The sequence below is a fragment of the Strongylocentrotus purpuratus genome, unplaced genomic scaffold (genome assembly GCF_000002235.5).
Source record: "Strongylocentrotus purpuratus isolate Spur 01 unplaced genomic scaffold, Spur_5.0 spur5_scaffold_2, whole genome shotgun sequence".
NCBI classification, from domain to species: Eukaryota; Metazoa; Echinodermata; class Echinoidea; order Camarodonta; family Strongylocentrotidae; genus Strongylocentrotus; species Strongylocentrotus purpuratus.
The window spans coordinates 30,788,031-30,860,119 of NW_022145605.1; the positions used below are offsets into that span (position 1 = coordinate 30,788,031).

The window sequence follows — 72,089 nt, forward strand, 5'->3', positions numbered from 1 at the left end:
TTTAGTGACATGAATCGAATGATTAAATTTTTTTTCATCAATGACTTCATGACATCCTACCTTTGGATTGATCATTCCTTTCACAGAAATAGTTTACGGGCAAAGAGAATCGATCTCCGTTCGGGCTGGTGTCCGTCCATTCAGTAGCACACAAATCTTCGAGTACAGATCGGTATACATAGATATCTAGCGTGAAAGTGGATTCAGGGAAGAGAAGAAGATATAATGTAGAGAAAGAGAAGTGGTTGAATAAAAGAAAATCATTAGAAAAGAGGAAACAATATTATGGGAACGATGAACAGAATGAAGAAAGATATTAAGTGACAAAAGAACACAAAATGTGTAGCTCTATAATGGTGTGAAACTTGAAGCTAAAATAACTGAGCAAGATCCCTCATCAAAATATGATATATTACGAAGAAAACATATCAAAAGAGTGGAAACTCTTGAGGGATGTAGAGAAGCTGAATAACATTATCTGATTATCTCAATCAAATTTACCAAATCCATCACTTTTGTATCAACTATAAATTGCAAAAATCCGTAAACATCCCCTTTATGATTAAGATCGCAGTTCAGATTCAAATTCAAATTTCATTTACAGTTTCAATTGCTAGTGTATAACATCAACAACATGCCAACAATATTTTAATATTAAGAAGGATTTTTTTTAAATCACAGTAAATCAAATTTAAACATTATTACTCTTACGATAATGTTATGACCCTCGAGATAACTTGTTTAAAACATAAGCTGGTTCATTACAGTAAACTTGAGAGCTTGCCATAAAATCTTGAGAAACAAAAAAAAAAGCTTATTGTAAACGATGCTTTTGGATGCACTTTCTCAATTTATAACATTGAAAGTTATTAGGGCCCTATCTTATAAAGAATTGCGACTGATCCAAATCAACCGCAAGCCCTCTAATCAATCGCAAATTTGCAGTTCCTTTTCTTTTGTTTACATAGTTGCCATTGATACCAATCCTAAAGAAGTTGCGATTGGTATCAACTCTTTATAAGACATGCTTTCACGTGAAAACTGTGCAGTTAAGCGTAGATCACTGGGACATTTACATGATGGCGTTAAAATAAATCATGACTTAAAAAGTTTCGTTGAATAAAAATAAAAAGGCGTTTTTAAGATTTTCGCAAGTAACATCATTCCTTGAGGCACCCTGCTTGTTAATAATACCTACCAAGATTATGAAAATTCAAGCTTCATAATTCGAAAGTTCTTGGATGTTTTCTTTATCTTTAGGGAAAAATACAATGCCGATCAACTTACTATTGACTTCGATTGATTGTCCTGTACTGAGATTCATTCCAATATCGAAGACCATCTGCTCCAAAATGTCAAGGTCCGAAAGAAACTGAAGATCCTTCTATATAAAACAGATGTATTAATGTCGACTATTATTATGATTATTTTTAGATTTTTCAGTTTTTGACACAACACTCTAAAATGCGGTGTAAACGAGATCGTTCAAAAAGTTTAAAACTAATAATGTTGTGATGAATTTACGAAATTTTAAGTTCAATGGTAATGCGCGTCGGTTCCCTGCTTCCCTCTGGGTCTAGAACCATTTAGTGTTCCTTCTAAGAAATCCCTCAAGAGAGTCGGATGTCTTTTAATATAACCAAAATATTTCGCATTTATTTATATTACGATTCCTATAAATAAAGTTGTCATGATTGTTGAAAATGGGATGGGGTATGTATCTTAGCAAACTAGCAAAGTCATCACGCTCGACTTGATTTCGCATACAGTATGGTAAACCCGCTATGTCCTATATCTTCTAATGATCTATTTTTTTATTGTGAGAGGCCAGAGAGGTCAAGTATAGCAGACATGAGCGCTATAGAACAACCCATTATTATTGTTGTTGTTGTTATTATTATCATTATCACTGTTATTATAATATCTGAGATTCGCGTAGTTGGAAAGTCACGACAACATCAATAATTAGCTGGCTATAAACTCTTTACATGCTACACAAATGATATCCATGTGCCACAATGTCTTTATCATGAGATTGATATACCAAACGCTTTGTGGTTATTAAGATTAAATGCTTCCAGTGCAAGATATACTCTGTACCGGTGGGAAAATGCTTATCAAAGAGGAAATCAAGACCGGAAACGAGTTATTTTGCAAAGAACAATCATTCATTTCATTTGTTCCTATGCTGTTTTGTGCAAAATTACACTTGTGGCAAAAGACGAAGAAAGCAACGGAAGTGTTAATGCCCATTCTAGTTAAGGAAAAAAGAGGTAGGGATATATGGTGCATAATTTTTCGCATTCCCAGGATCTCAAAATAACTCGCAAAAAATCTCTTGTTATATAATTCAAGAGATAAGTTAATCACAGAATATTACCCAAACTCGAATATGATCTTTAAAAATTGCAAATTTTTCAAAATAATGGGACGTGATTTGGCAACGGGAACATAATTATTTGTTACCTGGATTCAAAAATCTTGAAGCTGTGAGCAAAATTAATATATACTTTTAGATATAAATATATGTGTATGTTGTGTTGTTGCCTAGTGGATAAGTCAACCGACTGCAGATCACGAGGTACGGGTTTCGAGTCTCGCCGCGGCACTATGTTAATCTACATTTGCCACTCTCCACCCAGGTGTTAAATGGGTACCCGGTAGAATGTGAAAGTCAATGCGGTTAGACGAGTAAGTGTGCGCTTGTAAAAGTGACGCCTAGCTGGAATGCTTCCGAGCACTGGCGTACCTATGGGGGGGGCAGGGGGGCAGAGTGCCCCCCCCCCCCTGACGGGCTCCAGGGGAAAAACGGAAAAAGGGGAAAGAAAAGAAAAGAAAGGAAAGGAAAGAAAAAGAAAAAAGGAAAAGGGAAGAAAAAAGGAAAGAAAGAGAAAAAGGGAAAAAAAAGGAAAGAATAATAATAATAATAATGAACGTTATTTGTATAGCGCATATCACTCACACAAAGAAAGTCCCTATGCGAAAAAAGGAAGAAGAAGAGAAAAGGAAGAAAAGGGAAAAGAAAAGGAAAGGAATAAAAATGAGGATTTTTTTTTTTAAAGACCATGGCGGTACGCACCAGGGGGGGGGGGGCAGTTGACCCCAGATATTTTGAAAACGTACAGTTTTTTTCCTGAAAATGTAGTGTAGGCCTATACCAAATCCTTCAATTCTACTTTTGAAAATGCAAAAGTACCCTCATGACCAGTTCGGTCGCTCGAACTCCCTTCACTCCTTTTGCTTTTGAGATTCTTCGAAAACTTTTAACGCATCTTTCCCCCTCCCCCACCAGAAAAATATTCCGCATACGGCCCCGAAAAAAATTAAAACAAATGAAAATAGGAAAATATAAGTGATATAACAAATTTGAAACTCTTCGCTGGCGCGAACTGCTTGCTAGCCTATTTTGTATTAAATGTTTTCACTTGCTCGTCCCCCTAAAAAAAGAAAAGGATTAGTATTGCCTAGAATACAATTGTGCCTGCCCCGACGGGCCCCGACCTGCAACCATGGCAACAATAACACACAATATGTGTACCAAATGTTACTAAAAGAGACTAATTCATTTTTCTCGCTCGCTACACTCGCTCGCGAATAAAATGAATAGACATTGCTTTGGAACAATTGTGCCCACCCTTGACCTGCAACAATATCATTAAAAATGGAAGGAAAGAGTTTTTTCGCCCTCTCGCCAAAAAGGAATTGAATCGCTTTAAACGTGATTGCGTCCATCCTGATCTGCACCAATAAAAACAAGTTTATTTATTAATTTCTATTAAAAGATAATTTTTTTTTTGCTTGCTCGCTATGCTCGCTCACCAAAATGGAATTGACACCGCTAACGTGCCCGCCCCAACCTGCAACAACCAGTTAATAATTATGTACCAAACGTTATTCAAAGAAGTTTTGGTGTGCTCGTGCTCGCCAAAATGGAATTAACATCACCTTAGACATGATTGTGTAAGCCCTGCCCTGCAACAAAAAAATCTGAAATTTATGAACCAATTATCATTACAAAAATGTTGCTCGCTCGCTACGCTCGCTCGCCAAAATAGAAATAACACCGCTTTTAATAATCACGTCCCTGACATGGAACAATGAACCCAAGTTTTATGTACCATATTTTCCCTATAAAAGAAAAGTGATTTTTTTTTCGCTCGCTACGCTCGCTAGCTCGTGGAATTATGTGCCCACAATTAAACCTGCTACAATATCATTAAAAAGAGAAATGTAGGGGGTTGCCTGCCCGCCAAAATGGGATTGACATTGCCTTAAACACGATTGTTCCCGCCCCCTACCTGCAACAATGAAACAAATTTTATATAGCAATTCATTGAGAGAAAGATGTATTTTCGCTCACTAGCTAAAATGGGTATAAAATCACCCTAAACACAATATTGTTCCCGCGCCCTGCATTGGACAATTGAACCAAGTTTAAGTGGCAATTATTAAAAAAGAAGTGATTTTTTTTTCTTGCTCGCTACACTCGTTTGCAAAAAAATGAAATTAACGTCGCTAACAAGTGAATGTTCCCACCCCCAACTTGCAACAATACCAGTTTATATACCAAACGTTACTTAAAGAATTTTTTTGCTCGCAAAATTAGCATCGCCTTTGTTGTTTGTTTCGGTCGCTTGCCCCCCCCCCCCCCCCTGACGGAGTACCCCAGGTACGCCACTGCTTCCGAGGTTGTGCGGGTGAGCCTGAATCCGTTGACATGGGTAATATTAAATCTACAAAGCACTTAGACACATCGTTGATGTATATATTAGGCGCTAAAAGCCGAATATTATTATTATATATATTCATATGTATTTACAGAAACAGCGTCATCAGCATCGACACTGTTCATTCCGAAGGCCCTCCTCTTACCAACACCCAAGTGATTTCCGGGGACCTATTTTCACCAGGGTGAAGAAGGGCAAATGTCGATTAATGTCTTGCCAAAGAGGTCAGTGCCGGGCTAGAATTAGAACCATAAACCTTGGATTGAAAACCACGCCACCTTTATATCGGTACAAATGTTGTAGATTTTTTATATTTTTGATAGGTAAAGAAGTTTCGTTATCTAGAGAAGATGTTAACTCAGTTCAATGTATGGAAGTGCTACCCATACAGGTCGCTTTACATTTCTCTCTTCCAATTAGACAGCCAGGAGTCTAATTGGATAACGGGTATCCTTTCGGTTCTTATAATCCTTCAGGATTTCCAGAAACCAGTTTCAAACAAAATATTTCTAACTAGATCTCATCCATCATGATGTTTTTGTTTCAATGACTTTGTCTCTAGGTCTATATTAGATTCAATATTGAGCCTTTAATTAATTTGCTCATTTTCTCTTGCGAATTTAAAAGAATTAATCATAAACTGTACATCTTATCCATTACAGCTTTATAAATACCCCCCCCCCATGTATAACTTTAATGCATCTTCGGTAATGATCACCAATGCAGTCATTTTGAGGGGTTCTCTTTTTCGGAGATAATCAACAGAGACGATGTAATCACTTTGACATATAGCAAAGACCTTTTACTCTGACTTACTTCTGTAGTACCCTTGGCTGAAGGAGATTGCTGTGTGTATAAAACATGATAAAACAAAGAAATGTTACAAGAGCTGTTAAAGGTAATACAAAGTTTTGGGAAATTTTGAAAATTGGGTGAATAGTGAATCTTTACAATTGTGATATATTTGGATGCCCCTTTGGATGTTTTATAAGCACTAAAAAAGTTAGCCACTAAAACACTTCTGCTTTCGCGAAAAATTGAATATAAAAACTTACCGGTGCTCCCGGTAAATTTTGAAAAATTTCAAATAGCGCCTATAGTAACTGCGACCATGAGAATTTCAGAATATGTATTTGTGATATGTAATTTCCAAACGAGAATAGCTAACCGGTCGATTTTTGTCAAGAAACATTGTTTTATAGCTTAATTAATATCTTGACTTTGAGAGGGAGCTATACAATATAAAAGGTTTATCATTTACAATTCATATTGCTCCGTTTAGTCTCATTTCTCAACGCCCCCTATCGTCCCCCCATGGTCAGAGTCCAGTGGCGGATCCAGGGGGGGGGGGGGGCTCGGGGGGCCCGGGCCCCCCCCCCCTTGAGAAAAAAATCATGTAAAATCACGTGATTTTTACCTTTTTTTGGGGTTGGGCCCCCCCCCTGGCGCTCAAGGGGGGGTGCAAATTGAAATTTTTTTGAGGATCAAAAAAAAAAAATGTAATCACTACCCCCCCCCCCCCCCCACTGAGCGAATTTTTTTTTGCTCGCAAAATTAGCATCGCCTTTGTTGTTTGTTTCGGTCGCTTGCCCCCCCCCCCCCCCCCCGGCGCGTTTTTCAAATTTTCGGGAGCAAAAAAAAAAAAAAAAAAAAAAAAAAAAAAAAAAAAAATTGTGCTCTGTACCCCCCCCCCCCCCCCCCCCCCCCACTGAGCGACTTTTCGGCCGGCGCGATTTTCAAATTTTCGGGAGCCAAAAAAAAAAAAAGTTGGGCCCCCTCTCCTAAGAAATCCTGGATCCGCGCCTGTCAGAGTCAGCAGCCTAACATGTTAGCCTATGGACGTTTTTTTTTTAAATCGTTAAAAATTCATTTTTTGTTTAAACGAAAAGCACATCCACCCCGACGTACGTTATCACTAGCTCTTTCATTGGAACCCTCATGTTTCATTGACTTTTGAAAGTTCACCCACCGTTATTTTTCGAAATAGGTTGCAAGCTCGTCATTGCCTATAATACACATGTGAAACAAGTCTAAATTTGGACTCAGTTTGCCAAGCGATTTGAAGATTATAGGTCGAGCACACGAAACATAAAAAGCATGAATTATCATAGATCACTTCTGCCTATTTCATTATGTCCATTTCATCCAACCCCTCACCGTAATTTTTCAATTTAGTAAAAGCAAACATTTAGCAGAGGTAAGCAAAAACATGAATATTCATGACACACCATGGACTATTCGGTTATTAACAGAGGGGTGCAATCGGTCATCACGTCAAACTCCCCTAATTGCCACCAAGTATTTCATATAATTATATAGTTTGGTATGTTTCTTTTACTCACTCATGAATTATTAAATATCAATGATGGTTTAAAGAAATGTAAAAGAAATTTTAGTTGATATTTATTAACAAAGTAATTTACATTTAGCAAAGCAATCTCACATACAAAATTACTATCAAGTGTCGTCTGCTACGCCGATTGTCGCCTGCTTCGATAAAGGCACATATTTATCGTTTGGACTGTAAGGTATACCAGGGAGATTTGTATTTTCCTGCAGTACAACGTATAGCAGGAAAATGTTGTATATGCGGATCCTTTTAATGATTACGTAATGGAGTGGCGAGGCGGTATGATTGAATAACTTAGGCAGGTGAAAGTTATTGTATTGAGAAGGAAAGGAATGTTCAGAAAGGCATAGAGAGGGAAGTGGGCGTGGTAGCCATTCTAGCTTTGCACCTACATCAGTACGAGAATACACCCGACGGCGCGGTGGCCTGTACTTAGGATATCCTATGGATAGCGCGCGGGCACATCACACCCAATGGCATACACCCGGTACCCTGCAACACAGTGGAACATTCTAAGAAATTAAAAAATTATCTACAAAATGGACCTCTCGAATCATCTGAGAAGTAACTTACCATATTCTGATTACTTCAATGAATGTCAAGATAACAATGGCTGCTTTTCCATCCAAAATTAAAAAAACTTGGTTTGCAATTAGAAATAGTCAATTTCTCGATAATTTCGCGAAATATATTTGCCGCCGCATTCAATATGACGTCATTGACAGCTGATTGGCTAGTTTGGTAGTGACGTCGAACGAGCTATGTTTGTGCTGCAGTGATCGAGCGAAAATGAGACATTCGGAGCAATATCATAACTTTAGACTCGATTTCAACCGCGACAACGACCACTGAATATTATAAGATCGCATATGCTTCCAATATGTTCATTTGAACCAAATTTATGACCCCATACCAAAGCTTTGTATTACCTTTAGAGAATTCGTGAACATGTGTTAATCTTTTTCTTGAAAGTATGATTTTTACACGGAAGTGCGAAAGCAGAGATTTATGAAACTAACAACAATTGTTTTCTTCTCGAAACCTTATTTTTTCAATGGATATCAACATAAATCACAAGGACTATGCTGCTTTTGACAGAATCCCCTGCCATATAGATTAAAACGTTAAAACAAGGATTTTATGATTGATTCAACTTCCTCTAGTATTTTCCTGAAATTGAATAAAATGTGGCGTACATCACAACAAAGAAGACAAATTGAGGCTCCTTAATTGGAAGAGACGTCGAATAAATCACAAGAACTATGTATGTTGTTAACTACCAAAAAGTAGTTTGGGAGGCCACATGCTTTTTTTTTTTTTTTTTTCTCCTTCTTTTTTACAGGTGAACAAGTTTGTCGTTATTTTTGACGGGATGTGGACCAACGTGCCACTTGCTACGCATCGATTATTGCGCATGTACCACTCTATTATGCTCTCGTACTTAGAGTAGGGACTCACGACTCTTCCCTAATTAAAGCTCTTTTATCATAGTAGCCGTGGCCCTTAAGAGATGTTACCTCAGTCAGCTGTGTAGATGAATCATTCAGACCAGGTGTAGTAGATATAGATGTATGCGTAGACACTGCAGTGATATCTGGAGGAGAACTCACTGATGCGGTCAAGGTGTGGTCGGATGGAGGCGAAGATGAGGAGGTGAGGGATGAAGAAGTCTTTTCTGACGGTACACTCGTGGTGGGTTCAGTGGTTGGTGAGTCTGTTGACCGGCATTCAGTAAATGTTGATAGCGTAGATCCATCTGATGGGTTCGGGAGCGCTGTCGATGCGATATCGATGACAAATTTACTACAATAATGGTATAAACCACTATAAAAAAATCTGTTGAAGTCCGCATTGAACAAAGAACCTCCTGAATATTAGAAATAAACCCCAAAACAATAAACAGCACCGATAAACCATATGAAGATAGTTGTCGTCAATAATGCATATATAGTTTGGTTTCTCTTGTTCAAACTGGTTTGAGTATAGGTTTACAACTCTACCACGGAGGACCATGCTCCTAGCTTCTTGAATATCTTTCCATTTAATTTGATGAATCAAGATATGTCAAACTCCATTTCCTTCACCTCCACCATACTTCAAAACTGGAGACCTGCATTTCATACTGGGGCGTTGCTAGGCCTTTGTAAATGGGTGGGGTTGAACAAAATAGGGGACCAGGTAGCTGAATTCGACAAAGCTCAAGACACGCATAGCCACGATGAAAGATATTATGATCAAAAGTTTGTAAATGATTATTATGATGATGATCATGATGATGATAACTATCACAGTAATAACAGTATTGTTAATGATAGTAGCAGTAGTAATTATAACAGTTAATATAAAGATAGCAATGAAAAAAATTACGATAATACTAACAATAATATAATAATAAACATGATAAATATTTTTTTAAATAACAGTAATGACATCAACATCAATGGTAGAAAAAGTGTAATGCTATTGATGAAATAGATTTTTTAAATTATTGGCCTATTTGCTACATTTGTATCTGGCAAAATACTTACGTTTTTACTCCACATTATATAGGAAGGCTAGTATTCATACGAAACAAACACGTTCGTTAGCCTTAAAAGGCTAAGGTCATCCCCATTCGAAAAGGCCTTACATGAACAAACCCATCCATTTATTTTTATGAATTGATACATGACATGCGTATTCTACAGACAGGACTGCATCGATAAAGACGATTCCAACGTCCACCAATATAGCTTCGCCTTGGTTTAACAATCAAGAAGAGCTGAGTAGAGTAGTTAATCAGATTAGCTAGGCAATCAAGAAGGCATTACATCAAACAAACCATGCACTTATTTTTATGATTGGATACATCACCTGTGTATTCTACAGACACGACTGCATCGATGTCGAGGTAACCACCGTCCGCATCGAAATATCCGCCTGGTGCAACCCCAAGACAGTACTTGGTAGAGTAGTTAGCTAGTAGGATATAGGCCAGACTCCCACAGGTGTAGGTGTCACCACAGTGAACAATGCTGTTAGCTGCCTCCGTGGCATCCACAGTCGATGTAATAGTCCCTCCATTCCCGTCATCTGATTTTACCGTCACGTTAGCATGTGTAACCTGGATGGTGTCCAGTGAGCCTTTTGGACACGCAGGGAATATTGGATCGCATAGATACTGTGCAGTTTCTTTGTAGTGAATCAAACAAACAAATATATTAGGCTCCTATACGATCACTTTGTATAATATGCTTTTACGAAAAAGAAAAAAAAAGAAATTGAAAAGAAAAGCCGTATAATAGTAAATATGCGTTATTTACAATACTACAATAACATAATTAAAGAGTGAGTGCATCAAATGCCTTTCTGACGAATCCTTATTATGGGTTGCAAAATAGTTTAATCTTATATTGACATCGTAGGAAAATTATGCCATAAAAGTTTAAGTATTGCGTTGCAATAAACAACTTGACGGTACCTTCACTTCAATATAGGAGTTCATTTCCTAAATACTCATCGGCAGGGCATTTCAGTTTTCACGGGGAATGGAGTCATGACAATATCGAAGATTTTTTACATGGATATCCCCTGTCACTCCACAGTCTTCTGGAAACGGTTGATGATACCAATTTATTGCCCCACCCCTCAAAATATTTGACTCATTTACGCTCTGAATATTACCAAGAGGTCCGACCATGACTGTCCAAGAGACCGTAAACTTCGAACTTTTGACCTTTTGGTCTCTTATCTCGCAAAAACTTTTTCTCAAAATTCATTTATATTGAAATATATAAGCCATCTTACCTAGGCGTATTTGGAAACACTGTGAATCTCCTCTTGTGACAGGTAAGAGCTGAATCCGTATTTACACCAATTTATGAAATATAAAAGGAAACAAATCATGGTTACAAGAAAACAAGGAAACGAAAAAAAATAAATTGGAAAATAAATGTTACTTGAATCATACATGTATCAACACTCCGGTATTTATCATTTATCTGTTACTGTCTTGCCTAAATTCACTCATCCTATGGATAATAAATCATTAAGAGCGATGATAATATTGCTGCTATTGATGGTCAAGCGTGTGTTTATACGTCGTTATGTGAATCTGGAAGTGGCATTGCTTCAATAGCCTACGTATCATCGAAGCGCCAAGTTTGTATGATATTGGTTTCGTTTATTGGGGAGGGGGTGCCAATATTCAATTTGAATTTTCTGATTGTGGTCACATATATTTTTGGTGAAAATATATGACACGTTTCACTTTCTTTCTGTCATAAGCCTTTATTTGACAAGCAATGTCGATTTTAATCAATGTCTATTTTAACAAAGGGCACGAGCACATCGACTCGGTTTCGGGCCTGGGACCTCCCAATAGGGAGACCATTGATCTACCACTGAGCTTTTGCATCTCCTCAACTCTTAGCATGTTTCAAAGTATCTTGACACAATTGCCAAGCGTATCAGGACAATTACCCCCTGGGCAATCACCCCCCGGAAAATTACCCCCCGGAAAACTACCCCCCAAGGACAATTACCCCCTGGAAAATTACCCCCCGGAGATTTACCCCCCGAGGACAATTACCCCCCATGGACAATTACCCCCCGGAAAATTACCCCCCGGAGAATTACCCCCCGAGGACAATTACCCCCCAAGGACAATTACCCCCCGGAAATTTACCCCCCGGAAAACTACCCCCCGAGGACAACTACCCCCGAGGACAATTACCCCCCGAGGACAACTACCCCCCGGAAAACTACCCCCCGAGGACAACTACCCCCCAGGACAATTACCCCCCAGGACAATTACCCCCCGAGGACAACTACCCCCCGAGGACAACTACCCCCGAGGACAACTACCCCCCAGGACAATTACCCCCCATGGACAACTACCCCCGAGGACAATTACCCCCCGAGGACAACTACCCCCCGGAAAACTACCCCCCGAGGACAACTACCCCCCCCCCCCCGAGGACAATTACCCCCCCCCCTCGAAACACCATTACCTCCGAGGACAATCACACCCAGGGAATTTGCAACACTGTGACGTATAATGCGAGCTCCGCTTCAAATTGCTATTTAGAGAAAATGTCATGAACTTTCATTTTCTTAGTTATTTATGACGGCATAGATTTGTTTCGTACAGGGGTTGTGTATAAACATATTTGCAATAATTATATTTAATTATATTTTGGGTGAATGTATGTGGAAAATTTGTTAAGGAAGAATACAGATTTTTTTAAAGTTTTCTAGCACAGGGCAAATAGGCGGGGAGCTCACAAGACACGTCACGGAGTTGCATATTTGTGTTTGCACCTTCAACAAATCATAATTTTCTAATTTTTAATTGGTGAAACTTTTTCAAACTCTAGGCCATATGAAAGATAGAAACATCCACTACCTCCATCTCAGAAAAGGTTAAAGCAGGCATTTTTACTTTATTTTCCCCCTGAAACGTGGTCATGGTAATTCTATGAACCATATGAAATTGACAAGCTTTTGTTCTTAACGAGTTTAACAGAGATTAAAAATCGAAGGGACGCTTAAGCATTAGTGACGATGTTCGCTTCTCGCCAGCTTTGTTTGACGTTATTCAGTGTGGCCTCCAAGTCTCCTAAAACTTTGACTTTTCATGAATTCTGGAAGCAAAGGAATATGTCTACGTAGACTGTGCTTAAAATTTATTTTTTGTTTAGCTGTTTATGGTTCTCTAGTGTACGAGTTAATGTGGTGAAAATCCTATTCTTGTTTTGTCATCATTCTTTATATAAAAGAAAAGGTATTGAACTTAAAATGTTGCGGAGGTAAATTGACATACAAGATGCAATATTTTAACTATTTACATTCTCTATCACAAGTGAATAACTTTAATAGCATTTCAAACAGTGTTTCAATTTTCAGTTTTATTTTCACTTCCAACAGAACTATCAATATAAACAATTATGACAAGAAATCAATTACATAAATCATTTTGAAAATCATTAATTAAATTACAAAAGAATGTATACATGTGCTGTAAGTGATGTTTCGTTTGTTTAAAAGTAAAAAACTGTGAAAATGGAGGGATCTACTGAGAAGCGGGATTTGTAGAATGTGGATCCCTCAAAAGACGGTAGTAATAAACATATGGAATAAATACATATACATTTGGAGACAAAACAGATTAATCTGAAATTGTGAAATGAGAACTTATGAATTATAAATTCATAATTTAAAAATGTATAACAACATGCTTTTCCTACGTCTGGGTGAACATGATCCAACAGAGACATAGGACGAAGACTGACATTATATGAAAGGTCACAAACGCAATCTGTGGGGGGGGGGGGGAGTAAAACACGAGTTGACTACGCGAAGATTTAATATGTTTTATAAGATTGTAAAATAAACGAGTTCGCTTTTCGCTTAAAAGAATGGAGTGATGGGGCAAGTTTAGTACAAATACGTGAAAAGTTCCAAAATTTGAGACCGGCATAGATAAATGTATTTAGAAGAGGTAAATGAAAGTCACCACAATGTAATTTTTTTGTAGGGGGGTGGGGGGAGGAACACATCATGAATAAAATTGAGAGCATGTCATTACTGTTAGTTTACAAAAACTGGCCTAACTGGAAGAGATAGAGGTCATTAATTATTAACATGCTATTTTCAAAGAATATAGGATTTGTAAGGGAACGCGACTGAGAGTTGCGATTAATACGAAGAGCTTTTTCTGCAACGATAAAACTTCTGTCCAGCAAATTTTGGCGCGTATTGCCCAAAACCATATTTGAAGAGGATAAACATGATAAATATTAATGATACATTAACACAAATAAAACACCTTCCTGCTGTCTTGAAGGAAGCCAAAGGAGGAGACTTATCAAAGTCATGTACTAAAAACAGAGTTCTGACATCCCAAAGTAAAACTCAGAGGCAAAGATCATCACAATCATGCTTATCATATAAACATGAAACAGTAAAAAAAGAGAATTAAAAAAAAACTAGAAACTTTTATCCTGAAAACAATCAAATGCATAAAAAAAGAAGATATCAAATGATATCATTCTGTATTCAACAATGTATATACGTAACACATCTCTTAATGTAAAACAAAAAATCCCATATAATGTAATGCCAAGTAAATGGGAGGTCCTGCATGTTAAAACAATTCACCTGGACTGATCAAAAACTGTACAATAGCATAGGTGACTGATCGTTAGTGAAGATTATGGGACACGCCCCTTAAAAAATCTACAATGTCTCTCCCATGGTAATTAGTAACGAGCCTGATGAGCCGGAGATTGGTATCTTGGTACACTCTCCTACGTGCGGGAGGCGCCATTCCAGCTTGCGCTTGCCCGATGCTAATCATGCTTATCATATAAACATGAAACAGTAAAAAAGAGAATTAAAAAAAATAGAAACTTTTATCCTGAAAACGATCAAATGCATACAAAAAGAAGATATCAAATGATATCATTCTGTATTCAACAATGTATATACGCATCTCTTAATGTAAAACAAAACATCCCATATAATGTAATGCCAAGTAAAATGGGAGGTCCTGCATGTTAAAACAATTCAACTGGACTGATCAAAAACTGTACAATAGCATAGGTGACTGATCGTTAGTGAAGATTATGGGACACGCCCCTCAAAAAATCTACAATGTCTCTCCCATGGTAATTAGTAACGAGCCTGATGAGCCGGAGATTGGTATCTTGGTACACTCTCCTACGTGCGGGAGGCGCCATTCCAGCTTGCGCTTGTCCGATCGTTACTTCGTTCATGGCATGTTCCCGTTTTAGGCAGGTCAAAAACTGCCAAAACGAGGGGTGGTCGGCACCGACGCCGATCTGGAACCTTCGGTGCCAGCCCTCCACATGATTGTTCGTGCGAAATTCCCCCTGCAGTGTCGCATTGAACATGTTCCACATTATGGGCGGGAACCTCGCTGCCTGGCGACCATGTCCCGCGGCTCTTTGAGGTCGACCCACATAAGTATCCTCAAAATAATTGAGGACAGGTTGCAGCTCTGCCCTTGCAATGCCTGCCAAGGCTTCAAACGCCTCCACGGTGTCTTCCACTGGCACAAATGCAATCGCTCCTATCATTCTCGCCTGTGTCCGGATCTCCTCATCCTCGTTGTAGAGCACCTGCAGCCCTTCTTGCTTGATCTAAAAATAATAATATAAAACTCATAACAGTACATGTACCAGCCCTTTCACACTTCAGAAATATTGTTTGTTGTCTACCCATTGAGCAAAATGCATAGATATTGGTAACTGTTTATTTAGTGTGGGGGAGGGGGGAGGAACAAACCGCTGTCCCCTATTTTTTCGCCCGAATCCGCCAGGGCTGCCCGAAATTTTCTCCCTTGCCTGACTATACGCAATGAGCGTTTCCTATAGGAGAAAATAACATGCTTGTATCCTACTCAGCTTCCTTGTGGCCTACCAATTTTCAGTATAACTATCGATTATATTCCCCCCTCCCCCTCCCCTGGCGATTAGAGGTCCGTGTTTTTTCCAGGTCAGTTTTAGGCATAATCGAAAAGAGATATAGCCCCTAGCCCCCTACCCTCTAATCATCATATAAAGTTTTTGTTACTGGGCTTGAAAGGATGATTAAAAGAAAAAATATTTATTAGAGTCCTCCCCCCCCCCCCCCTCTCTCCTCAGCATTTATCATGGCTTGCAAGTCCACTTACTCAAATTTCAAACTCTACCTAATATTTGTATCACTATTTTTTTTTTTTTTTAGCCATGAGCCTTGAATGTACTATTTGATCAATAAATGGCGGGTAAAAAAAAGGGATCAACTGTCAATATATAAATATCACCATACCCGTTCATGTATCCTCTGACAGAGATGAAAAAGACATCCTTGAACGTGAGCATTTGGAAATGCCTGGGAAAATGCGTTCTTCGCTGCAAATTCGTAGTCGATCATGATTCTGGTTGGGTAGAACGCCCTTCCCTCCTGTAGTGCTGCTAGTACCCTTGCATATGACGCCTGGTCCTTATTTAGCATGAGGCAATAAACCAAAGGCACCACATGTCCCTCATATGTGGCGTGGATTGTCCACAACTGGAAGAAGATGGTCGGCACTACCTTGAACGTGCCATCAGCGAACCAACTTTCAGACGTTGACAGCAACTAGTAGCAAAACAGAATGAATACATTTGCATCGAATATTATATATTTCAAACAAACAAACTGTTTCACTTGCAAAATTGTATGTATTATTTCCAAGCTATTTTATTTACTTACTTACTGTTTTTTAATTATCATAGCATGATAATTAAAAAACATAATCGAAATAGGAGATCATGTCGTATCAGAACAATTGTTTATTTGATTGTTTTGTGTTTGTTTTGGGTTTTTTCCCCTTTGTCACTATGATTTGATTTTGTAGTTAAATTTCTGTAAATATGTTCATTTATTATAACTTTCATATTTGTTTGTGAATTATATTTTCATTGTTTTAAATTTTATTCGAATTTTATGTAATCACTGCCTCGCTGAAAAAACAGCTTTTGCTGAATGCGGGCACAAGTTGTATTTGTTTTTAACCATGAATAAATAAAAAAATAAAAAAATATATAGGTAGGGCTCTTCGAATTAGCCGAATCGGTATTTTCTGTATAAAGTAGCGGCAGACAACTTTATAATATAATAATATAATAAATTTAATTTATATAGCGCTAAATACAAATGTCTCTAAGCGCTTTACAAATATATTATTACCCCGGTCATTGGATTCAGTGCTTACCCGCACACAATGTGTGCACAATCTCCACTCCCTGGGGAGCATTCCAGCCAGGCGTTACATGACGCTCAAAAACTGTTTGACCAACAATGACGGTCGCATCCTACCGGGTACCCATTTAACACCTGGGTGGAGAGTAGCAAGTGCAGGTTAATATCTTGCCAAAGGATATTAGTGCCGTGTCGGGATTCGAACCCTCGACCTTCGCATCTCCAAGTCAAGCGCCTTAAACCACTCGACCACGACGCTCCCTTTCCCGTTTGTTCCTACACACAAAAAATTATTTCTAGAGAACCTGTAATAATATACTCTCCATATTATATTTTAAGTAGTGCCCCAAGGGTGAAGGCGCTTGGGAGAAGAAAAAAAAATCTTCATATTTGTGTACAAGACAAACGAAGGGTTATTTGTCACTACGGCACAATCCAATGAGAGAATTGCCAATTTGAGATTTGCATGGATGTATATAGTGATCTCATATATCAAACATTCATTATTTTCTTATCATTGGTCCGATTTATTCCAAACTTTTGCCATTCTGTTTCTCTGATGTATCTGCTTTCATTCCTTAAAAGCAATGGAATTGTTACAAGGGTTGGATTTCCTTTGAACCGTAAAGATACTATGTCCCTTTTGCAGCAAACATCTAATGCTGTCGAACTTTGTAGGAATTATGAATATGTCATGTATGTCCTATCTGTGAAATATAAACGTTAGCAGTGTCCTAATATTCAAATTATGCAAGGAAACCCGTTTACTTGCTAGACTTCACCGTCAGACACTATTGAGTGACTGACTGGCCTTTTTTCTTCTTTGGTAATAACATATATAAAATGAGCTGTAAAGGGTACATAAGCATTTGCCTACATCAATAACCCACTTCTTGTAATGGCCAAATTAAACTGATTGAATCACTGCGCAGCTTAAAACGTACGACCATTCGGTACAATGGTCTGAAAATCAGACTGTTACTTACTGGCTCTATAGCTCTTAAGTCGATTCGACAACTAATATTTGTTATTTTCCCACTTAAAGACATTTTCAAACCCCCGTTTTTTAGGAGAGTTCTAAATTAGTATTATCTTTCAAATGCCGTTGGAATTTAACCTTTTCATTTTTTGGCCTGCAAATGGGAATAGTACCTTTAACAGGATTGTATCTGTGCTTTTACAGAAATATTGTGTGGAAACCAGAAGTAGCCAGTCATACTTAATCAAGCAGGTAAATGAGAGGAATGGGTCGGTGAAAGTTTAAATGAATTCCGATTAAAGATAAGATTTTATTTTGTTTAAGTTGCAAACTCCCCTCCCTTCTACTCTGTACTAAAAATCAGAAATCTTTATTTTCCTTAGACAAAATTTTCAGTTATACATGCACCCTAAATATACTATTTCAAATGTGTTTTCCTATCCAATCCTTGTATGGAAGAAATCTATTCCGTCATCAACAACGAAGAGAATTAAGTTGATTACATTTTCTGAGCAAATTGGAGAGGAGTGCGGATACGCCACAATGTTATCGATAATGTAATGTCATTATTATTACTGAAAATATTATTAATGACAATTTTAATATTTTCCTTCTTAAAGCGTCTGGTAGACGCCGTAATAGAAAATGAGGAAAATAAAAGAAAATAATTGATTACATTTTTGTTTCCTACTTCATAACTGGAAGGGGTTGAGCTCTAAATCTTTCAGAGTATTGTTCAAAAATTGTATTGCATATCACAAGCCATCTGCAGAAAAAATCTCATCGAGATTTTGAGGGCTTGCAAATGTGTGATACTATCTTTAAAGACAAAATTTGGAAAATTAGCTACATTAATGCCTTTGCTTAATTGTAGTGAGACTGTCAAATTGATGATTTGTCAGCTCTGAATGCGAACACCATGCACACCCATCGATGACCTCCTGTTACCCTGCTTAACATCCGTTAGTTCATGGATGACTGATCACAAGTTAAAGAACAAAATAATCACAATTCTAACTTCAGGTCAGCGAAAATGAACAAAAAATAACATTAACAACAAAAACAAATCTTAATATCTCTATTTCATTTAATATTGACAGAAATTAAACTTGGTATATCTTGTCAGTTACTTTTATCATATTGGACCTATATGTCATGTTTGACTGTGCACAAATTAAAGACAAAATAACCATGTTTATTCCTAAAATGTATGTCATTGCTTCCTTTATTGTAGAACAATGTTTTTCAGAAGGTCGTTGACCTCCATCCATTACTTCATAATAATATTAATAATGGTGGCTTCTTATATAGCGGACATGTCTGTCACGTTGTGACGCTCCTGGCGCTGCCCCGATTATTACCCTTGCTTTAGCAAGGCGGCCACTGCGGCGCTCTAGCATTTCAACGAATTAATTCCTACCAGGTACTCATTTACATCACCTTTGAAATGTGGCTATTCCTCTCTTGTTTGTGTGTTTGTGTGATTGTATGTTTTTCCCTTAATAAACATGCTGGCTCGGAGTGTAACCTCACTAGTCATAAGGACCGCGATTTATTACGTGGAACTTCCGATACGTGAAGAACCGCTATTCATAAAACGGAAAGAGGGCCACTATTCACAAAAGCGTGAGGACTGTTATTCTTGAGGACCGCTATTCATAAAGTGAGATAAGGGTCGCTATTCATAATTCACATCTAGGGGTCATTACTCTTAAGGACCGCTATTCATAATACGAAATCGGGGTCGCTATTCATAAACAAATTGATGTCCTTTATTGTTTAATATGACATTGCATTTTTTGTATTCTATCTTTAATTTGTGCTCACTCAAGCATAACCTAATAAATACGATGTGGGGGAAGGTAACTGACTAGCTTGCCGTCTTTAGTTTCTTTCAACAACAAGAAGTAAAGAAATACCTTTATGACTTAATAATTTTTTTCCTCTGTTTGTGCTCAGTCAACCATGAAATGATGGAAACATCGTCACTGAAAAGTGGGGTGGCAACGCATATTACGGAAAATGTTTGCGTTTTAGGCCGCTCTCCAAATTTTAAGTAATATTTTAATGTGGTTATTTGTTTAATCTTGTGCTCAGCTATAACCGTTAAGTAATTGATTACGATCTCAGTAGATCATTAATAAGCTTACGGTTCCTCTATGAACTGAAGCAACGACACTAATTTCATGAAGTTTAAACTGTGATTCTTATTTTATCCCCTTTACCTTGTGCTTATGGTAGGCAATGCCAGCCCACCCCCTCCCCTCCTCTGAAAATACCACTGCAAGGAGGTCCTCTCCGAGTGTGATGTTTGCATATAGTGCGGAAAATCATCAATTTGGCTGTCCTTAGCTACAGCAATGACATTGATCTTGCGAATCATTTATTTTTCGGTCTTTAAAGGGACTTGGTAACATTGTTTATATGAGAGAAAATGGTGCTAAGGCAGTGACTTCATTGCTAGATGTACAATTAAAGATAATCTGAAAGTTTGAGTGAAAACGGACCATTATTAATGATAACCATTGGGAAAAACTGATCTCACTGATCGATTCCTTAATTCTCCCAACTATATTATCACAATTTAATTACATTTCAGGTGAAAGTACATCGTCTTGTGACGATTGCAACAAACTGGCTCTTCATAACATTCCAGACATTTTAGTGTTGAAAGATTTTAAAAAGCCTGTCTTATGTCTTATTTTCATGGAAAAACGGTTTGGAAAATTCAAAAATGGTTGGGAGAATTTACTGTTAATCACTGTTAAAGGGTGTTACTCAGTGTCCGCTTCAAAGAAAACCGTGCATTTATTTGTGGTTTAAGAATTTTCTCAGGATTTTTTGCCTGTAAGTACAGTAAAAGGAATATAATAAGTAAGATTTCATACAAAAATTACACCGTTTTTTAATCAACCTTCAACAATGTTACCGAATCACTTTTTGAGTTCTTAATACGGCCGGCCGGGGGGGGGGGGGGGGTGATTATGCCCCCTTAAGATCGCTGCCGTGAAACGGCCGATCTCCGCGAAAATTTGCACGCATGTCAAGTGAAGTGTATTATACAATACTATGATAATTTCAATTTTTTGAAAAATTCACTTATTTGCATATTTATGGTAATTTATGCAAATAAGGTCATAAATCACATTTTACCCATAAATCATATATTATTCATATTTAAGCATCCGATTTTCAAAAACATTCTTTTAAAGATGCGCAAGACTCGAAAGAAAAAGGTCAGCGAGCGTCGGGGCGCCATCCATATGCGTTCCCGAACAATTAGAAAATCGTGGAGGGGGGGGGGCATAATGCCCAGGGGCGGATCCAGGAATTTCTTCCCGGGTGCGTATATGGGGGGCACACGGGGGGGGGGGTAAGAGAACATATAAATATTTTTGTTTTAGTCCCCCAAAACGCAACGACTCAGCCAGCCGCTGAATAAACGGGGGGAGGGGGGGGGGGGGGTAAGCGGAGATAACTTTTTTTTGGGTCCCATAAAAATTGCTGAATAAGCGGGGGGGGGGGGGGGTGATAAGCGGACCCCACTTTTTTTTTGGTCCCATAAAAATCGCAGAAAAAGCGGGGGGGGGGGGTTTGGTAAGCGGACACTTTTTTTTTTGGTCACGAAAATTGTAAATTTGACATTTTGTTTCGTTGGAGTCAACTTTTTAGGTCAGGCATTTGTATATATATATATATATATATATTTTTTTTTTAATTTATATTTTTTTTATTACAAACAATTATTGAATTTTGGGGCCCGTGGGGCACGTCCCTGTTTTTCAGTACATTTTGGCGAATTTAGGGCTGATTTTAACATATTTTTGAGCGGCCGGGGGGGGGGACGTGCCCCCTCTGCCCCCCCCCCCCCCCGGCCTTATTAGGGTTAAGGTGTGTTGAGTCAATTATGACTCAATGGCGACCTCTGATTTTTATGGAAACGTTACGTAAGAAAAACGGACACAGTTGTGTCTCGGTGAATTCGTTTAAAAGTTTGCAGTTAAGAATTTATAAGGAGCTGTTTAGGGGAACAACCCTTTTGAGCCGACTGTCCATTAATTATATTGACCAAAGAGATCACTGGTCCTAGGAAGCCGTGCGTCTAAAGTTTTAACTTAAATTTATGCTATGCTAGTGTCCATTTAAAAAAATTTGAAATTATTATATGAATTGTTAGGCTCTGTTCAACCTTAATCATTTTCATATTGGTAATATATTAGACAATGGGCTGTGGCGTAGAACCAATAGGCTCTGGGACTTATGTATTGTAATAAACGGTTGGTACAAGTCATTCACTCCACAATATGTTGGTACGTTTGATGCTTACCTTAATTTTTGCTCTGCATTGTCGTGTGTTCCTTCGTAGCTCACATTCAAAGCCCTCGTACCCATCTGCCAAATCTTTTTGCTTGACGTACATGTATCCTCCCAGGAGGAGCTTTCGCCCACCCCTCTCGCTCTGTATCCATTCCATCTTTGTGAAGTTTGACTTAATATGCCACGAGTATTGAATCAAATTCAATTGCCAGAAGACGCATGTATCAAATCGAATTCAATTGCCAGAAGACGCATGTATCAAATCGAATTCAATTGCCAGAAGACGCATGTATCAAATCAAAGTACGGAATTTACATTTCTTAGAAATTTAACAATACATTGCGCGCAGATGAGTACGCGTTACAGCTAGTCTCCCCCAAAATGGCCCAACAAAGAAATTAGGATGTAAGATTTCATTATTTATGCATCCTCTGTAACTTTTCTAATCAGCTGATAGTATATTTGTCTTTGTATGCATAATAGGCCCTCATCCACGATCTATTCCAAACTAAAGGTTCTCTTCATGTTTATTTCTGTTGTCATGGTGAACTCAAATATGTTTTCTTGTACTGTAATTTATTTTGAAATAAAAATTGCCTTCAAGTTAAATATATGGTATGTACGGTGCCATATTAAAAGAAAATAAGTAGGCCCCTATGTCTTGTCCTTTTTTTTCTTGCTCGTTCACTAAATCAAGAAACAAATGTGCCCATACGTGTGTACATAGCCCTTGACGAATGCCAGAGTGATGCAAAATAAATAGTTTGTGAAGAATTTAAGATTGGGCGAAACTTTTCATTTCTTAAGAGGGCACTGGCCCGTATTCTGAAGTCAGGTTTAACTTTAAACCTAGGTTTAAGTCTAGTCTAAGCCTCGCCTAACTCTCAGATTTAAACCTAGGTTTAATTTTGCGTTTCTGAAGTCGGGTTTAACTTAAACCTAGGTTTAAGCCTGGTCTAACTCTGTGGAAATTGTACACATATTTAAACCTGGGGTACACCTAGTTTAAGTCTGGCTTAAGTCAGGTCTAACTATTTGTTGGATATTCAGAGGAGAAGAAGACAACATTAAAAGACATTACGACGAATTATTGCAAATAATGAGACCGGAGAGAGCTCTTGTGGAAAGAAAAAAACCTTTCACAATCATGGCGACGATGATTTGTTTGTCATCGCTGTCTTTTTTTAAATACCAAACAAACAGCGATTTGCATTGACTCCAACATTGGAGAGACACACACATCGCTTGCGGATAAAAGTGGGCCTTGCGATTTTATGCCTTCGGCAAGTTTGAACATTAATTTGGATACTTCATTTGCTTATTGAATCTTTATGCCTAATATTTTCTAAGTCTTAAGATTTTATATTTTATATAAGATTGTGTGATTTGTATAGTACGACAATCCTTGAAACTAAAAATTTGCCAAAGTAAATCAACACGTATCACTTTGTTGCAGAGGAAAACAAATATAGTAGCCCCATACCTTTAGTTTGACGTTATGCTCACGTAGTTTTGAAACTGTGAGTGCAATACACATTTTCAAATTGCGTCCCAACGATGTAAACAAGTGCGAGATAAAATAAAACTGTAGGCCTAAGGTTGGATTAGAATAATCTATATTTATAAGACAATCATGGATTAGTATAATTAAGAGCCGACGAGTGAATTAAGCCGGAACTCTAGACCTAGATCTAGTAGAGTTTTGGGTAGAATCTGCCCTAGATCTAGTCTAGACTCTAGACCTAGACCGATTAGGCGCGCCTAGTCTATTTATATTATGATGTCAAAACATCGAGAACATCCTTAAGATGCCCCGGCCGCGTCTTATTTTTTCGTACCACGGCGAGCCCGAATTCTCTTGAATATTCATGTATGATCGAGGCATGCGCAGCATCGAATATCGTGTGTAACAAGTACGTTGGATTAATGGCAGGCCTATAATATGACATAGAAAAGCAATGTCATGGTCATTTAGATAATACAGTCATAAATGCTGTGTTTAATTACTAGTAAATGCCAAAATGTCAGTACCGGTAGACAAGATATATAGCATATATTTCAAGTAAGAGTCTTGATAGGCAATTTGTGAGTAGCCTAGGCCTACTTTTCTGAGATTAATGGGAGTCTAGTTCTTTTCATGAATTGGTAAATAATCAGTTCTAGGTTTGCTTTTTAAATATTACAAGCAGAGGTTGCATTATGGTATTGAATATGTGATACAGTATTATAAACTGTATAAAATAGATAACAAGAATAGGCCTACATACAGACATTTATCAAAAATAAAATACTTGTGTATTGCACTTAAATTATTTCTATGATCTATGCTCACTTAACTGCATAAGGAAGAAAAGGAAGAAAGAAAAATGGGATTAGAAAGAAGAATAACAAAGTTAAAAAGTAAAATATATATAAATAATAAATGAATGGAAGAAATAAAGAATACGGAATAGATACCAAGGAAGAAAGAAATAAATTGCAAGAAAATTGAAATGAAAAGAAGACAAAAGAAAAAGGGAAAGGAGCAAGATAATATTGATACCATATCTTCAATCTTGTTTTCTTTTATCTTGCCTCTTGTTTTTGTTTAGGCCTAGCTACCATTTTTTCCTTTCCTTTCTCTTTTTCTCTTAAAAGTTCTCTTTGGTTTCTTTCTAAAATAATGAGGGAGGGGGGGGGGGGGTGGGGGACTCGATGATAATTCATCATTTGAAGGTTTACAATGTGAAGTCCACGAGTTATATGCACCCACTGAAGAAAATCCATGTACAGGGTTGCTGCAGGAACCCCAGCACCCACAGATCCCACGCATGATGAGACAAACTCGAGAGAAAACTACACATTCTTTCACATACATTGAAGAAAAAAAAGAAGAAAAAAAAATCCAAGATCGGTTGAACTCTTTTTGACCCCTCCCCAGGACGTCGATCAATTACATGTATGTGCCCCCCAAAAAAACTCTGATAATTACCCACTATTCAAATCTGACAGGTGCCCCTTTTTCTTCGACAAATGCCCCTTTAACTTCATAATAAGTGCCACTGTTCCATTTTCATAAGTGCCCCTTGTGATATCTGATAAAAGCCCTTTCATTTTTTTTTTACTTTGACACGCGTCCCCTTAAACTTTCTAACAAGTGCCCTTTTACCTTTTGATATGTGCCCCTTTCCCTGTTTAATAGGAGCCCCAACCCCAACCCTTTCTCATAAATGCCCCTTTGACACATGCCCCCTTTTCCTTTTTTTATAATTCCCCTTTTCTCTCTTTCTCTGTCTTTCGAAAACTATCTTCTGCAAGGTTTGTTCTCTTGACTGAGCAACCTGTTGCAATTCCTTTCTGTCTCACTTTCAGTCGTACTTGTTGCCACTCATTTGCATTCACTCGTTATCAACTACCATCAACCATTCCATATTCACTCCATTACTGTCCACATTTCAATTTCATTCTCTTCACTCTCCCTTTTTGCAGCCTTTCCAGGAGCTTTGCTAGAAGTAGAACATTTTTAATGTAGAGGCCAGAGAAACCGGAAAGTATGTTAATCATTTTATTCAAATATCTAACTTGAAAAAAAGGAAAGTGAAACATTGTTTAATTACAATATATTGACATAATTTTGTTAAAGAAAAAATTTGAATTTAACACTGGAAATTTGTAATTGGTTTGCCAGCCCCCCCCCCCCCCAAAAAAAAAAAAACACACACTCAAAACACAACAGTGGTACCAGGGTTTTTGTTAGGAGGCCCATGTACTGTATAATTTTTATTATTAAGAATAGTTTTCTCTTTTTTATTAATTTGACATTGGCATACCGTAAATTTCACCAGGAACCCCCCCCCCCCCTCCCGACACTGCCATTACTTCTACCAACAGTAATGCTAAAATTCAAAATTTCACTTTCTAAATCCTTCTAATATAAACATATAATCATATTTGTACAGAGGATAAGATAAGAGGATAGCAAGCCCCCCCCCCCCCACTCCCTGTTTTCTTTAGTTGGGAAGCATCGAAACATGATTCTATGAAAGCTACCAGTTTGGATACGAAAGGCAATGAGGATTAGCAGTTTCCATATTTAATGCATTTAGAGTGTTGTCTTTCAAACCTTCTTACATACAATACTTGAAGTAGCAATAATTTCATAATCTACAAAACTTCCCATACAGAAGTCCATAGAGGTAAATGAATTTTAACATGTACAATTATAATCAAAATATCATTGATTAATTCAATCTTTGATATAGACTGATAGACCTTTATCAATCAAATTTGAAGGAGAATCTTTCTGCCCAGTCCTCAGTTTCATCCTATAAGATGGTAGTTAACATTGTTAGAATTTTAATGTTTATTCGTTGAGGATTAGTTATCTTTAATTATTTGAAAGTCGACAAGATGATAAACTTCATTAGCTTTATTGAATGTAGTATTCTACAAACATATAATACAAATAACAAATAAATATCATGTAAATATTCCAGTTTAAACCCATCTCTATTGTCCTCTTTCATTATATGAGGGTGGCATCTTTAAGACGTAGTCTCGTGTAGATATCTTCTGCATCCATCACTAAAGTTGTAGCCTAGTTTTCAGAAAAAAATATAACCCAAGTCTGTTGAATGGAAAAATGAAATAAGATATAAAAAATCAACAATGACTAATAACATACACCCTGATACCTGCTCAGAAAAAGGAAGGACTGAAATTCATTTGGGGTTCTAGTGGGCAAACCTAAACTATTTTTTGTACAAGACTAGTTTAAATACTGACCGCATCTTAAATTATTACTGATGATCCCATTAAGACGATAGGCCTGCTGGAGCTCGGATCAGACAAGGTATGAAATAAGTAATACAATGTAATACAACTCGTGCTCATACCGGTAATTGAATAATACTCGGTTAAGTATGGGACATAAAATGACCAAACAACTTTGACCAGAGAATGTACTGGAAATAATGCTACTGAAACATACGTAATGTAGACTTATATTTCATCTATATTGACATTTAATTTTTAATCTATTGTGATATTAAGTCAATTATTCTTTTACAAGTCAACTGACAATGAAAAATATCTGTGTCAGATCTATAATTTTCTCCATGACATTTGTTCCACAAAAATTTATTGGGGGTACCTTCATGTATATTAGCACACTTGCTCGTATGAAGTGTAGTAGGCCCGCATCTCTAGATATGATCCCGTCAACATCTGTTCTTTGTTCCTCTCCTGAGTTTGCAAACCAGAATGCCTTCATCATCCACTGTAGAGAGGCATCATCCTACATGAGAGAAAACAAAGTAGGTACATGTACTTCAATTAAAAACTGATACTGATGGATACATATCAACCATAATACATCCTATAAACAGACTTTTATCAATCTTATTTTGTGTTCTTCTTCATCTTCATTGCTCAAGAAGTGAAAGTACCCCTTACAAAAAAAAAAATGAGGGGTCCTGTGTATACCCTACATGTAGTGCTTACAATGTGCATTTGATATGGCTCTTCTAAACACAGGACCTCCTGTAAATAAGGACAAATTTTCCTTTGTAAACATAGAAAGAAAAGACATCAATATTTGTATACTAGGTGCAGAACTAGAATAAAATATACCCTCCACTATATATGCTTGCAATGTCAACTTAGTTCCATTTCCTTTTGAGTGAATTAATAGGTGGTCGTTTAATATGTGTGTGCTAAATAACCTGATAACTGTACCTGCATGGGACTTTCTGCTTCATCTTGCAGTTTCAATCTTTTGGAACAAAAAGAAGAAGAAAATCAATACGAAAATCAAGGCATCCCTTTCTCCTTAACAAAATAAAATAGATCTAGCATAATTCAAATTAATAGATATTTTTGTGTCATGGTTGGCCTTAATTTTAATATGGTGTGGAAATCAACATTCCTATTTAATGAACCACAGTACAAAGTAAAACTAAATGGAAGATTTAACTTGTGCATCAAACAGTGGTTTCTATGGCCTATGAACACGAAGCAGTACTAAGTAGAATTAGTTTATTATAACAAGAAGAGGTGGACTACATACCATATAAGCAGAGGCGGCGCTCCGAGAGGGGGGGGGGCAGAGTGCCCTCCCATTTGGTCAAGTACCCTAAAAGTGCCCCTTTTTGCATAGGAAAAGTGCCCCTTTTTACATAGGAAAGTGCCCCTTTTACTCTGACAAGTGCCCCTATTAAGTTTTTAAAGTGCCCCTTCCCCTTTTAATAACTACCCCTTTTAACTTGGATAAGCGCACCTTATATCTTCACATGTGCTCCCTTTCATTTTTAATAAGTGCCCCTTTTTCTTATAAGTGCCCCCATTTAAAAATAGGCCCTTTCCCTTCTCATAAATGCCCCTTTTCATCTATGAAAATAGTTCCTTTTCATTCTCTTAAGTGCCCCTTTTCATCTCTTGTAAATGACCCTATTCACTTCTGAGAGATACTTGTTTTACTTTGACAAGCACCCCTTTCCCTCCTAGTCAGTACTCTTTTCATCTCTTATAAATGCCCCTTTTATTTTGACACGTCCTCCTTTTCCTTCCTATATAATGCCTTTTTTCCTTATAGGCACCCTTACCCCTTATCATAATTACCGGTATTACTTTTCGTCTTTGATAAGTGCCCCATTTATTTAAACATGTGCCACTTTTTCTTTTTAATAAGAGCCACTTCCCCTTCTCATTACCCTTTTAACAATGATATGTACCCTATTTCCTTTCTTATAAAGAACCTATCCCTTTTTCATAAATGCCCCTTTTCACTGCTTATAAATGCCCCCTATCAAAATCTGATGGGTGCCTCTTTTCCGTCGACAAATGCCCATGTTCTTATCATCCCTGGTGCATGCCTTTTTGTTTAGGTGTAAGAAGTGCCCATTTTCACCTCTGATAATTAGCCTTTGTACTTTGACACATGCTTCTTTTCTTTTCTGATCAGTGTCTTAACCCTTTCGATAACTGTCCCCTTTTCCTCTCATCATTAAACGTGTCCCTAATTTCAAGCGACTAAAAGCAATTTCCCACAAAGCTCGCTCGCTACGCTTGCCCATAGTTATAGATGTTATAATTATGTAACTTATCACAGATCTATTCAGTCTTCCATTATGAGATTGTGCTTATATAACCCCATCAGGATTGGGTTTTCCTCTTTACAAGATGTAATTTTTCGCACTGCAAGCCAAAAACTGCAAAGTATGATACTTAAGCAATATCTTAAATGCTGTATTAAGAGAAACAAATATTGAAATCATCCCTGATAATGTAATCACAAAATAGGGGTATATACCAATGTCAAAAAAATGGTATATTTTCCCTCTGAAGGTGCCCTTTTTTCAAGAAAGTGCCCTTTTTGTTGGTGCCCCCCCCCCCCACTTTGGAAGTTGCTCCGCCCAAAGTCTCCGCCGCCTCTGCGTATAAGTAAACATAATTGTCGACTACCCTAGGGGTCTTCTCTTATACAACGTCCAACAAAAAATAGATTTATCAAATGAACTGCACACTTTGGAGAAGAAAAAATCTTTAATATAGGTCTAGTAGATCTAGAAAAGTTATGACAACTTGACAAGCACACTGGACACACACAACATCTGAACATTAAATAAATGAATCCTAGGTCTAGTTTGTTTGTTTTTGAATATTTTTATTAATATGTTCCAGGTTTACGTCTGAATGAAATATGGTTTGGAGCCGTTTGATTATCCATGGTCACAAACAATTTTGGTCTAAAAGTTGACACGCACCAATGATGCAACTGAGCGAACGGATAGCACTTAGTCTTAGTAATACTAGTAGTATAGCCAACAGAGTCGACATCTACTAAAGATATAAACATAGCTCTTGGATTATTAAAGAAATCATACTTCATAGATTATTTTAAGGTGTAACGTTAAACCTAGATTTAAATTCAATGGATGATTGGTGAATTAGATTCACGATGACGATCAAATTTGGAATAAAACCTGATCAGAAAGTTTTATCTTGATGCAGATGAGCACCGAAATTCCCCAACGTGGGCCTGCCGGAACCCCGGGGCTCTAAAGGGTGACATGAAGGCAAACCGCAGTCAAACTACTTCACGACGATGAAAATCAAAGTGCAATTTCAAGAGAAATATTTTCCTAGCCTTTTCCGCACAAATCTGTTGAGAACAGTCTCAAAATGTAAAGAAATTACAGTAGATCACGAATTACAGCTTTTTCAAATTAATGACTAAATTCTCTTAATCTACTGATATTTCAATCAATTACTCACCAATATGCATTCTCCGTGAACTAAATCTTCTCACTTTGTGCGAGTATAGCGCGCGTCGTGCATTCCCACCTCGATATGAATATTTAAGAGAATCGAGACTTTCCCCGACCCTGCCTAATGAATATTCATGATAAAACAGGAATCCGGCCTCGCCGTGGTACGAAAAAATAAGACGCGCCCCGGCCCGAACGATGCACTAGAGGTCTAGATCTAGATCTAACTTAGACCTAGGCCTTAATAAGATTAAAATGACTGAAAGAGAAATGATCACAAATACCTTCTTGATGCAGAATAACTAGTCCAAAGTCAACATTGAAGCTCATATAATATGGTCGAATTTTAAGCGTTTTTTGTTAGGACAATGCAATATTTCTAAACCGTGTGTACTTGTACAAATGAATGCGCGCACGATCGATGATATGCGCGCACGGTGCACCGAGAAGGGGATCATGATACCCGACATGTCGGTTCGAAAAAGGATTCCATTGTCCTAAAAAAAAACTAAAAATCAAACAAATGAGCTTCAGCAATGTTGACTTTGGACTAGTTATTTTGCATCAAGAAGGTATTTTTGATCATTTTTAGTTTCTCTTTTAGTCATCTAAATCTTATTTAGAGCATTTTTATGTTGTTCTGGAAGTTTTGACTAATCTGCATGGGCATGCAGAAATTGTAGAATCCCGATTTTTGTATTATTTATTATTCGTAAAGATCAATTCCACCTCGATTCAGACTTTTTCAGCAGTTTAACAATAAATCAAAGGGTAAAACAAAACAAAAAATCACGTCATAACGTTCAATGGTTGCTTCGAAAGAGATTTGTTTGTGTCGAATATTTTGAATTGAAATTATTAAATTTGCAGCACGAAATCCAGCTATAACAAAGCCTATAAAGGCCATATCAGCTACCCTTGAAGATGGATGAGCTGTACTGAGCATGTGCAGTAGAAGCAGACTACATCTCCATGGTAGTTAAACCTTGGCTTAACTTTAAACCTGGGTTTTAGACTTAAACCTGGGTTTAACTAAACCTGGCTTTCAGAAACTGAAATGATACTTAGACCTGAAGTCTGGCTTAGTTAAACCCGGGTTTAAAGTTAAACCTGGGTTTAACTAAACCTGACTTCAGAATACGGGCCACTGTGTCTAACAAAAATTTGAAATAACGCTGCTCAAGAGAAATCCTTCGTAGAAAACAGCAACCACAGTGGTGTTGCATACATTATAGTTAAAGAAAAATGTGTAGTAATGAGATCGAGGAACATCACGCGCAAGTATTTGAACGAATGTGGGTTCATGCACGGGATTTTATGGGCTCGTAGCCTTCACAACATCTCTCAATGTGTCAAATCGTCTTTTGCTATTGAATCCTGATTGTCTTCGGGGGGGGGGGGGTAGTTGTCCTCAGGCGTAGTTATCCATGGGGGCGGGTAATTGTCCTCGGGGGGTAATTCCTCAGGGGGTAGTTTTCCGGGGGGTAATTGTCCTCGGGGGTTGTTTTCCGGGGGGTAATTGTCCTTGGGGGGTAATTGTCCTCGGGGGGTAATTGTCCTCGGGGGTAGTTGTCCTCGGGGGGTAGTTTTCCGGGGGGTAATTGTCCTTGGGGGTAATTGTCCTCGGGGGGTAATTGTCCTCGGGGGGTAATTGTCCTCGGGGGTAGTTGTCCTCGGGGGGTAGTTTTCCGGGGGGTAAATTTCCGGGGGGTAATTGTCCTTGGGGGGTAATTGTCCTCGGGGGGTAATTCTCCGGGGGGTAAATTTCCGGGGGGTAATTGTCCTTAGGGGGTTATTGTCCTCGGGGGGTAATTCTCCGGGGGGTAATTTTCCGGGGGTAATTGTCCTTGGGGGGTAGTTTTCCGGGGGTAATTTTCCGGGGGGTGATTGCCCAGGGGGTAATTGTCCTAGAACCTTGCCAAGACATTCTAGAAATACATTTAAAGGCATTGTTTAACAATGCCAACTCTGAGATACATGGCCCTGCGTGTTATCATCGTCTGTGCTATGGTTTAATGTTGAAGCGCTAAAAACGCTTTAAAATGATCATGAAGTGCCTCAAATAGTAAACATCTTTGAGTGGACGGTTTGACCATACCCATTTCCTCCCCAATAGACTGTATTGTTATAAAAAAAAAAGTTGGGAAAACGGTTTTTGAAATTTCGAATTCCAATCATAAATATCTTGACAATCAGACTGGCAATCGGCTTCTCAACGTCATGGGATTCCTTACTGACATAAAGGTATATAATTATGATTGTTGCATGAGCTAAATCCAGGATTTCGTTTAGAATTTGAGACAAAGATACTCAATCCCTTTAAGGCTAATTTGTTTAATATTTCATAGTCGTATCCGCACATTTCAAACGTTCTCCATGGCTATATGGAAATTGCCGTATTGGTTGTTTTAGGGAGGCTTTTGCAATAGTGTATTTTGTGTCCTGCTCTTAACAACCGGTTTTTAAGGGGTCATGAACCTCAAATGTTTTTCCATGCTCTTGTTTTCTGAACATCTCCGTTTATGCATATTGTATTTGCATCGCCATACCCCTGTGCGAAGCCTATTGAGGGACTTCAACGTCTTCCAGTCACATATAAGGCCAGGTGGCAGCTGTTCTTTGGTCGGGATTGGTAGCTTGATTTGTGGAGAGCGTCAACATCATAATTGCATAATAAACTAATTGCTTACCGAAAGAACCGAATAGATACGACACAATACTTTCCCAGCCTTTGCATTTCGAAGCAAAGTATTTTTTGACCCTGTTCACGTTTTTCGCTTGTATCCCTGACTTTATGCAGACCATTTTCAATCTACCACACTCATGATTTTTAAACTGATATTTCCCTCTTTATTATGTCAGGGCCGCCCCACACAAAATGAAATAAACGGGTATACTCCAGGACGCGTAGGTAACACGATATCAAGATACCAAAAATGAGACACTATGTTCGTTTTAATTAAAGTAATTTAATTTACCTTTTAAAGTCAATGTATGGATTTTCCACATGATTATTCATATCAATTTTTTCCTTCATTTATACGGTTTAAAGCTGGAGAATTATTGCGTTGTATCTAAACGGTCAATATGAATTGAATTTCTTCATGATCTTTGATCGTAACTACTGGGAAATATTTCTGAATAGAAAAGGGGATAGGGAGTCATCTTGTCAAACACCTCTATAAACAGGGAAGTACTTGTAGAAGAATCCTTGGTTAATGACATACATTTCTAAGTCTATGATTTATAAAGTTAAAATTAAAAGTTTATTTTTTTTTTAAATCCAAACTGAAAATGATGGCAGACAGATTTTGCAGTGTGACATATCCATGATTGATCCAGGTGCCTGTCCTACATGTCGTTTCTTTAAGAAAGTTACTTGATCTGGATTTAAAAAAAAAAAATTTGGAGTTGGAGAAAAGGATGAAATTACACAAGTTTATGTTCGCTTGTTCTACTCATTACACATTCGACAGTTGATGAAAATCATTGAAAGGGACAGCGAACATTTGCTGGGATACCATTTTCTGATGTAGGAATTATAAACCCTGATATTTAATGCGCTCTTTTATCTCACCACCTGGTCAACAGTTGCAGATTAGCGCATAACTTTCCTGCGGCTTGGAGCATGGAGTTAAAAGAGAGCGGCTTCATCCCACCCCTTCCCTATCACCTCCCTGTTACAAGTAGGTAAAATCTTCAACGCCAACAAACGCCTGGCGTCTGCGCACATAGCTGCATCAATAGGGACTTTTAGATTTGCGTGGACTGATACGTATGACGTCCATTCAAGGCAGTCCATTAAAAGGACGTCGATCGTAGCAATCCACGTTGTCGTTGTGCAAATCTAAAAGTGCAAATCTAAAAGTCCCTAATAACTGCACGCAACATGCCAATGAAACCCTCCCTTTTCCCGCATATCTCGGACTTCAATTCATTTCAATTTAATTCTTTCTTTATGCACCACGGTAATTCTAAGTATCATTGTGTATCACGTTACAGTATACTACAGTCGGTGTATTACCTGAATATGAATTATTGATAATGAATTTCTAATCGGTCGTGACGATTCGAAATATATATTGTATTTTGTCATTACTAATCCATTAGTGAATTAAAACTGAATATAGTTTCCACTTTCAATTTCAAGGATCCCAAGTAAGAATTATTTGTCCTAGCCAGTCATAGGAAACAGAAACTCATTTCTCGAAAAGCTACACAGGGTATGGAGAGAGAGAAAAAAAGAGAGACAGAGAGAGAGAGAGAGAGAGTTATAGAAAGAGAGTGAGTTAGAGAGAGAGAGAGAGAGAGAGAGATAGAGTGTGTGTGTGTGTGTGTTTGCGGGAGAGAGAGATATAGAGAGGGAGAGAGGAGTGTTTGTTTGTGTATGTGGGAGAGAGAGTATGGTGGCCCTGAAGGGACATCGCGAATAGACTAAATCGTGAAAAATATGCGATAAAATTCACGATATCGTCAATTTTATCGCATATTTTTCACGAAGAAATTCACGAAATTGACGATATCGTGAACTTTATCGTGAACTTTTCACGATGAAATTGACGATATCGTGAATTTTATCGTGAAAAGTTCACGATATAAATTTCACGATATCGTCAATTTTATCGTGTACTCTATCGTGTACTCTCCTGACGGGCGCTTCGTAAACAAAACCAGCCCTAGCTGGGGGAGACAGAGAGAAGGAAAAAAGGGAAAGGGAAAGAGAAGATAAAAGGAAAGAAAGAAGAGGAAGAAGAAGAAAAGAGGAAAACGGGGGAAGGGCGAAGGACTCTTGCCCCCCCCCCCTCCCCCTGCCAAAAAATAAATCAGAGAGAGAGAGAGATAAGGGAAAGGGAAAGGGAAAGAGAAGATAAAAGGAAAGAAAGAAGAGGAAGAAGAAGAAAAGAGGGAAACGGGGATAAAGGGCTTTTGCCTCGTCCCCCCGCCCCCCCTCCAAAAAAATAATTAAGAGAGAGAGAGAGAGAAGGAAAGGGAAAGAGAAGATAGAAAGAGAAAAACGAAAAAGAGGGAGAATAGGAAAGAAAGGAAAAGAAAGAAAAGAAAGGAGGTAAGAGCCTTTCGCCCTTCCCCCGTTTCCCTCTTTCCTTCTTCCTCTTCTTTCTTTCCTTTTATATTTTCTTTCCCTTTCCCTTTCCCTTCTCTCTCTCCTTATTTATTTTTTGGCGGGGGGGGGGGGGGAGTGAGGAGGAGGCAAGAGCCCTTCGCCCCCCCCCCCGTTTCCCTCTTTTCTTCTTATTATTCTTTCTTTCCTTTTATCTTCTCTTTCCCTTTCCCTTTTTTCCTTCTCTCTGTCTCCCCCAGCTAGGGCTGGTTTTGTTTACGAAGCGCCCGTCAGGAGAGTACACGATAGAGTACACGATAGAGTACACGATAAAATTGACGATATCGTGAACTTTATATCGTGAACTTTTCACGATAAAATTCACGATATCGTCAATTTCATCGTGAAAAGTTCACGATAAAGTTCACGATATCGTCAATTTCGTGAATTTCTTCGTGAAAAATATGCGATAAAATTGACGATATCGTGAATTTTATCGCATATTTTTCACGATTTAGTCTATTCGCGATGTCCCTTCAGGGCCACCATAAGAGAGGGAAATATGGCAGTTAAGAGATAACATATGTATTTGGGTTATTCTGAGGAAGCTAGGAACAGTGTGTAGTGGAAGTGTGGTCGGATGGTGTTTTTGTCGCATGGTGGGGAGGGGGGGGGGGGGGTAGTAGTGTGTTTGGTTGGATGGGGTAATTTGTTTATGTTACAACTGATTTCATGTTTGTTTTCCTCAATTGTACAATCTATGTAATGAAAATGTTTTGAATTCATGTCAAGGAAAAATTAATTTGTGTCGTTGAAAAGATACAATCGAAAGAAGAGAGTGATGCAGTGACTTTGAAGGGAGAGTTGAGAGGAGGAGCAAGCGGCTCTCCCTAGTAGGCTCGCGTGCACCACGGCTTCGCCTTCTCTTTCTGAAATTCTTGGATCCGCTGCTGAAACTTTGTATCATTCTCCGATTCATTCATATTAGTTGGCATTTCTTGCAAAATTATCCATCTTTACAAAACGAATCATTAAATTTCCAATTGATATATTCGGATATCTTCTTCCTATTGCCAGCTCGTATATACAACACTATTGCTGAATGACCACTACCCACATTTGGAAATATCTACTCTGTTGATAAAATCTTGAAGTGTATCTGATATCAACCGTAAATATAATCTACCTTGAAACATGGGATGGACTTGAGGCCATATATATCTCCGTAATGAGGGGTTATGAATTCACCATATATCTAATCCTTCATGTTCATAAATAATCCTGTTCATGATAATGAGAGTAATGCTATCTAAAAGACGGTTTCCTTCTCTGTTTAACTGTGAAATAGACAAAGTATTTTAATCCACACCTCAAATAACTGGTGCCATTTACACAAAGAAAGCTATATGTCCTTTTAAAATGAACACTGTTCTTTAGGTCTGCTTGATAAGCCAGGTTCAGACCGGGGCTTCCTAGTCAGCGTATTAGTTAATCTCTGTAGCAGTAAATACCTCATGAATATTACACCATTAGTTGTCCACTCTCTTTTACTCGGACCAACGAGCCTCGATTAAGTTAACACGCCCTTCCACCGATCCAGTCTTACTCAGTGTAACTTTCAGAAGTCAGAGGCGGATCCGGGATTTTACAAGGGGCGGGGTGAGGGGCGTGATTTGTACGAAATTGCAAATGCGAAGTCTTTACGGTTTGGGGCAGGGCCGTGCATTTTAAGATGCTCTATGGTACATTCTGATACATTTCTGAGTAAACTACACATTATTTATGTGATATTTTTTTAAGGTAAAAGGGGATCCTGGATCCACCCCTGGAAGTGGTGGCGTCCGCACTAGTCGACCTCAACCCACCTTCCGCATCTAAACCGTTCCAATTCTAATTTTCGATTGTAAACAAACAACCCTCGTGACAGGTCCGAGATACTCCGAGTGCAAAGTGAGAGCATCCACATGGTCAAATTTAATACGCTACCCTCTAGACGTGTCAGCGCGTTACTCCTGGATAAATTCAGCAGTAAATCGGTCGGGGTAAAGGTAGGCGTAGCGAACACGACCATCGTTGGAAGTGGTGGCGTCCGCACTAGTCGACCTCAACCCACCTTCCGCATCTAAACCGTTCCAATTCTAATTTTCGATTGTAAACAAACAACCCTCGTGACAGGTCCGAGATACTCGAGTGCAAAGTGAGAGCATCCACATGGTCAAATTTAATACGCTACCCTCTAGACGTGTCAGCGCGTTACTCCTGGATAAATTCAGCAGTAAATCGGTCGGGGTAAAGGTAGGCGTAGCAAACACGACCATCGTTCAGACGATCACTACCCCGACCTTTAAGCCGACCTCACCATTTACACGCAGACTAGCTCTTAACACAACCTTTGCCCCGACCAAAATTGCCATCGTCTAAACAAGACTATATGACCATAGATATTCACCATGGTTTAATCATTATCTTTAATGGTTATGGCTGTACATATAAAACGATGTGAATCACTAATCGATGTATGGTTCATTGCATAATCTAAACCCGGTCGACAGAGTATCATTACTCCGCATGAATGGTTTGCACTGTTTCATAAAAAAAAAATTTCCTCTGCCCTTCTTCTAACCAATTAGGTTCTTTTTTTAGCAGAAATATATGTTTTCTTGATGGAATGTATAATATCAATGTTTGCCTCCAACCAACAGAATACCCATTTTTCTTCTATATTGGGATCGAATACATCTTACTTTGAATGATATGAATAATAATTGTGTATTATCTAAAAAATCGTCTTAAATGTAATGAAAACCCAATACTTTGAAACAAGAAAAGTGTCGTCAGACATGTACCTTCTTCAGTGATAGAAAGTTTAGATATATTGTGAACAAATATAATACTAGTAGTCACATTTTTTTTAACATGAGCTAGGTTTAACAGTGATTACCAATTTATGTCCCATAACGAAAATATACAACATAACTGAAATATCATTATGTAGTTTGAGGAGCACCCTCGGCAACTAGAAATCCTAGTTCAAAACTGATCTATATGAAATTTGATCTTCTCTGAATTAGCGACAGAATACAAACACTGCACTTTATCAGGAAAAAAGACAATTTAAAACCATCTTATACAAATGGACTAACCTATGTCTCAATGAACTATTCACATACCGCAGTAACATCAATCAAAATATCTTTGCAAAGTACGATTGTTAGTTTTGTAGGCATATTTTACTCTAGTCTAGAACTATTTGAGAGTTGTGTCGAAACCAATAGCATTTTACATAAGTGCTCGTGGCACAACAGTATGTCCAGACATCAGTGTCTTATGATACCTCATATATGGTGTACACATAAAAACCGAACACATAAACCAAATATAGTGTAAGTGTTGTATAAAGGTCAATTCCATCATCATTTCGTCCATCTTTTTCCTTTCTATTATGTGTCCTTCTCAATTCTTCTAATCGGCCCCATATGAGGGATTTTTGAGGAAATAATAATACCAACGACAGGATGACGACATGTGGGATAATTTAAAAGAACAGTAGAATAGAAATAGTTAAATGTTTTACCATGAAAATACTCGTGAATAAGGATATACACAATTAATAGGGATTTAAATTCCTTACAAAATGCAATATTTAAAAAATGCATTTAACGATTATTCAAAACAGAAAGTAATCAAATTTAACACATGTTTAACATTATATTCTTTATTTTCAGTCGTTTCTGTTTTAAGGAATGACATCTGAATTTCAGTTTTTGAAGAGATAAAAGGATTTTTTATTTATTTACTCACCACAGAAAAAACCCAACACAAGGCAAGGAATATCCTTAGTCCACTCACAGGTAAATCAGCCATGATGATGATTATCTTTCACAAATCCAAAGATTAGATCGGTATTGTCAATAGAGTTAAAGAGTTATGACGAATATTGAGAAAAATCTTGAACCTTTATAGTCAAGGGAGGTCATCTCCTTCCCTCTCACAATGTATAAGTCACTAGTGTTTTTCTCCCTTTTTCACAGACTGAAGTCGTTGTATTTAATTTGGAAGTTTCCTTCTAATAATCTGCTCATTTAACGCATACAATTGAAAATCAAATCAGAAGAACCCAGGAATGACTCAAGATGAAGGTGATTTAGCTCGCTCTGCTTTAAAAACGCTGTTTTCTTGGCGCGTTTAATTTGCAAAATGCTCAATGAGAGCATGAGGAAAATGAGAGAAAAAAATACATGAGATTAAAGGTGCAGCCCGCTGAAATGATGTGTGGCGCTTATCACCATGGTATCAAACTCGCATTTTTATGTTTTCCTTTAACGCAGTGCCTGACTGCATGCGACGTATTGATGCGATAAATGATATATCTCTAATTGCTATCCCGCCCACACCAACAAGTCTGACACCAGAACAAATAGTTACATTACCCCACACCGGCCAAGAATCGGTCGGTTGGAGTCGGAATCAGTTTGATGGTCTGACTAACAAATCAATACTTTCTTTTCTATCACCCCCACCCCACTCTCTGTCTCTATATACAATTCTTTATTTCAGTCTTTCATGTCTTCTCTATAGGTTTACTTTGCTATCAATCATATTACTTTGTGTTCTTCTTTCTAATTCAAATCAAGCTTTATTAGATAGGTATTTCAAACTCTTGTTTTCTTTTATTCTTCCCCTCGATCTTTCTATCGGCCTCTCTTTCTGCGTGTCACTTCAATGTAAAGTCTTTTCATTGTCTCTCCTCCACACTTCATTTCACTCTTCTCCCCTCGCTCTCTCATACTCACATACGCGCACGCCTGCAAAGACAAATACACTCGTCCTTACACACACACGCACACGAATGAACATACACACACACGCACTCTCTTTTTTGTTTTCTCTCTCTATACAGTGTGAGTCAAAAAAAAGTTTACACCTAGAAAATTGCTAATTATTTTAAAAAATCATCTATTAACAGTAAATTATTATATATCCTTATGAAAGAATGTTTCATCCCAAATCATTTGGTACCATTTGTGTGTGGTATGTGTTCACGCATGGATTAACAGGAGGCATTGTTTGCGAGAGTTCAAAAACGACTTGCGCCAAAGTTGCTTATGTGATGTTTGAATAAAACAATTGGGATTAGGGTATTACTTCAGTCTTTGCAGATCCAAATAACATCCCTTACAAAATTAATCATGCCACACATATTAAATATCGAATATCAAATATCAATGAACATTTTTGCGTGTGTGTGTGTGGGTATGTGTGACTTTGCCCTTTGCAAAATGCACATGCAATGCATTTCATTTGATACATTCATTTCATTCTCTCACTCCGCTAATCCCAACATAATACATACTGTAGGCATCACTTTGGCGCAAGTCGATTTTTGCACTCTCGCAAACAATGCCTCCTGTTCAACCAAGCGTGAACACATACCACACAAAAATGGTACCAAATGATTTGGGATAAAACACTCTTTCATAAGATGTATAATAACTTACTGTTCATAGATGACTTTAAAAATAATTAATAATTTTCTAGGTGTAAACTTTTTTTTAACTCACACGGTATATCCTTATTTAGGTCTTCTCCCGATTTTGTTCTATAACTTTGTTTTTATTTCATTTTTTCTCCCTCGCTCTCAATGACTCTCTCTCTCTCTCTCTCTCTCTCTCTCTCTCTCTCTCTCTCTCTCTTTGTCTCACTCCCCCTTCTCTCTCCATACCGCTAGCTTTATAATGAACTAAACGCTATTACCTTTCCCACAGTTAGTTCATCACTATTTTTATGAAATAACTTCAAGTGCATTCCGTATATAGAGATTGCATTTGCGATGGTAGTTGTGGTGGCACATATTGTAGTGGTAGTATGATCAGAAGTGATGGTAACAGTACTAGAAGCAATACGGCAGCAGTTGTTGTAGTAGTAGTAGTATCGGCAGTAGTATTAGTATTAGTTGAAGTAGTAGTAGTTGTAGTAGTAGTAGTAGTAGTAGTAGTAGTAGTGGTAGTAGTAGTAGTAGTAGTAGTAGTAGTAGTAGTAGTAGTAGTAGTAGTAGTATTGGCAGTAGTATTAGTAGTAGTTGAAGTAGTAGTATTAGTAGTAGTAGTAATAGTAGTAGTAGTAGTAGTAGTAGTAGTAGTAGAAGAAGTTGTAGAGGTAATAATAGTTTAAAGGTCCTTTAAAATGTACTTTGATTTTCAAAAGAAACAAAATATAATACATTTGCATTATGAGCATTGTTGTTTTCAAGGTTTTTAGCTGTTTAAACAGCTGCCCCTTTGGCAGGTTACTCTTCGATTCTTTTCGATATTAGTGTCATTTTCAGAAAGGAGGTATCCGAGGGAAATCTTTTCAAGTAAGTAAAATCTTCAACGCTAACAAACGCCCCTGTCCACGCACACGGCTGCATCAACAAATGCACACAACATGCTAATAATACCCTTACTTTTCCTGCATATTCATTTCAATTTTATTTCGATTGTGTATCACGTTACAGTATAATTTAGTGTGTTAATGGAGTATGACTTATGAATAATGAATTTCTAATCGGTCGTGGCGTTTCGATATACATTATATTTTGTTCATTACCAATGCAGTAGTAAATTGAAAATAAATGGGGATTCCGCTTTACAATTTACAAGGATGCCAGGTAGGAATTATTTTTCCTCGCCGTCATAGAAAACAGAATCTCACTCCTCGGAACGATAAATGGGGTGTGGAGAGAGATAGAGACAGACATAATGAGAGAGAGAGCGAGAGAAAGGGAGTGAGAGAGAGAGAGAGTGTGTGTGTGAGAGAGAGACAGAGAGAGACAGAGAGGGGGAGAGGGAGTGTTTGTGTGTGTGTGTGTGTGTGTGTGCGCGGGTGAGAGTGAGAGAGAGAAGGAGAGAGAGAGAGAGAGAGAGAAGGGGCAGATTGGAATGAACGAACCTGATAGACGGACATTACGGAATAACAAAAATAATAACAGAAGGAGAAAAAGGAAGACTAGTGTAGTTGTATTCTGTTCAAGGATAGCATACTAGGAACGTGGAACAGTGAAAAGCAAAAACATTAACCGCAGATCTTCACCAGGATCTCTAAGACATTCACGTTCGGCATCAACTTTTACCTAAAGGCATTAGGAAAAAGGTACTTTGCCAGATGGTTGGTTGGGCAATGTGAGAGAAACGTGCAATTTCTCCAATGGGTGTTTTAAACTCTAACAACAACTCATTAATGCAAAGGTTGTTCTTTCCACAGATATTACCCAAACAAATTGGAATTGGGAATGAAGCATAACAGCCTTAGTGGGAAAAACAGAGCAAAGTTGAATAGGATAGTGAAACATGCCAGCAGAGTAATTGGGGTCTATGTGAAAGGGCTGGAAGATGTTGCAGAAAGCGCATTATTGGCTAAGCTGCTAGTGATTGTGAAGGATTCTAATCACCCTCTACATAATGAAGTGGTTTTTAATAGATCAGGAAGAATTAGGTTACCTAGAATAAGAACTGATAGGTTCGGCAGGTCCTTTCTCCCAAGTACAATGAAAGTGTTTAACAACAATTTCTGTAGATGAATGACCCTGTCCACCCCGAGTACGATCCCCTACCCACTCATTCTCTCTCTCTCTCTCTCTCTCTCTCTCTCTCCTCTTTCTTCTTCTGCTCTCTCTCTCTCTCTCTCTCTATCCTACAAATATCTCTCCCTCTCTATCTCTCTCTCTCTCTTTATCTCTCTCTTTCTATCTCTCTCTTTCTGTCTGTCTGTCTCTCTCTCTCTCTTCATATCATGGAAGTACAGGGGGTGAAGATGGGTCGGCTTGTATTAAGTCAAGGGGGATGGGGTCCTCCCTGCTGTTATGGCTGGGTGGTTGGTAGTTTGTAAGTGACATGTGGACTCATCAATTCAATTCTATTCAATAATATTTTCAATATCTCACACTGCTCTTTTCCTCCTTTTCCTCTATCCTTTTCTCCTCTTTTCTTTCTTTCTTCTTTCTTCTTCTTTCTTTATTGTCTCTCTTCCAGCCTCTTCTATCTGACATCAATTTTCTTCTTTCAACTTACTGTCCAGTGTATCCACCATCTATATGTACATGTACTAGCATATCATGATCATGATGAGCATGATGATGATCATGATAGTGAGGGTGATGATGATGACGATAATGATAATGTTAGATGATGATAATAACGATAATGTTAATGATATTGATGATGATGATGATGATGATCATGATGATGAGCATGTTCCCGCAGCTGATTGAAAAAATGAGGGGACCTTTAGATAGCATATAGTCTCAGCTATAACATACACAAAAAGCAACAAAAACCAAGCAGAAACTATATAGAGTAGGGAGAAGTTATATAAACATGTAAACAATAATGATTATGATGATATTGCTCGCGGAAGACGGGAATGTAGAATCCAATTTTGAGGAAAAGTCATGTCCCGTAGAGAATACACGCAAAATGTGAAAAATTGACATGCCTCCTTTACTCGCAAATATACGCCATGATGCCCTTGTCAAAATATAAAATTCTGTTAATGTATTCGTAGAGAATTATCTCAGCTAGAACCTATCAAAATTTGGAAGAAAATCGATCAATATTTACAGAGATACAATCAATTTTCGAAGAATATGCTGTAGTCATTATATGCAAATTGAAATTTTGAGTTCGGAGGCCATTATGATGACGTCATGAGGTAATTGAGGGTCAAATAAGACATGAAATCATATCTACGATTCAATCTCTATCAAAATATGGAGAAAAAAATTAAGGGTTACCAGGCATCCTAAAGAGCTACAATGGATTTTGTACAGGCATGTTTTTGCCCATAAATGCTATGTATTACAAGAGCTCGCACGCACGGACATGTATCTTAAACGGACGCTCATTCCGTTATTAATGGTCAGAAAAAGGTGAACAAGTTATCAAAATGCTTGGAAAAATGTGCCAAATATGATGACACAAGAAATCGGCGATTCTATGTTGCAAAATGCCATACGATCGGGTACGCGCGGAAACGCACACGCATAAGTGCGCGAGAGCAGATTTTTCAAATGCTTAAAATGAACCTGATTCATACTCTCGTTTAGTAGTTAAGTGATTTTGAGCATTTTTACATTTTAACGCACGCGTACGTGCGCGTCATGACCTTTATGTGAACTTTGATGACATGACCTGTTGATCCTTGACCTGAAGTAAATGTGATATGAATATGAATGACCTTTGCTGATGCATCATGAATATACGATGGATAATGTGATTTCACAAAATGGCGCCTGGATGACGTCATAAAAACTTGATGACCTTGAAAATGTTACTGTCACGTCTCATGACAATGACCTATGACTGTGCCAAAATTGAAAGAAATTGACTAAACCGATCTTGAATTATCCTGGTCACAAAAAAGCGAAGAAATAAATAAAAATAAAGAATAAATAATTAAAGAAAGAAAGAAAGAAAATTCTGACGAAAACAATAGGTGGTCTGTCGTTGACAGACCACCTAATAATGTCTATTATAAAGCGATGTTTTGAATGAAATTGTATATGCATCATCTCACACTGAACTGTTCCCCTCTTCCTCACTCTCTCTCTCTCTCTCTCTCTTTCCCTTTCCCTTTCTCCCTTTCTCTCTCCCGTTTTCTCTCTTGTCTTTCCTCTTTGCCATCCAGTATGATGTACATTTAGTTTTTGTCTGCTACCAAAAATAAACAGTTTTTATCTGGAATTTTTAACAATTGATGAATAATTGATTTTAGATCTTTGCTGTGACTTTTCTATTTATATGTTATATGACATTGATTGTTATCATGTACATTTTCTGCAATTTATTTAAGTTAGTATTGTCTGTTGGGAGCTAGGGAGTACAAATAATCAAACAATTCCCCTGGTTCTCAACAGAGAGGTTCAATTATATTACATTGTTATTTTATTTATGTTATTTGTAGTTATTGTCTATGATATGTTAAGGTATTGTTATATTTTTTATACAAATGTGAGCCGTTAGACGATTTTTATGCCTTCATTTTATTTTGTGCATGACAATAAAGAAATGCAATTCAATTCATTTCAAACAGTCTCAGATAACGAAATATATGATTGATAACTGCATCGAACAATAAAATATATCTCTACAAAATCTGATTTTTGTCAGAGGAAGCAAACAATCTTAAGGTATTTATAACGGCCTCAGATAACGCAATATATCAATATTCCTAAAATCTTTCAAGTAAAAGCATTAAGACCTTGTTGCATTTCAGGCAGCCTCATTTATTATAATGCTATTTTGATTGCATCTCTATCAATGCAGTGGTGTCTGCAGAATTCACAGGTGATGTATCCAGTAATGAAAAAGAGTCCATGGGTTGTTTGATGTAAGGTGTTCTTGATTGCCTAGCTAATCTTATGAACTTCCCCATGCACCCAGTTTCTCTTGGTGGTTAAACCTAGGTGAAGCTATATTGGTTGACGTTGGAATAGTCTTTATCGATGCAGTCCAGTCTGTAGAATACACATGTGATGTATCTATTAATTAAAATAATTGCACGGTTTGGGTGATGTAAGTCCCTTTTGAATGGTCATGACCATAGCCTTGTATGGCTTTTATACGAATTTATTTGTTGCGTTTGAATACTAGCCTTTCTATATAAATGTAAAGTAAAATTCGGGTATTTTGCCCGATATGAAATCAATAGCATTACACTTAAGATTACTTGTTCTACCATTGCTGATGACGTATTTCACTTATTATTGTAACATATTTCATGATTAACTTTATTATCATTATCCTCTTTTTCTTTGTTGTTACTATTTTTTACTACTACTTCTTACATTAACATTATTTTTAATACTGTGATTATCATCATCATGATCAACATCATTATAATAATTTTGCAACATTTGATCATAATTATTATTATTATTGTTTTGTTATTGTTTATATTATGTGAAAAAGAAATGAAAAACAAATTCGCTCTGTATAGAGCTATTTTATATATATATATATATATAATATCTTTTATTGTGGTTTTGCGTATTTCGAGATGTGTGGACTTCTGCTACCTGGTCCGCAATTTCTTGTTTCATCAAGTTAATTCAAATTAATCAAGAATATTCATAGACAAAATTTATCGGTGCTCTTAATTGTTTTGGGTTTATGAGGTCTAGGAGATTCTCTGTTCAAAGTAAGCTTCAATGGATAGTTCTTTTAGTCTACTTATGGAGGTCCGACCTCTTGCTCTCACTTTGGCATCGGTATCACGCCGACTATGCTCACGAACCCACCAGATGGATCTACGCTATTGGCATTTCCTGAATGCACGCCTACAGACTCACCGACCACTGAACCCACCAAGAGTGTTCCGTTAATAACGACTTCTCTATCCTACACCTCCGTGTTTGTGCTTTCATCTAAACACACCGTGATCGCATCAGCGAGGTCTCTTCCAGATATCGCATCTACATCTTGGTACACTTGGTATGTATGATTGGCGGTAATGCACTTTCGTATCCAGAGAGCACTTTTGCACGGGATTATTTAGGATTAGAATTAAGGTTACGGTTACGATTAGGGTTATTTAGGATAAGGGTTACGGTTACGATTAGGGTTATTTAGGGCTAGGATTGGGAGTGGGATTAGGGTAGGGGTGAGGGTATGTGAATTTAGCCTAAAATCAAATTAACCCTAACCCAAACCATAATCTTAGGCGATCTGGAAACGATAGTGCATTAGCTGAATGCTTCATCTACATAGCTGGCTATTAAAGGTAACATCTCTCGAGGGCCACACACGACTACTATGGCAACAGAGCTCTAATTAGCGACGAGACATGAGTCTCTACTTAGTAGCACGAGAGCATATAATGGTTCACAAGAATCGATGCGTAGCACGTAGCACGTACAGGCCCAAGTATACATCCCATCAAAAATAACAGCAAACGTTTTCAAATGTAAAAAAAAAACATCTGACCTGCCCTCCCCCTTTTTTGGTAAAAGCAGGCATAGTCCCTGTGATTTATGCGGGGTCTCTTCCACTTTTGGAGCCTGAATTTTTCTTCTTAAATTCCATGTATGTCACATTTTAAACAATTTGAAGGAAATACCATAGAAGTCGAATCAATCATAATAATACATTTTTTTACGCGTTGATATATGGCAGGGGATCCGTCAAAAGCATGCAATTATGTGAGTTATGGTGACATTAATTTGAAATAAAGGTTACACAATTGTTCTCGATTAACTTCTAAAGCTCTGCATTCTCGCTTTAGCTCATGTAAGAATCATAATCTCAAGAAAACAAATTAGACATATTTTCACAAAAGAAAAAATTGTAACAAGTGAATGGAATAACTGTTATTGAGGTACTGAATAAAGACGTATTCATCAAATTTGATTACATTTCAAAAAGTGCTCATTCGTACGCCCTAGCGTCGTGCGCACCCGCTCATACACGAGCTTTAAATATGTACAGGAGTATTACTTAAGAGGTTCTGGTTCAAACTATGCCATCGCCGGAGTCACTGAGACCCATAGTTTTTATCAATACCTCGAACAGAAGGCAAAATATATTTGTTTTATATCAACATCAACAATTTATAATCAAGTGGAATAACTCACCTTTGTATTTGCTCCTGACTGGAGGTTTCCAACAGGTTTTCAAATATATTTGTGTATATATCCATTTCGATCTTCTGGTAAAAAAATCACAACACAGCCATTAAGATGATACTGTTGTGAATAAAGATTTTGCTGGTTCATATCAATCTTCATAGTTCCAAAGATCATGTCTTGATGCTACTGTCGTTTCGGAAATCGCTGGTGGGATTTCTTGCAAAGGAAGGGCTAAACCTTTAAAACACGCTGAAGCTGACTATCTGTGAAGTCGAAGATGAATTTAGAAAGTGTTACACATTTTCACGCCTTGTTTGCTAAATAGTAGGCGTACGAACATAGTTTGTGATTGATGTTTCGGAACAATGGCCTGAAACGGACATGATGTCCCTCGATGCTTGCCCTGCATGCCGCCTGCATGATCCAGCAAAGTAAAACTTGTTTTGCCTGCAAGGAGTGGTTGATGTTGTGCTTTGTGCAACCAGCGGCTTGACAAAATGTTGACAAATGAAAGCTGGCGCTATACAGGTACGGCAGTAGTGCAGCACAGTTTATTTGACTGCGGCCCAGTTAGGTTGCACGGCGTGAGCGCTGTGACATATATTGGGAGTTGCCCGCTGGAGGCGTTTGAAATCCCGTACTAACGTTGAATTTTCAACTGCCTTCAACAATTTAGAGGTTCTGGTTAAAACTATGCGCAAGAGGTGACTTCAATAGTACTATTTGCTGAGGGGCGCAGTCCCGAAGCAAATGGTACTATCGGAGTCGCCGAGGCCCTTAGTTTTAACCAGTTCCTCGAAAAAAGGGCATGGTATATTTGTTTTAAATCCTATATCAACATTTTAAAAAAGCCCCCCCCCCCCTTAAAAAAAATATAAAAAATAAATCAATGAATAAATAAATAAATTTAAAAAAATTACAATTTCTATATATTTTTTAAAATAATAATACAACAAATTACTATTATAAAATTAAGATTCGAAAAAAAAAGAAAAAGAAAAAGCAACTCCCAAATAGTACTTTTTCAGAACAACCTTAAAAGAGAGTTGAAATATTTCCAGTCACGTGACGAGTCCTCAGCCAACCAAAAACCAATATATTTTTGATACAGGATATAATAAATTTTAAGAGCAACAGTCTATTGAGATTAGTTCAGGATCGATATGGACTATTAAAGTAAATACGTAATAAGCTGGCCCTACAAGCTAAGATGAGCATCAACACAACTTCCGAAAGTCCTTAAACTACCCCTCGTTCGTTCCAACAATTTCACTCACACGTCACACTTTCCTCTCACTCCCCATCTCATTCCAGCACCCCTCTTTCCACCCTCATACTCTCTCTCCCACACCCCTTTTTCCGTGTCTAACACAGCCGCCATGCATACTTTGAAAGAGAGGCGAGTTTTAATAGCAAATAAAAAACTAGTTATGAAACAGTTCATGTGGATGGGATAGGACTAAGTGTAATTTTATTGCTGGACATTGAGAACACCACATGGGAAATAAAATATGAATCATGAAACTGATTTGCTTATCAAACCTCTATAATAAGTTCTTTAGTGTAAAAGCAGAAATACGTAGCGTCATAGCATCCCACAAAACTTGTTTTTCCTCAAAAATCACTCATGCATGTCCGTTCAGGAGCCATTTTGTCAATTCTTGGTCCATTTCCATGCCTTTCTTTCAGCCTACCTGTCTCTGCTATCCTAGGTGATAATTATTACTTCTTCCAAATTTGTCTAGATAGTCCTTAAAATAACAATCGAAAAGAAATTGTGCATACTTTCGTAGATTTGTACGTAACTTCTACCCTCTGATTACTTCGAAAAAACACATTTGCAAACTCAATTGTCAAACATTTCCGACATGAACAGATCCTGGAAACGGGACTGCATTATTTCTTATAAGCATTGTTTAAACATGAACCACTATGACATTTTTGTTATTCATTAAGAAATAAATCAAAATTCGGTTTATTATTAATGCAATGATATACCTGTACAGTAATTATTAATGACAATTCGGTAATTAAATTTCTCTTGTTAGCTTCATTACGTATGACATGGCTACCCACTATTATGGTAAAAATAAAAATTTCAATCATTAACACCGATCTAATAATAAGCATCAACCACACAGCAAACAAAACTATTAGACTACAATTTTACATGTTAAGCAAAATATGGTGCTTTGGAAAATAGAACTTTAATTTTCATACTTTCTTAGAAAAAGCTGCTATTTTTATTACAGGTTTTCCGACTAATTTCGATGCTTTTTCAGTCCATTTGATAAAACGTTCATTCAATAGGCCATTTTCGTAATGTCATCAGATTTAATGCATAAGTTTTGGTTAGGTGCCTCATTACGAATTATTGCATTTACCTGTTACAAACAAATGTGTTTCAAGAGCCAGAATTCAAACTTCATACATAAGTCGTTACTAGGTAGGACAAATGTTGACTTGCTGACCTACCTAACAACACAAAATAGGACAATAAATTAGATAGGTAAATTTGCGAAATTGGCCGGAAAACCCATGACATAATTAGCAACCTTTTATACACGTACATATAGCTCCGTTTAGTCTCATTTGAGAACACCCCCTAGCGGCAGAGTCCAGCTGCCTAACAGGTACTTTAGCGTATGGACTTTTACACACACACAAAAAATCGTTAACAATTCTTTTTTTGTTTAAACGAAAGCACATCCACCTCGACGCTTAAATATCTACTTATATAACTATAAAATCTTAAATAAACGCTGTTTGGGAAGAATTATTGCCGACGGGGGGGGTGGAGATAGTGGTATCTTGGTTCGTACATATTCATTTTTTTTGTATACTTGTGTTCTTGTTTTTTTTTTTGTGTTTTTTTTTTATATTTCATATGTTATGATATGTGTTATGTTATAATTGTACATGTAATTTTTATATTGCGCATGGACCTACAGAAGAACAGCCTTTGGCTGAAGGTGGTGCCGTACGAAAATTAATAAACTGAACTGAAAATGAAATGAACGTACGTTATCACTATTTTTATTGTCACGGTAATAAGACTCCACGTTTTATTATTATTATTATCATTATTTATTCGGCAATTCACAAGAAATATAACGATGTGAATATGAGTAAACAAACATTACGAGAATGTCAATTATAAATGCACAATCTTCCTGGAGGTCTATTGAGTGTATCAGTTGGCTGCCGGGGAAGAGGAAAGCAAACTTAATCACTGTAACCTAATGGTTCCTCTTCCCGACCAACTGGTGCACCCAAAAGACCTACAAAATATAGCATGAAGGTAATAGAATGTATTGCATTTCATTAAAAACAGCTAACAAAGACAAGGCACAAGGAGGAAATCAATTGTTTTATTTATTTTTTGTTTTTTGATGACACTAGGTCATGACACGATACTAAACATAAACATGAGGAATTAATTCTGACTTAAAAACTATTGCATGAAATGTCAAGTAGGTAAACTGAAACCATGTAGTATAAAACTGAGAAAAGAACAAAATATGAGAACATGTAGTAGCGCAATGACAAGAATGTCTAAAATCATACAGGTTGACCGGTATATAGAAGTTTAAAAAACATGGTATAGGAAGTAAATATAAACATAGGCTTAGTAGGCTTCAGGCGAATAATTAAAGACACTAGGAGAACGAATGCATTAAAGAAAAAATACTTCATATTTTATATTATAGTATACAAACAATTTATAAAGAAACTCCGTTGAAAATATCCAGAAGATGTTTAAAGACTGGAGAAAAAAAAGACTCCAGAGACAAAACAATGATTAAATCAAAATTATAGTTTCGGCTCAGAAATGTTATAGAGAAGTAGACAAATAAATAATTACAAAACATCCCGTAATTATTACATTAACCTTTCGTAAATTGAATTAAACAACAAGTTCAAAAGAAAAAGTTAATCAAAGAACTCAAACTGAATAAAAACGCTAAATAATTAAACCTCCAATCAAAATCATGAAAAGATTACCGTACAAACAACTACTGCATAACACTAATTGCAACAAATATGTTGTTCTTTATGATACAATGTCTTTATTCGCTTTCTAAAGACTTTGGAAATATTGTCACAAGTAAGCATCATCACCGCATAGTGAATTTAATTAAACAAATCCTTTAAGGTAGGCCTACCAACTTATATAGTAAATCCGGGTGTTGCGTGACAAATGTAGATCAACGTCTTTAAAGAGGACATCATAGCTTGGTAGGAGCTCGTACCCGCAACCTTCATATGCTCAATCACGTATTTGAGGTACTCATTTAGGGCACCTCTTATAAGGACGTGGTGTTACTGCTTAGGCCTTAGGTTGAGTGACTAGAGACACCGGCTTGGTTTTGTGTTGGACCTACTGGAGCTGGAGCGACTCGGATCAACCTCATGCCAGGCTTAGCTGCACTTCCCTGACAAAACAAGATGGTAGATAACAAAACAAAAATGGTAGAAAACAAAACAAAATTGTAGATAACAAAACAAAATGGTAGAAAACATAAATAAAATAAAAAAAGAAATATCTCCCCCCCCCCTCCCCCGCCAAAAAAAAGAAGAAGAAGAAGAAGAGAGGTAGAAAGTAACCATATATGATTGCAATAAAAATAAAAATGCATATTATTAGATCCTGAATACTAAAACAATAATAATGCTATAAAAGAACACGACACCTCTACACACGTTTGTTTGTGCATATAACAATTTTACATTTGAATGTAGCCAACATATTTTTTCATATGAATCAACCATACAATGCCAATTTTCACACATTCAATTTGGGGAGCAGCATTTCACTCGACAAACGCCTTTGTTAAACAAAACGTCGTTATTAATTCGCCCCAACAAACTCATGAGAGAAGTGGCATACGACAATGTGGCCGTGTCATTTCAGTTAACATTGTACAAACAAAGATTCTCATACCAGCACAATAATAATTCACGCGAAAGATAACATTTCGAGGCTCATGAAAAACATAAATCAGACTAAAATTTTCCCAGTATTATTTCCCTCTTGCTAGCATCATCACGTATAACAGACGCCCCCCCCCCCAGAAAAAACTAAATGCAAATTATGTTCGATGCGCGATTTGTTAGAATCAGAATCGAGCGGTTACACACATGCGCGTACAAAAACACTTGGCAGATATATGCTATTATTGCAATAGAAAGAAAAAATATAATTATTGCATAATTAGATAAAGTGTAAAATTAAACTTCATTTACTTCAGTTGTTGAAACTGTACTGGGATTGGTGATCGAAGCCCTGCTTTCACGAGATTTGCGAACATGCTCTCTGATGGCGTTTCGAACCTGTTGTAATAATACAAAATCACAATAATAGAGACTCTCTGTTTGATTTCATGTTAAAGCCTAAATCGGAAGCGCCATATCGTGTGCACTGTCTGTCTTGCCTGTTTCGAGGAGTTGCACATATTTACTGTAGACTATCGGACACTTGCAGTTTTGAAGAATTTCTTTCTTTAAATAGGCGGTTGGGAGATCAATATTCGAATATTATTTTTTATATAGCCTACTTATAATACAAAATCCACGATGAAATTAACTTGCCTTTATACACTAAACACGAATTACAAGCAGCATATTGTGGGGCGTAAGGTTTACACTTTTGCCTGTTGCATCATAGCTATCCTTTCTCTACGATACGGCCCATCTTTACTTCTTTACAGAGCAAATTCCCCGAAATAAAATTGTCTTGAATGTCTGATGCCAGCTATGATTTCATTACATACCTCCGAATTGAGAAAGCAATAGAGCCATGCGACGAAGAACCCCTGCAAGGATACAATAGAAATTATCTACGTTAGTACGATACATGCACAACCCTCAACTTAGATATGAACGTCTCGTAGTAGTAAAACAAAATTGAAAAATACAAGTAAAAATGGTGAAGACACATATGCCCGTGCATGGTTAAAATCATATTTGAGTACTGATAAGACCATTACATTAAGAAGGCAGAAATTATCTAGGACATAATGTGCGTTGATTGCCTGTGAGGTTTTTGAAAATAACAAACGAAGAATTCTTGTCAGATGGAAAATCATTGCACACAAACATGGTACGGCACTACAGAAATTAGTAGGATCAAACTTTGGTCCAAAGATATGATATATTTAGTTATTTGAAATTTGATGTTTTTTCAAGAGAAATGACGTAAAATTATCAATATGATATTTTCCCTTATTATGAAAGAGTATGTTAAATATTTCAAATTATATTTGTTCACTTCTACAGAGTCTTAACCTTCTCTTTAAAGAAAGGTAGGATTATCTTCGTTTCATCGGCTCACTCTCTCTCTCTCTCTTTTATTTTTCATTTTGTTTACAATGGAAATCAAAATCATCATAACACTGACATCATAATGTTGGATTGCAACGTCAAGTTAGCACTGATATTAGAAGATTACCTGAAGAGAATTGAGCAGGTTGAAGGTGTATTCCAAAGCCTTGACGTGAGGGAAAAATGCCACTACAGGTGTCAATAGCCAAGCGATACCAAGCAGGGGGAGAGCAACAAAGTGCTCCGAAGTCCAGCTCTGCAAAGCAGTGACAACGAGAATTAACACAGTGATTTTTTACAAACATATACAAAAACATTGGAACCCACATACACAACTATCCAAACCCAAACATACACACACATACCCAAACCCACACACACCTATCCAAAACCACACACACAAACACACGCGCGCACACGCACACACACACATACACACACACACACAAAACAAACGCGCACATACATACATACACACACGAACACGCACACACCCTTCCAAACCACACAAATCTACATACACACTCACATACATTCCTCAACCACTAATTAGTCGATAGCCAATGTATATCAAGCAATACGAGGAGAAACGGAGGGCTCCAAAGATCAGCTCTTAATAAATACAAAATGATTTGACAAAATTTACATGAAGAAGGAATTTGGAACTGAATATAGAGGCGTAAACCTGCGTTCATAATAATTCATAAGTAAGTATACATAATGTACATGATTTACTCCGGAAAAAAAAAACTTTCTGAACATTTACGTAATCGAGACAAAGGGTAAAGCAAGAACATATCGTAAATGAAAACATTTCTTAAAATGTAATTAGTTTATTACTTGATTTGCTTGATCTTATCGTTGTCAAGTTGACCTCGAGATGCAGACACAACTGTCTTTACAACCAGTAGGAGAATAACTACGTTGACCTAGAAGTGGAAATAAATTATACATTTTAAATAATTTTCCTGCTAATGATAAAATTATAATAAATATATATATATGTATTATTGCAGACACAAGGCAAGCTTCTAACGTTGAATTTTTAGTATTAAGGACTGTTAACTTGTTTTTATTTTGCCGACGATCATGATTAGGATAAAATTGTATTCAGATATCACGATGCGACGATATAAAAGACGTAGGCCTCAAAATTCAAAACATGCATAAAATATAAAAATGAACGAGATTTATATTTCGATTAAACATATGCCTTTTTTCGTTTGAAAAATCTCCTTTACTCACTAAGCAATAAGTGTTGCAATCAAACAGAGATAACGAACATTTTGCTACATTGAAGTCACTCATTGGTCGTGTAAACAAAATTAAAATCAATTTCTGTTTTTTTTTTTTTTTTGTGTCAGGTGACTTTTCCTTTGGGGCACTAGTCAAAATATATCATGGGTTACATACTCTTTATCATACACTAATGAAATAAATTGACACTTTAGAAACTTTTCGTATTGAAAAAATAGAGGAAAATTATCCGCCACTACACCACAGTGACATGACTGCTTTGGCCATTTTAAACTTCCAATGCGTCTAGCGATAACAACTTTAAAATATCAAGACTTTCTTCTTTTTCGTTCGATTTCTTACAAACTTTTACCGGTCTGGATCTCTGATATGTTTCCATTACTTTATACTAGTTGTATTTTAAGGTTGGATATTTTATTTAAAATCTATAGTGAAGAACGTGGTGCCAAACAACAAGATAATGTGGAAAACATTATTCTAATCTTGTCTTATCGGTATTTTGGAGGAAATTACCCAAATCATCTTTAAAGGTTAATCATGATACTAATATCTAGGCTTTTCAAGCTTCCGTACGACCCAAAATAAAAAATAAAGAATAAAAACACCGCATACTACCCCCCCCCCCCCCCCAAAAAAAAAACGCACACTTTACGAGTTTCTTACGAGTACGATTGCAATAACCGGGCCAGTGAATGCCCAGATTGTCCCATCTGTTGGATTCAGCCAGCAACTGTATTTTAAATTGGAAGATAAAGATAAAAACTTTTACTTCAATTATGCAAAGTTTAAATTGATTGCATTCATTTTGGGTACCTTTGTAAATATTTGTCACTTGAACTATAATATTACAAGGCAACTGATTTCCGTGGACTAATATATATATATATATATATATATATATATTGATAATAATAGTTTTTTCAATAAATTATACTCACCTTCGTTCATAGCCATAGCTTTGATGCTTTACGCCTCCAGTTATGATGAGTATCACGGCTGGACCACCTTCAAAAGAAGGAAATAGTATGGTATATTGCAAATGGCGGATGTGATAGTTTGATTATATACATGTAGGTTAAATTAAAGCCAAACTATATTACTTTAACAACCAAATCACTTTAAAGATTCATTATTAGCTTAGTTTTAAGTAGCAGTGGGTATTGATTTGCCTCTAGCAGCGTTGTCTAGTAAAACCGTCTTTCATTTGAACTTACCCCACCGTAAAATGCCATAAAACAGATTCGAATATCTGAATTGTACAGTGCGTCCCAGAAGAAATGAAACCGAGAGTTATCAATGTTTTATCATAAAGTATAGACAATTATATTTAATAAATGACACATATTTGTAAAGCTTAGACCTTCCTCTTTCTTTTGATGCAACTCATATGATACATATTTCACGCATGAGGGATTAAAACAATTTAAAGACAGAGAGTACCAAAAGGTCGTTTGGCGGGCGGTATCTGAATTCCAAAGAGAAAATCATTTTCTAGAAAGTTCATTTTCTGTTTTTTAAAATGACACCTCGATCGGAAGAAGTTATGCTACGTTTACACTATGTTCCCGGCGGCCACGACAGCCCCGTTTGCCCGAAGCGTAGTGCGCCGTGGGATTTAGACCAATTTTATCTCTGGATTCAAGTTTTGTTAAGGCCCGGTTACTCAGAGGAGACGCATGGAGAACGCACGGCCAGTGCATTAGAAATTTGCAACTTTGGCCAGTGCGTTGTCGTGCGCCCAACTTTTCTCGAAGCTACAACGAGCTTGACACCAAATGCATAGCGTGTTGATAGCGCCCTGAGCGCATACAGGGCGCATACGGACCGTACAGACAGCGCACAGGATAATGACTTCCACGAATACACAGTGTGTTGCTAGCGCGCTGGACGAATGGTCCACGCATGCACCGCGTTCTCAACAGAGGTGGTCACACATAGACGACGCACGGCCGGCGCATTGGAAATCGGAAAAAGGCCGCGTGCCTTAAGGCCCGGTCACACAGGGAGGACGCATGGGGAACGCACGGCCAGCGCATTGGAAATTTGCAATTTTGGCCAGTGCGTTGTCGTGCGCCCAACTTTTGTCGAAGCTACAGCGAGCTGACACCAAATGCATAGCGTGTTGCTAGCGCGCTGAGCGCATACAGGGCGCATACAGTGCGCATACAGACCGTACGCAGAGCGCACATGATGTTAACTTCCACGAATGCATAGCGTGTTGCTAGCGCGCTGGACGAATGGTCCACGCATGCACCGCGTTCTACGACGCACGGCCAGCGCATTGGAAATCGGAAAAGAACGTGTGCCTAACTTTTGTCATAATTTTGGAAAAGCTAGCGAGCTGACACAAAATGCACGGCGTGTAGCTAGCGCGCTGTGCGTATACAGGGCGTGTGCTCCGCGTATGTCTGGCGCTGGTCTAGCGCGCTCCACGCATGTCTGGCGTGCCTTTGGCGTGTATATTCATGTGTCGAGCTCGGCGCACGTTTTTGAGCATGCTCAAAAAATCCCGAAGCACACAGCGAATGACGACGCATGCATAGCGCTGGTCCAGCGTTGGTCCAGCGCGCTCGACGAAAGAGTAACGAATGATGACGCACGCCTAGCGAACGACAACGCACTGGCCCAAATTGCAAATTTCCAATGCGCTGGCCGTGCGTTCCCCACGCGTCCCCTCTGTGTGATCGGGCCTTTGGCCAGTGCGTTGTCGTGCGCCCAACTTTTGTCGAAGCTACTGCGAACTGACACCAAATGCATAGCGTGTTGCTAGCGCGCTGAGCGGAAACAGGGCGCATACAGTGCGCATACATACCGTACACAGAGCGCACATGATAACAACTTCCACGAATGCACACCTTGTTGCTAGCGCGCTGGACGAATGGTCCACGCATGCACTACGTTCTCAACAGAGGTGGTCACACATAGGCGACGCACGGCCCGCGCATTGGAAATCGAAAAAGGCCGTGTGCCTAACTTTTGTCATGATTTTGGAAAAGCTAGCCAGCTGACACAAAATGCACAGCGTGTAGCTAGCGCGCTGTGCGTATACAGGGCGTGTGCTCCACGTATGTCTGGCGCTGGTCTAGCGCGCTCCACGCATGTCTGGCGTGCCTTTGGCGTGTACAAATCCCGACGCACACAGCGAATGACGACGAATGCATAGCATGGGTCCACGCGCTCGACGAACGAGTAACGAATGATGACGCACGCCTAGCGAACGACAACGCACTGGCCCAAATTGCAAATTTCCAATGCGCTGGCCGTGCGTCAGCCAAGTTTTCTCACGGTCTACCACGGTATCCGTGAAGGGCCGTGGGGGGGGGGGGGGGAGGGGATGCTGAGTCCCGGAGGCTCCAATGCGCACTACGGTTCGGCCCGCGTTCTACAACGGATGCCAGACCGTTCCCTCCCGGCTCGTCACGTTCTGATGGGGTCCCTACGTTTCTCACTTTCTGATCAAGTTCTGACACCTTTTTCACGTTCTGTCAAGGCTTTCTACGGATGAAACGTGGACGCCGGGCAGCTTTGGAGCACGATTGTGCCCACGGTATAAAAAGAAGCACTACTGGTGGTGGTGGTGGTGCAGGACGGAGGGCCTTCGAACGTCTTGGCTTCTTTGGTGGCATAGCTTGACCTTGTTTCTTCGTTTTGTAGACGCAGTAATGTGTCGTCGATTGCTCAGGCTTGAATGGAGCTCCTGCCGCGCTAGTATTGTATATACTGCCTCCCGACCGCGTGCGCCGTGTCAGATCGAACGCAACGCGCCACGCCCGTAAACCGTCAGACGCCGGGTTGCGCAGTGATTAAACGCGATAAAAAGGCTACCCTACACACTGGCCTGCCGTGAGAATCCTGGAAAACCGTGGCAAACCGTGGCAAAACGTGGCAAAACGGGACGAAATGCGCAGCAACTATGAAGGAACTGTGACAAAACGTGCACCAAACGTGGCAGAACGTGGCAAAACTTGAAAAGACCGTAAGATGCCAGGGAATATGCGGGCCTCCCGTCCCACTACGGACCACCTCCAAGTTTTGTTACGGCCTACTATGTTTCCCATCGGCACCGTGACTGCCGTGGCAATTTTTTTGACAGTTTAAAATCTGACACGGTATCCACGGCAATCACGGCCTGTCACGTTTGCCCATACGGTCCCCCGCGTTGTGTCACGTCAATCCTGTTTCGTCCACGGTGGCCTGAAACGTGGTTGCCGTGGCCGCCGGGAACATAGTGTAAACGTAGCGTTAACCAGTTGACTTTAAAGTATTGCTTGCATTTCCATGATTTGACAAAGGACTTAACTCCGTTTCCACGCATCAATTTTTTCGTCTTTTTTGTGCATGGCTGATCGTCAACGAAACGGAGAATGCAGTCCTTGATGCAGAAATATGGCACCATATAAATGATGTGAGTGATAATCATCAACTTACCCCATCCTAAAATTCCATAAACCCAAGTTCGAGGATTACCAGAGTCAAAAACTTGGATGATCTGACGATAGAGGTGTACACCTTCGACGAGCATCCAGAACATCATTGCTAGGGAGAAGTAGTGCAGGATGAAGGCATATGCCTTGCATGCATACTATACAAGGGGTTCACATAAGAGATAAGATATAATGCGGGCAGAATTGAGACGCATACATATGTACAAAACTATCCTAGATTTGTTAAATTTCTTGAATCATTTGAATAAACTAGAAAATGATTGCAAGGAGGAGTCATAAGGGCTGTAACGAAACCCATGGCCATGACGTCCCTTTCTTCAAGGAATCGTTGGGAGCAATATAGCGATGATAAAATAGACAAGTGTATTTTTTCCAAAATGTATACTATGTCCTACCTTTTTGTATAGTTCTGTAAAGGTTTATAAAAGTGTAACATATATACACTGATTAAAACAATATTAATAACCTTTCTTGAGTGTTCACTTCTTAACTTTGATTGGTTTCATATTCATTCTTTAGATAGTGAAGACGTGACGAAAGATTATCCAATGAAAGTGATTTATTTGTTCAATATATAATACTGAAAATGTACACAAAAAACGTGAGATAAATATTTTGCGTCGCGTTTTTGTTGTTCTTCGTTTAATGCCTTCCTTTGATGAAATTAACTACAAAGGTTTCAAAAACAGTCTTTTCCGGGAATAACACCAAGGTCTTTGGTTGCGTACACCAAATCCTTTAACAGCTTGACCACGGAGACAGGTAAAAAAAATGGTGTTTTTCGGCTACACCAGATACAACCATTTTGACACACTCAGCATATATATATATATATATACATGTATATATCCACACAACAAAAAAAATTGGACACTATTTGTAGTTAAGATTTTCAAATAAATATAAATGAATATAAATTATTCCCAGTTAAGATGATATGCAATTGGATTCATACCACTCACGCTTGAGTGAGTATCTGAAAGATAATTTCAAAAATGGGGCATCTGACCACTCAAATTGTGATGAGCATTGGAAGTATCACACGGCTCGTCCACGATCTCGGGTGGAAAGGAGAGGCATCTTGACCGTGCTTGTCAAAACCATGCAGTCCTTAGACTACATCTGACATCAAGAGCTCGACCCTCCTCATCGTTTTACATTTTTTTCCCCCTTTAAACTGTTGAGCAAGACTGTCTTACAGATGCACATGTTCATTAGTATTTGAATGGCTACTTGCTCTATTTTGTGCTGTTGCATTCTTCTTAATCAGACCTACTAACCGTTAAATGAATGTGGCGATCCAAGCGTGAAAATTCGAAGCTTGATTTTAATTGATGTTGGTAGAGTATTGATATTTCTTTAATTTGAAATATACTTTTATACATTTTTAAGATGAAAGAGTGTCCATTTCTGGTATTTGTTTAATATTATAGTTGAATGTAGCACATGGCTTTAATAAGGAAAACAAGGGAAATGGATAGCCTTCCAGAAACCTCAGAATACAAAATAATCAAGATTACCTCAATTTCAATAGGATTGATGCCGGCAAAGAAGATGATATCGACAAAAAGAATGGCGACCATCAAGTTTGCATGAATTATTACTCGGTCAGCTGTCAACGATCGTCTATGTATAAAGTGAAAATTAGACCCGATGATTTACAGAAAGTATTTATTCGATTTAAAGAAATTTATGATTGTTTATTGGTTTACAAAGCATGTTACTCATATTATATCCATGGCACAGAGAAGGAAAAAAGTGTTCAATTCACCTTTTTTCAGTTATAGATTTGAAATGTAAATTTAATTTTTTGGACCTACTGTGTTATAGGGTTACAAAACAACTATGTATAATTTCGACCTCTGGTCAAATATATTACTTTGAGGAAAATATATTATGAACGTATCATGCCTTGCACCTTTGATTCTGAGCATGCGCAAAGTGCACACAATGAGTGCAAAAAACGTACCTTTTATAGTATGTGGGAATTTACGGTCAGTGCCCGATCATTTCATTTCATTACACGTAATTGTTTTCATTTCAAACAGAATACAAATATCACAACAACAACAAAAAAGTATATTAGAATGAATAAATGAATATGCATTGGGTTTATTTTTTCTTCTTGCTTAATCGGGAAACATGCTACGTAATATATTTTTGTCTAATATGTATATTTTAACAGAAAATAAACCACTATCCATTTTAAATTTGAATTGCATGAAAAAATGATACATAAATTGTTAACATCGCCCAAGTTATACTGGGTTGTCAACCATTTAAAACTATAAATTCCTTGATATTTTTACCTGAGAATAAAGAACGTAATCAGACTGATAACGAGTGACGTCACAGATAATCCAAGGCCAACCCAGGTTAGAATATCACTGATGATATCTCCATCCTAAAACGTATTGTTTAACAAATTGCTTTAACCAATATTAATATTCTTGGTATAGAAATCATATGAACATGTTTAAAAACAAAAATATTATAACGGACTTTATATCTGTAAGTCTAATTCACTCCCATTACAAAAAAAAATATTATCATGAGAAAGAGGCTTGTAGGAGAAGCACATTCAAGGAAAATGGGAAATATTTCAAACTTTTGAAATATCGTTGCAGCTTAAGGGATCATTTCGATTATTTTCTTATTAAAATATATGAATATTCTCACAATTAACTCGCCAATATAACATTTAGAACGATAGATGAAAATCATTAATTCAAATAGTGCATAAGATATTAATTGCTAACCAACTGTGGAGAATTATAGTTAAATTTCATACACGTTTGTGAAATGATAAGTTCAAATATATACATCATGATTATATCTTACCAGCTCACTCGGCAGCAAACTCACAAGAATGGCGAAGCTGGTCATGTGATCACAGTAGCATGACGTCATATTCACGTTCTCCGTCGAGGTTTCTCGACAGCCGGTGGAACTCCATTTTCTTTTAAAAAAAACATAGCACACGAGTAATGTGACCAGATAAAACATTTTACTTTATTTTGCTTGGATACAGTTATGAATTTTGTTCTCTGTAACGTTTTCCCAAAAATAGAGTCATAATCTATTCCGCTCCAATATAAGAAGCACATTTTATAACCTGGTATTTTGGGGTTCACAGAAGAACAAAATGCACGAAAGTGCCAAAGTAAACACATTGATAGGAATAGATGTAATTCTTGCAACTCCATACGTGGCTATAGTAATTGGGTGTTATTATTAGAGCAAAAATAACACTTTATTTCATTTTCTGAAGCAGTATTTTGTTTATTCTACAGAAACAAAAATCATCTTTGTATTTAGCTTATATACAAATCAAGGATAACGATGTGGAAAGGGACAATGTACATTTTTTGTCGTATTACATTTTAATTCATTTTAAAATTAAAAAATAACTTGAAGAAAATATGATTATATTTGCGTTTTGGTAAAAAAAAATTCAGTTGCATTTGTGTTAACATATTTGGTTTATTGTTGTTTAGCTCGTAAGAGAAAATACAAGTCATATTTTCAACATAATCGCAAGAACCTTTGAGAATGTAAAAACATGATGAAGATGAAAAACATGATGTACATATAGAAATCAAATGAAAGGCAAAATATTTTCGAAAATCATCCTGACAACATGATATTATTGCCTTCAAAATAATACCTGGTCTTTATATCCCAGAAGCTGCATGTTGGTGAAAAGTATTTCTGACCGATCATCTGCAGTGAAATAGGAGGAAAAGTGATAAATAAATGCTAATATTACACTGGCAAGTTGCAATTGTATTCATAGTTTCCTGTAGAATATGATTTCATGTGATATTTCCCCAATTTTGTGGGTCCTGAACACAAATCTACCTGTTGTCATTTTTCTAAATGAAGTCCATAGTAAAATTAGATTCATTAACATGACTTATATTTTAATTGAATTTTCAATAAGTGCCTATATATATATATATATATATATATTTCCAGCTACCCTTTTGACATTGATAAATAATATGAGTCTTCCAAGATCATAGTTATGCTTAAATATTGCGGTTGCCATGGTAACGCCTGTATATTTAGAAGAAAAAATCTATAATAATGAAAAAACATGTATAACTGTCGAAATATATTCCTTTTATTCGAAATGTTTGATTACCATTATGAACTTGATTATTCTAGGTTATATTTTGGAAGAAATGTATATTTAGGTGTCTGAACATAACCAAAATACAAAACAAATGTCTCGATATGAATGATTGTTTTCAATCGAGATTAGGGTTTTAAGGTACCAGTCACGATGGTACGAAAATGCCTGACAGAAGGGTTGATATGACATGACAGATTTATTTTGTTCAGCGAAATTGTATAGATTAAAGATCCCGAGGTACTCACTGTAGAGTGGATAAGAGTAAAGCTGAAGGGAATAGACACCAACTCGTGACCAATGAATACAGTTGCCGTTATGACATTACTCGCAACTCGAAGGTTGACATCATTATTGCCGGTGGTGGCGTTGTTAGCTGTCTTGTTATTAAGGAGGTCAGCAAGACGTGCGGACGTAACAATCCCTATAGTGACAGGCAGCTGGTCATTTCCATCTGCAGAGGGTGTATAATCCATTTAAGTTCAATCAAATCGATAGCAAGGTTATTATATCCTCTTTCTAGAAATATTTTAATATTCCTTAGTTTTGTTCAGGATTACAACATTTTTAAATGACCAAATAAAAAATAAAAAATATGAGGTAAACTGAACAGGGAATAGGGAGAAGACGAAAGACTACATAATTGTCATGCCGTCAACACAAAGATAATAATATTGTATTGACTTGTATTTTTTTCTCATTGATACTTATCCTGTTTTAAAATTAAATATAAACAATTTCTGTTAAATAAGTATAATAATCAGTATTAATAGCATGGGCAAGTTCGACACTTTTTTAAAACTCTATTTGTACATGACAGTAGGTTTTAGTATTTTTTTTATCCTTTCTGTTCCTTTTTTCATGTTTCTTTTTTCCCTGTTTGTAGGTGTTTTGGGGGTAGGCTTTCATACACATATTGCTCCGGTTGTCTCATTTTCGCTCGCTAGACGTATATAGCAGACGGCAATCGGCGGATTAGACGACACTTGGTAGTGAATTTGTATGTGAGATTGCTTTGCTAAATATAAAATACAAGAACATTTTCCATAAACCTACCAAACTACATAATACAATGAAATACTTGACTCAAAGTAGGGGAGTATGATGTGGCGCACAATTGCACCCCTCTGTAAATAATCGAATAGTCCATGGTGATCATGAATATTCATGTTTTTGCTTACCTCGGCAAAATGCTTGTCTATACTAAATGGAAAAATTACAAAAAATTCAAATGAGACTAAACGGAGCTATATGAGGAACCCCTCCTTTCTGCCTATCCAAAATGCTCTCATAAATTGGCATTGTTATTCGTTATCACTATCATGTTTTGTATCATTCCATTCTGTATTTGTATGTTTTAAATGTTTTTATGAAGAGTATTGAAGAAACCTTGAATTTGAATATGAATAACTAATGTGTGTGTGTAGGTGAGAATGTGGGTGTGTAGGTGTTTGGATTGTTTGTTTGTTTTTATTTCCGAAATCCATATATACATACAAGTTTTAAAAAACATACATATAAAACACATTTCAAACGATAAGAAAGTAAGTAAATGTGTGAAGTATAGACAAACGGTTGGATAGCCCATTTCAGAACCATTTTCAAAATGGTCCTGTTCTTCCATGGGGTCTAAAAGCAAAAATCATATTAATTTACATACAATATCAATTTTTATAAAAATCAAAGTAATTTACCAATACACTACCCCCCCCCCCCTTATCGTTCTCCCTAACCTCACCACCCCCTCCCTCCACCCTCTCGATACTACCAACCCCTCCCGCTACCCCTTTCCAAGTCCTCCAGTGTATATTATCTCTGTCATAACATTTCAAACTAAACTTTGTATTTCTTTATTAAATATAGCCAAACTTCTTGATTGTCGAATGTGCATAGACAATCCATTATACAATTTACTTCCGCGATACAGAAACATACGCTTACAATTCTGTGTTTTCGGTTTAGGCAAAACTAAATTGGTACTTCTAAGGGCATAGTTAGTAGTCTTAACAATGAACTTCTCTTTCAAATATACAGGTGCCAAATCGTGAAATATTGTATACATCAAAGTATAACTGTGCCTAACTTGTCTCTTTTCTAACATTTCCCAATTTAAAATATTATGAATTTCACTGATTGGTTTATGTTCAGATAATTTATATTTAAGAATAATTCTACCTGCCCTGTTCTGTAATTTTTGTAACACGTCTGAATAGTGTACGAACATTTGTTTCTGTTGTTGATACTAGACTGATCGTTTGAGGTATGCGTAAGGAGGTAGCTGGCTGGAGGTTTAAATTTTAGGATGCGAAAGTTAATGTGGTTGGATTGGTTAAATTGGAATGTATGGATTAGCAAATCCAGTGACCAAGGTAATGATAATTACAAAGCGAAGGACTTGAAAACGTAGTAGTAATAGCAATATATATGTAACTATTATCATCATTGACAGGATAAAAGCATTCTTGTTATTGTTATGTTGATACCGAACTAACCTCTACTGGTGTGGGTGGGTTGTGAGGCTGGAAATAAGGGTGTGTGCGGGTTCGATCATGGGAGAATGTAAGAACGTCAAGTGAAAAGATCATTTTAGTGACATGAATCGAATGATTACATTTTTTTTTCATCAATGACTTCATGACATCCTACCTTTGGATTGATCATTCCTTTCACAGAAATAGTTTACGGGCGAAGAGAATCGATCTCCGTTCGAGCTGGTGTCCGTCCATTCAGTAGCACACAAATCTTCGAGTACAGATCGGTATACATAGATATCTAGCGTGAAAGTGGATTCAGGGAAGAGAAGAAGATATAATGTAGAGAAAGAGAAGTGGTCGAATAAAAGAAAATCATTAGAAAAGAGGAAACAATATTATGGGAACGATGAACAGAATGAAGAAAGATATTAAGTGACAAAAGAACACAAAATGTGTACCTCTATAATGGTGTGAAACTTGAAGCTAAAATAACTGAGCAAGATCCCTCATCAAAATATGATATATTACGAAGAAAACATATCAAAAGAGTGGAAACTCTTGAGGGATGTAGAGAAGCTGAATAACATTATCTGATTATCTCAATCAAATTCACCAAATTCATCACTTTTGTATCAACTATAAATTCCAAAAATCCGTCAACATCCCCCTTATGATTAAGATCGCAGTTCGTATTCAAATTCAAATTTCATTTACAGTTTCAATTGCTAATGTATAAGATCAACAACATGCCAACAATATTTTAATATTAAGAAGGGTTTATCTAAATCACAGTTAATCCAAGTTAAACATTATTACTCTTACGATAATGTTATGACCCTCGTGCTAACTTATATATTGACATGTTTTAAAAATAAGCTGGCTCATTACAGTAAACTTGAGAGCTTGCCATAAAATCTTGAGAAACAAAAAAAAGCTTATTGTAAACGATGCTTTTGGATGCACTTTCTCAATTTATAACATTGAAAGTTACTAGGGCCCCATCTTATAAAGAGTTGCGACTGATCCAAATCAACCGCAAGTCCTCTAATCAATCGCAAATTTGCAGTTCCTTTTCTTTTGTTTACATAGTTGCCATTGATACCGATCCTAAATAAGTTGCGATTGATATCAACTCTTTATAAGACATGCTTTCACGTGAAAACTGTGCAGTTAAGCGTAGATCACTGGGACATTTACATGATGGTGTTAAAATAAATCATGACTTAAAAAGTTTCGTTGAAGAAAAAAAAAAACGTATTTAAGATTTTCGCAAGTAACATCATTCCTTGAGGCACCCTGCTTGTTAATAACACCTACCAAGATTATGAAAATTCAAGCTTCATAATTCGAAAGTTCTTGAATGTTTTCTTTATCTTTAGGGAAAAATACAATGCCGATCAACTTACTATTGACTTCGATTGATTGTCCTGTACTGAGATTCATTCCAATATCGAAGACCATCTGCTCCAAAATGTCAAGGTTCGAAAGAAACTGAAGATCCTTCTATATAAAACAGATGTATTATGGTCGACTATTATTATGATTGTTTTTAGATTTTTCAGTTTTTGACACAACACTCTAAAATGCGGTGTAAACGAGATCGTTCAAAAAAGTTTAAAACTAATAATGTTGTGATGAATTTACGAAACTTTAAGTTCAATGCAAATGCGCATCGGTTCCCTGCTTCCCTCTGGGTCTAGAACCATTTAGTGTTCCTTCTAAGAAATCCCTCAAGAGAGTCGGATGTCTTTTAATATAACCAAAATATTTCACATTTATTTATATTACGATTCCTATAAATAAAGTTGTAATGATTGTTGAAAATGGGATGGGGTATGTATCTTAGCAAACTAGCAAAGTCATCACGCTCGACTTGATTTCGCATACAGTATGGTAAACCCGCTATGTCCTCTATCTTCTAATGATCTATTTTTTATTGTGAGAGGCCAGAGAGGTCTAGCAGTAAATTACAAGGACTATGCATGCGTTTGACAGACCCCCCCCCCCCCCCCCCGCCATAGATTAACACGTAAATCATGGATTTAATGATTGTTAACTTTCCTAGTATTTCCTTCAAATTTATTAATACGTGACTTACTTAAAATTAAAGAAGAGATATGAAGTCTCCCAAAGTGGAAGAGACACCGCATAAATCACAGGGAATATGCGTACTTTTACAAAAAGAAGGGGAGTGCAGGCCATATGTTGTTGTTACATATTATTTTTGACTGGATGTGGACTTGTACGCGCTTCGTGGTGTGCATCGATGCTTTGCACGTACCACTCTATGCTGTCGTGCTAAGAGTAGGGACCCACGACTCTTCGCTAATCAACGCTCGTTTATCATAGTAGCCGTGGTCCTTGAGAAATGTTACCTCAGTCTGCTGTGAAGATGAAGCATTCAGACCAGGTGTAGTAGATGTAGATGTATGCGTCGACACTGCAGTGATATCTGGAGGAGAACTCACTGATGCGGTCAAGGTGCGGTCGGATGGAGGCGAAGATGAGGAGGTGAGGGATGGAGAAGTCGTTTCTGACGGTACACTCGTGATGGGTTCATTGGTTGGTGAGTCTGTATATGACGTGCAGTCAAGAAATGTCGATAGCGTAGATCCATCTGGTGGATCTGTGAGTATAGTCGGCGTGTTATCGATCGTAAAGAGATAGCAGCTAAACCAAGACCCCAAAAAATATCCGTCGAAGCTTTCTTTGAACAGAGATCTTCCTGAACCTCCTGAATCTAAAACAATGAAGAGCACCGATAAATCATATGAAGAAAGAACCTGTAAATTACGCATATTTCGTTTCGTTCAAACTGAATTGACTTTCCTTTGATTAAAGTGTTGTCTACAATTCTATCACGGGGGACTATTGTCCTAGCTTCTATTCCTAAGTTATTAACCATAAAATTGAATTAACTCGATGAATCAAGATTTGTCAAATTCCATCTCTTTCATCTCCAATATCCTACGAAACTGTACATTTTATACACATGATTTACTAGCCCCATTTCAAATGGGTGTGTTTAAACGAAAATGCTGACCCGGTAGCTGAAGTCGACAAATCTCAAGTAACGCAAAGCCACGATAAAAGATATTATGATCAAATATAGGTTGAAAGCAGCAATCGATTTCATTAACGTGCATTCATTTTCGAGCAAATTTTCTCCACTCGTTGCTCCCCTGTTTGCTTTTTAAAATTGTTGCATTCCATTTCGTTTCGAGTAGCCAAATTTTCTAAACATGAACATTCAAATTAAAACTTGGTTCAGTCAATTTGGAAATGCGTAAGGGTCATTCAATTTCGCCAATGTTAAGTGGGATGAGAATTCTTTGGCGGATTGCGGTTTCATTTTCGTCTATGGGCAACCTCTTTCGCAATCGGGTCATTCAAATTAAAACTAGACCTCATAATCATAGTATGAGTAGGGTGATCACACTGCCTGTGCAAACAGTCTTCCCCGCGAACACACACACACACACACACACACAACAGCCGTCAGTTAGTAGAAATAGCAATATTTGGAAATGTATTTTAAAAAAAACTAAACAATATTTTTAAATTTTTATTTCACATATATTTCAAGCATACCTTTAACTACAATTCTGCGTAGTGTCATTGTTATAGGCATGTGGGAAATATGTTAATTATTTAATTAGAATATTGTCTTTGCAGCCATGTGTGACGTGGTGAAAATGCACCTCGATGTATAAAACTCCCCTACAAAAATGCAATACCCTTATAATGTTTCTCTCATTAAATCAATTTGTTATTTACACTCAAGGTAGCCACAACTGTATTGAGGTCACCAGAGTTTTTGTTACTCTGAAATTCAATCCCTGTGGAATGTTATGGCCTGTTGAATGGTTTCTCGGAAAACCATCATAAATCCTCAAATCTGACATTTTTTAAATAAGCAAATATATTGTGATGTATCGGAAAGTCTACAAATTTGTATGAAATAATCGGTTTTTCTGAGTTATTTGTGAAACATATGAGGAAATAGCTGTGACGGTAATCCAAGTAATTTCGATCGCCATATTTTATTGGCATTGCAAAAATACTTAAGGTTAATATTTGGTGTAAATATATGATTTAAAAAATGCCCCGAAAATGAACAGTTTGACTTTCCTAATTTTCATAATAAGTGCGCGAATATATAATTAGCTAAAAATGACCTAATTTGCATATTTGATGAATATTTCATGATTTCAAATGAAATATATTTCCATACCTGTCTGATATACATAGGTTTCACTGATGTATCATGTTCGGTTTTCATTTGATTACATGTGTGCATATTAATTAGACGGACTTAGTTATTTTCACAACTTTTTATATCTGCAGATTCGCAAAAATGGCAAAAATGACTTATATTGTTGGCTTCTGTTTTCAAAACGGTAATAGATATATGAATTTTCTTTTTATATTTTTTACCACAAAGATGAGATTTTAGTGTCTGATAATTTAATTCATTATTTGTGTCCGAGAAAGTGATGAATTAAGTTGTCAACTTTGTCGAATTATGCCATTTTTGCCAATTTGACCATTTCTGGCAGGTTTTTCGGTAATTTTGCGATATCAAAAAAATGGTATAAAATCACAACGCATTGGCTGATTTCAATTCTGTTTTTGGTTTTTGAAGCATTCATAAAGCTTGATCATTTGCAAACATCAAATAACATGTTTGTTGTAATTATTTTTGGTGTGCTAAACCTAGTATGAGGCTCAATGTTTATTCGGATATTCAGTATTTCGTGTTCATTTATTCTTTTTCTCTATGATCTTTTCTGACATGATTTCACATTATACATTATTTTTATTTGTCCGATATATTTATATTGCATTTTATCTTTCGACATTCTTTATTTTTGATGAAACATCTCATTATTCAGATCTTCATATTTTTCAATATAAATGTCTTTGAGGTTAGTTTTTAAATGGTTTGTTTTTATCAATCTTGATTGAGTAGGTGATCTTTCTTTCTTTTCTTTATTCATCATTGTATTCTGTTCATATCTATTAAAGCTGAACTCTACCGCTGTCCAGGATTTGTTTATATATAGCTTGTGCTTAGAAGAGAAGTTACAAATTGTGGACCTTCTCTGTGGACAGTTACCTGTGTAATGATAGATATCTACTAACGAATACGCATGTAATTCCTCCAATTAAACTTTGCATAAAATTATTCAAACAGAAGTATATTTAGTGAAAAATTAAGATCAAATGAAAAGCAATGCACAAATGTCACATATGTATGACATATATACATATGTATACCACCGTCTGTCCGGCGCAAGTTTTAATGCTCTTTGCACGCTTTTCTAAATTGAATGCTCGTTTTGCACGTCTCTCTGACAAGAGTATGAATTCGCATGCTACTAAATCAAATTGAATGACGCAATGAGCTTTTTGAATGTTGATCTACATAATTCGGATGATGAGT

The 72,089-nt window shown here is 37.3% G+C and overlaps 1 protein-coding gene and 2 long non-coding RNA genes across 3 annotated transcripts; all 3 read right to left on the reverse strand.

The window, feature by feature from the left end:
- Nucleotides 1-14,611: 14,611 nt before the first annotated feature.
- LOC115926476 lies at nucleotides 14,612-22,259 on the reverse strand. Its single transcript, XM_030991220.1, has 3 exons — nucleotides 22,113-22,259; nucleotides 15,892-16,203; nucleotides 14,612-15,221 (listed from the first exon to the last, which is right to left on the reverse strand). Exons 1-3 carry the CDS (start codon nucleotides 22,257-22,259, stop codon nucleotides 14,673-14,675), a joined length of 1,008 nt encoding a protein of 335 aa, XP_030847080.1. The 3' UTR covers nucleotides 14,612-14,672.
- A 4,277-nt stretch (nucleotides 22,260-26,536) lies between these two features.
- On the reverse strand, nucleotides 26,537-27,846 carry LOC115926547. The gene is made up of 3 exons (XR_004065076.1): nucleotides 27,818-27,846; nucleotides 27,234-27,377; nucleotides 26,537-26,708 (listed from the first exon to the last, which is right to left on the reverse strand). It is a non-coding gene; the product is annotated as an uncharacterized LOC115926547 (long non-coding RNA).
- Nucleotides 27,847-53,261: 25,415 nt separating this feature from the next.
- On the reverse strand, nucleotides 53,262-54,513 carry LOC105442262. Its single transcript, XR_004065095.1, has 3 exons — nucleotides 54,460-54,513; nucleotides 53,783-53,824; nucleotides 53,262-53,342 (listed from the first exon to the last, which is right to left on the reverse strand). It is a non-coding gene; the product is annotated as an uncharacterized LOC105442262 (long non-coding RNA).
- Between the last annotated feature and the right edge of the window lie 17,576 nt (nucleotides 54,514-72,089).

What these genes read in the sequence shown, in the direction of transcription:
- LOC115926476 (XM_030991220.1), bottom strand. Translation starts at nt 22,259, where the DNA reads ATGGAATGGATACAGAGCGAGAGGGGTGGGCGAAAGCTCCTCCTGGGA. An exon ending in AATGCAGAGCAAAAATTAAG is followed by an intron (nt 16,204 to 22,112) that starts GTAAGCATCAAA and finishes TTTTGCTACTAG; the next exon opens with TTGCTGTCAACGTCTGAAAG. An exon ending in GTCAGAGGATACATGAACGG is followed by an intron (nt 15,222 to 15,891) that starts GTATGGTGATAT and finishes TATTATTTTTAG; the next exon opens with ATCAAGCAAGAAGGGCTGCA.